Genomic DNA, 72089 nt, shown 5'->3' on the forward strand with positions numbered 1-72089 from the left:
ACAGTGTTGAACACTTTGTTTGCCGTTGTCCTAAATACGGCCATCCTAGGTAGTTATACGGCATCCCGGCCAGCATCAGAGACGCACTTGCTGACGACGAAGCAGACCTGCGTCCTTATATTTTGATATCTAGTTCTCTTCTTGGGATCCAATTAGTTCATTCTTGGTTCACATCCAGTTCCAAGCACCTTAACGGAACTTCAAAGTTCACTTTTGCGCTCCCACCATACAAAAAAATACTCAACATGCGAGCTGATTAAGCCAAAACATCCTATCTTATCCATATTTCTGGTTGCTTGGGATAAGTCCCAATACCCCAATGATCGTTCACCACCGTTCAGCCCTGGGAGGCTTTCGCTTCCAATTGAACCGTTTGTTTGAGAAACTGCATATGTAACATTTTTGGCCAAAATGAGGTTTTTATATATTCTGAATCCTCTTCCAAAAATACGTATTCTGGCATAAAATACGAAAAAAAAATTTTGTTCATGAATGTATGAAATTTTTTTCATTTGTTTGAGAAACTACATATGTCCACGCACTTTGAAAAGCAATTATGGAGTACGATTTACAATTTTTGCACTGGAAGTGCCCCAGGGTGTTGAGTTTTGCCATAAATTATTGATCTGTATCGAAGAAATCGAAAGGTTCGTTGTCAATTTGTTCAAAAACAGTTTTTTGTTGTTTTCTCGAAATTGTGTAAAATGGACTTATGCAGTTTCTCAAATAAATGATACACGCAAAAACGATGCTGCCACATCATCGATATGTTTTTTTGAATCCTTGGAGTAAGGATCACAGATAAATTCTGTTCGAGCAAACCAGGCTCCTTCCGACTTTCAGATTTCTGAATTCGCCTATTTCAACTGGCGATCTGAACCTTTCATAAGTGAAAGGTCGATTGATCTTAAAGGATCTTCTGTGGGCAGCGAATTTATGGCTGGTAAATTGTACAACTGACGGCAGACGAGAACTAAACCTAGTCCTTTAGACGCGGATGACTTATCACCGGAGAACAGCGCACTTAAGAACCAGGAAAGCAGCGGAAAACACAACCTTCAGCGGAGCAGTAGGAGAAAAGTTTCTGGAGCCACGCCTTCTGGACCACCAGAAGAGCTTACGGAGTTACAACATACCAATCTCAGTCTAAGACCCCATTATCACATCATGTCCGATGTCGTTTTTTGTGTTTAGTGTAGCTCTTTTATCCTTATCTTTTATAACATTAAGCAATTTTAAAGTGTTAATTTTAAGTTTTAGGTCAATCGGCGAAGCCCTTGGTTGGCTCGCAAGGCGATCCTTCCGGCTAGCCTTCCTTTCACTAGCCATTGTTGCTCTGCTCCTGGCGGGACCCAAGGTTGGCCCGCATAGGGAATCCCTCTGAGTCTCTTCCTTACGGTGTTGAACTTAATTTTAAAATAAAAAAACACTTTAATAAAGTTTAAAAAATCCTGCAGGCGCTTCATCCTCCGAAAAATAGAGTTTGTATCGTGCCTCGTTCGTCCTCGTGCGATGTTGCAGCAATCTCGCCCATGCTGCATACTTCTCTTCCACTAACTCCTCACATTCACCGGCATACCAGTCGCTGCCGATGCGATTTTGACGTCCCGCAGTGGGCATCCATCGTATGTCTGCTCCAGCTGTGCATAGAACGCTTCTTTCTCGTTGTCGGGTCTCCCTTCGTGTGGACAGTGCACGTTGATGATGCTATAGTTGAAGAAACGACCTTTTATTCTCAGCTTGCACATCCTTGCATTGATTGGCTGCCACCCAATCACGCGTTGGCGCATCTTGCCCAAAACTATGAACCCGGTTCCCAGCTCGTTGGTGGTGCCACAGTTTTGGTAGAAGGTGCCCGCTTTTCCACACTTTCTGTCCTGTCCAGCAGATTTCCTGCAGCGCTACGACGTCGAAGTTACGGGAATGTAATTCAATGTAGATTATCCTGTCACAACCTGCGAAGCCTAGCGACTTGCAGTTCCATGTTCCAAGCTTCCAATTGAAAGCCTTTATTCGTCGCCTAGGTCGTTGCCGATTGTATCGAGTCGTACTATCTTCTATATCGTTCGTAATGGTTGTTTTCAAAGGCGGCTTATTGGACCTGCGCAAACCTCTTGTCTCGTCAGATGGCCGTCGTGTTATTTTTACCAACAAATCACGTTGCTGCTTATTACCACTGAAATATTAATTAATTTGCGTGATGCGCCAACGCTACATCCAGGCCCCCTATGGTACTCTATGGTAGTAAGTTTCCGCACACATACTTGTGAATAAGGGGTCTATTGGTATCTCAAAATATGCTCCTATTTGCTATCCACTGAAGAATCTCTTTTAATTTGCTCAACCTTTCAAACTTTTCCGCACCGCTGATCGTTTTCGGTTGAGGAATATCCAATACGATTAGTGATCAATTAAATCTGCTAACCGTTAGATTGGGCCGGAAAATGAATATTTTTTTGCTGGCACTTGGTGCGATTTGGCAAAACCCAAAACAAATAAATAAATAAACAATTTGTGTTCCAAATTTTGTTGAAATCGGTCAATGGGTTCGTACATACACCCGGGTTTTTTTTACGCGGTTGGAATTCATTAATTTCTCGGTAACTTTCAAAGCTTTTTAAATACCCCCTGAATTTTCTTTGATTCCTTATGATTTTTTTCGTGGGGTTAACTCATTGTTTCATTGACGCTGAAGGTCTTAAACGACTAAAACCAAACCGTGTAAAAAAAACCTGGGTGTACATAATGCAAGAGAGAATATTTATTTGTTTTTCGGGCCGAATTTGACCGCAATATGTTTTAAGAACCCCTTAACAATAATAGAACAAAACTTATCAAAAGCTCATTAATTTTCCCTTTTCAATATTCTCACCCGTCAAACATCACAATTGGATTAATAGAGGAAGATTGTCTATAGACTAGTGCACATTTACTGTCCACTATCTCATAGGTTATGTAGGGTAAATGTCCGATTTTGAACCCCTAGAGGAAGTGCTTCTCAATATTTACTCATATCTATCAAATAATACATTTGGTACAAACAAAAATCGCGCCATTTCATAGATGGAATCCAATGAGAAGATTCCTGTGTTTAAAAATACACAATTTCGACAGTAAGTTTATTGCATACGTTCTAAGATTTTCCCCCAATGTGTGCTCTGAATCGTAACGCATATCGTTATTTTCGTACAGGAAACTATAGTCAAACAAAGGCAGAGCGATCTTATTTTTGTAAAGCCAATAAAGGATTTAGCTACATTCATATTAGTTCAGGAATCAAGAAAATGTTACCAGAAGGTTCCAAAATGTGTAGAGGTCTAAACCAAGTTGGTTACCCTAAAAGCCACTCAAAATTATAGCAAATTTGACTTACTACGACTTTACTGGGGAAATCCAATCGTTGCAACACCGATTTGTGGCACGTTTAAACAAACCCTCATGCTGTTGTTGCGAGTTGAAATGCTTAAATACGAAATGTTTGTCCTCTCGCATGCAAAATGGAAATTATTTTATTGCACCCTTCTTGCTATACTCACCCTGAACAATACCGTTTTAGTTTCACTCTGTTTCAATGAATTAAATCGTGTGAGTTCCTATGCACATGCATATCGACAAAACAACAATAACAGTGCCATGTGTACGTCGAAGCACTCACGCATGGCGCGGCACTTTACGCTATCGGTGCGCGAATGAACAACGTTTTCGAAGAGAGTGATTCAGGAGGAACGCGAGAGCGAGAGTTCGAAGATTTCACCAATACTACCCTGCGGAATCTTCTAATGAATGGGTGAGTATTCGGTGCCCGACCCGATAACAGCGTTCTTTGTTGATACGCGTGGAGAAAATTTCAATGTTTTACTGAGAAATTTTCTTCATTCGATTGAACTAATCATTAATTTAATCAAAGCGATTAGTTCACGTTAGGAAGCGGCGCAGAATCAGCATCAAAATCAAATCAGACGAAAAAGGAAAACACGTTTCATCGTTGGTGTGCGTGTTTGCGATTGGCTGGCGGCGGACGTGCAGCTTTCTCTCGCGTAGTGAAACCCCCTCTCACGTCGCATCGTATCAGCTGGCGTAGAAGCAGCGGCACTGAGATCGTCGTAGGTAAATACATATTCGAATTTCGAACTTCAATAATCGAACACCAGTCATTATAGTCTTCTTGTGATTTGGAAGCTCTATCCCAGCCGAGTGTGTTGTGATTTAATTTTCCCAAGGAAATCGTACTTTGAGTGGAAAAAACAACTGCTAAAGTGTTCTGTGTTTGATTTGCCGTCGGAAAATTGGTAAGTACGTAGCAAAATGCTGACACGGGAATTGTAATTTTTGCAAGGATGTCGGTCTTCGGTGTATGAGCCCCACTCAGTGAGATGAAGCTGTCAAAGTGTTCACAAATTCGCGGCATCAGCAAATCTTCATGGAAATTTATAGTTACATTCTAATATTCCATGAATATTGACTAAACATGCTCGTTAGGACTAAGTGACAGTATGATTTGTATATTTATTACTATATTCTTACTACATTGAGATTCACTTTTTTCACCTGAACTATGTAGTGGCTATGAACTTGTATATCTATCGGTTAATGTACCTATTTTGTCAACCAATGATATATTACGAATCCTTTTTATGATAGTTTTCATTATTTATATTGTTTGAAGTATTTATACGTAAACTTTATACTTTTGATATAAAAAAATCCATTTTAAAATGTATATGATTATTAGGGTGAGAAATGTCATCAATGTAAACAATACATATGAAAGAATTTCTAAATCGGTTAGTCATACATTAGCAGAGAATCTTATACAAAACTGTTGTGATGAAAATCCTGTTAGATTATGCGGTGTTTTACCTGCTATCCCATATCGTGCTTAGATTTCCCAAAAACTCATCGCACATAGTCAGCAGTTTGACAGCGTTGCATTTGCATGTGACCTGCTTTGCTGGCTTGACTGTACGATCTTCATGGTATAAAGGATTTTGAGAATTTATACGTATTTCAAGATGTCTTGAATATCACTTTAAAGTATAGAATTAGAATATCATTCTATAAAACGAAATTGATAATCCTATTAGAATGCGCGTTGAGTCGATTGCAATACCGCAAAACATTTATGCTCCAACTCACAAATTCAGTGTTGCTAGTGCGTCCATTTTTATGGACGTGAGTGAATCGTTCTTTTTAACAAGAGCAGTGAGAAGCCATTAACGTGAGACAATATCCATCGTCACAATTTCTTCTTTTTCTTCATTGGCGTGAAGGTGTTTTCGTTATTAATCAAGGTTGATCAACCACTTTTAGAAACAATCTCTTCAGCGTAGTCTATTATTAGACAACTCATTGATGGTCAGTTTTCAATTAAGATTATCATTCTTTGAAGTAGTACATGTGGGCAATTGTTTATCCAAGTATGCATGTACTTGTAGATCATGAAGGTAACAGTAAGACACAAAAAGAGGATTCTTCGGGTTGAACTACGAACTACCTTTCCATCCCGAAGGAAATGTCTAAAAGGCATAGCTGATGTTTAATTTTATTAGAAGTCGATTTTTCTCTACTTCTGTAACCTTTATAAAATGTAGCCAAATAAATTTTTTGACTCTATATTTGTTACGCCTGCTCCTTGAACAATGCGGAAGTTCTTCCGCAACATCAACATCTATTTGATTTAAGAGTTTCTCTACATTTACAAACAAATCTAAACAGTACAAATCGGTTGATACTGTAGAATACCGAAGTTTTAAATTAATTCTAGAAAATCTAAATAATTCAACGTGATTATACAAAAGCACGTGGCTTTCAAGATACCTATTTGTAGCATTATTGTAACTTCTTCTTCGGCGCTTTTACAGTTATTACCTGCAAGGTTTCTAAGCCTAAAATCATGTGTTGTAAAACCTCGCTTAGAACTATTGCAAAATTGATCATAAAACGAAGGGAAATAGGCCAAACAGGCTTCCCCGTCAACGAATGTCCATATGTAGGGTTCGCGATGGTATTTCATAAGAAAACAAGAAAACGGAATCATTTTATCTCTGTAGGATTAAATTGTCTAATTTCTTATAAAATAAAATGTGTGCCCAAGTTTAATGATACATATCACTTAGGGCCGATGTCCATGTAGCGTTTTTTTACGCTGCGTGCACGCCGCGATCACGCAAGGTACCCAGCATCAAATAGAGTAAGCTTGGAGTGAACGCTTGAAAAAACGCTACGTGGGCATCGGCCTTTAGAAAGTAAAGTTCGCTAAACATGGACATGGAATGATATCTAATTTGATTTAAATCAGGAAACTCATACAATTTATATACATATCAAAAATGTTTGATACATCACGTGTCTGCCTATTGCTAAAATTGTGAAATAATTTGTTGCTTTACAGTACACATTACTAGGTTACTAGTATTGTTAGTACACATTCTTCTTCTTCTATGGCTCTTCCTACATTCCAACTGGAACTTGACCTGCTTTTCAAATTAGTATTCTATTAGCATTTCCTCAGTTATTAATGTAAAGCAATTCTATGCCCGCCGTTACATGAGTATGTATCTTAATGTGCCACGTATAACGGGTGGCCACTAAAAAGCGGGAATGGAAAGAATGGCTCGGGAAGAAAACTGCAAAGAAGTAAAGTTCAATCTGATATACGTTTTATAAAGGGTTGGCCTTAGGGACAAGCCAGAGTAAACGCGACGTGCGATGCGACGCGACAGTGCTATTTGACAGCCTGTTGATAATGATTGTTATTCTTTTATGTGAGTCGCGTCGCGTCGCATCGCTCGTCGCGTTTACTCTGGCTTGCCCCCGGGGAGAGGGGGATCGTGGCCCCAGGCCCCCACAAATCTTATGTACCAAAATCAACATTTTTTGTACATTTTGGGGCCCCCTTCCGGCTAAATCCGGCCCTACACATAGACATCTCCTCAATTCGTCGAACTGAGTTGATTGATATATAACACTATGGGTCTCCGGGCCTTCTATAAAAGTTTGTTTTTGGAGCGATCATATAGCCTTTACCGTATACTTAGGGTCTGTCTCATTTGGATAATTAAACTGAAATTAAACTTAAAAGTGACATATCAATAATTCAAGACAAAATTTTCAAAACGATAGATAGGTCGCAATATCAAACGACAATTTGACGAATCTGATAGCACTCCCACGCAAACTAACACCATCAATAGGTAGATGAAGGTTAACGCTACCTGTTGATGGTGTTGATTTGCGTGGGAGAGCTATCAGATTTGTCAAATCGTCGTTTGAATCTTTGTTTACAAAAGCAGATAAGTCGTTTTGAATATTTTGTCTTGAATTATTGAATAACCCTGCTCGCAGAGTAAGATTACTTTTGACAGATATCGAATCATTTTGCATCGATGTCTTATTGGAATTGCTGGAGAGCAGCCATTCTTATGATCGGATGATTTTTTGATTTTCGAACTGTCACTTTTAAGTTTAATTTTCCAAATGAGACAGACCCTTAGTATACGAGAAAGGCAAAAAAGTAAGGTACACCGGGGCAAGTTGAAATGCGGGGTAAGTTGAAACGGAAGCTGTAATTTAGATGGGAAATGACCGAGTGCTCTGATTATTTTTTTCAACAAACTACTCCCCTAGACGCACCTTCTGACTGCCATTCCCGGAAGATTGCAACTTTCAAAACCAATTCCTGCCATTGTTTATTTCTCGCCCTTTGCAAAATCCAAACCAACTATTTGACGTGCCAATGAAACAGGTCTCAAACGATGTTTGGAAAAGTTTTTTCACACAATTTTCACGGTAGATAATCATTCAATGTTGAATAAGCATAATGAATATGAAAAATCGATGAAAGACCCGTGTTAATTTTTGTATTTTGGTTGTTTGATATTGCTCCGCACGTTTAACTCATCGGGGCAAATAGAAATGCGTGGTGCGGGGCAAGTTGAAACAACGATTCAAAACGTCATCCTCGCAATTAAAAGTAAGTTTGTTTCCAGATGAAGGACCATGATGAAGGCCCGTAAATACATACATTCGGAAAACATAAATTTATAAATACATGCAAACTTCTGGAAATAACTGTAATAAATTTCCGCTCATTTCGTCATGAATGCAACCCTCCTACTATCTCCACTAGAATGAAAAGGGATCCTGTTGAAAATACAGTTTTGAGATTCTTAATCTACTGGGTACTGACTGTCAGAAAATTAAAACATAGAGTACGTAAACATTTCGTTAACTTAACTAACTTAACTTGTCGTTGAATTTACAAACTTGTTTTATATGTAACAAAAACAAAAAACTAATAAATTTAAAAAAATGCTATCTTTCCAAAAAATTTACATAATAGTCTTTATTTGTATATATTGCTGTGGACAATTAAATGGACCATACTTAAGTTTATTTTTTGAGTAAAAGAGTATCAAAATCTGGAATGCGATTTTTATGCGAGTAAATATCAAGATGAGACAACAAAAGTGGGATTTGTTTTCAAATTTCTAGAACAAAGCCTACTATTTTATCAGTTTTTCTTTAACAGGAGACAATCTTAAGCTAATTTCTGAAAGAAAATCAAAATCGTTAAAAACATGGGACTCTTATGTGAATACTGGTAGTATTATAGTCACCTTTACAACCTTGTGCTTCTTGAGTCCCACTGAGTACATACATTTTGTTAATAATACGGCAAAATTAGCTTATATCTGTATATAATGCAGTGTTTCGACTTGCCCCGAATCCCGATACGCGGGGCAAGTTGAAACGATGCATATAAAAAAATAATTCAAATATACAATATACTTAAAAAAAAGTTGGTTACGATTGCTTATTTTTTATGCATAATCTTTGGCCTGAACTAGCAAACATCGCAAACAGAATCATAAAATATCAGAGAATGATTTTTTGAGAGCACTTCGAATTTCAACTTTGAAAAAACCGTTTCAACTTGCCCCGGTGTACCTTATTGAAGTATTGAAATTCCCGTTTGTTAGTGACCACCCGTTAATGGATACATTTATACCCAGGGTGTCGACAATGTTTCCCATCCGAAGACATTCAAGACCGGATTGAGAATCGAACCCGCCATCTACGGATTGGCAATCCTACACCTTTCCTCTCAAGGCTAACTGGAGATACATTAACACTAGATAACTAAAATATACTTTTTATCCGGTTAATAGATGAACAATAACTAAGTGAATTTAATTGCTTCTGGTCTGGCTACACTATTAAGCAGTACTTAAGTAAGAATTTTAAACCCAGTAACAACAAATTAATTTGAGTCGCACAGAAACGCGTTGGAGGATAGCATTTAAAAAAAAAAGATATTAAGCACTTGGTATTGCAAATACGTAGAGACAATGTCGCCTAATCTATCAACATCTTCTCGCGTATTTGCTGAAGTTTCCAGCAGGGTCCAGTACCACTCTTAACTAACAAAATCTATATATATAAAAACCAATCTATGTATGTATGTTCGCTAACTACTTCTGAACCACTTGGCCGATTTCAACCAAATTTGGTACACACATTCTCTATCCTCAGGGAAGTTAACAAAGGGGTGGGAGGGTCATTTAGGAAAGGGGAGGGTTTTGTTTAGAAAACGAACAATTATGTGTAACTTTCATCTCCCAGGACCGATTTCAACCAAATTTTGTACACATATTCACTATAAGGAAACAATCATATGAGAGATTTTGGGAAAGGGGAGGGTCTGGAGGGAGGGTATTGTTCAGAAAACGGGTAATTTAGAGTAAATTCTGAACCCCTGCACCGATTTCAACCAAATTTGATACACACATTCTCTACCCTAAAGAAAAGATAACAAAGGGGGTGGGGCGGTCATTGTAAAAAGAGGGAGGGTATGGGGGGGAGGGGTTGTCTTTATAAAACGAGCAATTCAGTGTTACTCCCAACTTCCAGTACCCATATCAACCAAATATTGTACACATATTCACTAAGAGAAGTCGATCACATGGAAGTGTAATTTGGGAAAGAGAGGAGGGGTCTGGGGGGAGGGGTATTGTTCAGAAAACAGGCAATTCAGTGTTTCTTTTGAACCCCTGGACCGCTCTCATCCAAATTTGGTACACACATTCTCTATCCTAAGGAGAAAATAACAAAGGGTGGGATGATCATTGGGAAAAGGGAGGGTAAGGGGAAGGGTTGTCTTTAGAAAAGAGCAATTCAGTGTAACACCCAACTCCCAGGACCAATTTCAGCCAAATTTGGTGCAATACATTTTCTATTCTAAGGAGAAGATAACAAAGAAGGTGGGAGGGTCATTTTGGAAAAGGGAAAGTTATGGGGAAGGGGTTGTCTTTAAAAATGAGCAATTCAGTGTAACTCCCAGGATAAATTCCAACCAGATTTGGTACACTTATTCTCTATTTTTGGAAGATGTTTATTGAAAAGGTAGGGCCAAACAAAGATATAAAAATATATTGATACAAAGGTTCAATTCTATGAGCGGTAGATCTACCTCTGTGGGTTTCGTGCTACAGCATTGGACATTTTAATTCTATAATTTACTTTTCAGTCCCTAGCAAAGCCGGATACATATAGCTATTAGCTATCTATATATCTCGGATACTTATTCAACGTATGTGACGTATGTGATTTTGTAAACAAAAATTTAAACGTTGATTTCTGCAATCTGATAGCACTCCCACGCAAACTATCGCCACATACAGGTAGGGGAGGTTTCGGCTACATGTTCGTTGTATTGGTTTGCGTGGGAGTGTCATCATATTTGACAAATCGACGTATGCATCTTTGTTTACAAAATCACATACGTCGTTTTGAATAAGTTGCCGAGATATATAAAACTCAATGTTTGTATGTTTGTGTGTGTGCTCCAGCCTAACTTCTGAACCCATTATTGTATTGTTTAGTTATCGATCAATTCAACCATTTATCGAAATCATGGTTTGCCCAACGTAAAAGCAATGATTAATGTGTTTCCTTCTGGATGGTGAATGTGATCCCTTCTTTAAAAATAGACGTTTGCTCGGAATAAGGCATCGGTGGATGTTTGCCCTTCTTTAGAAATAGACGTTTGCCCGGAATATGGCGATTATGGGTTCGCTCCCTTTTCCAAAATCAGTCAATGTTTTCAAATGAAATCTGCCTTCTTTTGATCAAATGATGAAGTATCGATAAGATAACGCAATTATCCTGTTGACCAATTGGTTTATTCATTTTCCGATTGTGAAAAAAAAACTGCGAATCAAACTGGCAATTCCGAGCAAGGCCGGGTACATAAAGCTAGTACTAACATAAAAACCTGGTAAGCGTACGGTCATCCATTTTACAAAGGTATAGCTCAGAGCTTCCCAAACTTTTTGGATATGCGACCCACCTAGCTGAGTCTTACATTGATTGCGACCCACCGAGTACAAAATATATAGGTTTTAAAAAATTGGATTAGTTCGCATTAGATTAAGCAAAAAATAACAAATGACAGATTGCTTCATACTCCTTCATTTTTGCCTTTCGCGTATACTAAGTATACGTAAAAGCTATAGAATCATTCCAAAACCGAACTTTTGATAGAAGGCTCGGAGACCCATATTGTTATATATCAATCGACTCAGCTCGACGAATTGAGGTGATGTCTGTATGTTTGTATGTATGTATGTATGTATGTGTGTGGACAAAAAAATGTGAGACACACTTTTTTGTACTTAGCCGACTTAGTCGATTTGCTTGCAACATGTTGCATCCGACGAAAAATCCTTCCTAATTTTTCGCTATTGAAAATTGTACCAATCGGCCATTGCGTTCAGGAGTTTAAAAAAAACATTGATTTTTCCCCCTGTCATAAGACGAGCTTATACAATCCCATTGAATTCCACCACTTAATTGTATCTTGACAGATACGTATTTCGACCTCAAAAGTAAGGCCGTCTTCAGTGTCTCGTACTTGACTCGACTTGTACTTGAAGTCGAGTCAAGTACGAGACACTGAAGACGGCCTTACTTTTGAGGTCGAAATACGTATCTGTCAAGATACAATTAAGTGGTGGAATTCAATGGGATTGTATAAACTCGTCTTATGACAGGGGAAAACATTCCACTAAAAAGCTCAAAATAATTTTCTTATCATGTGATTTTTCCCCATTTTTCCCAAGGATCCTAGAAAAAATTAGAATCGATTTTTTTCAAAAATTGCTGCAATGTATTCAAATAAACGCAAATAAATGTGAATTGAAAGTAACTGAATCTATTTAACTAAAGTGCAATTTCCACCTCTCTTATGTGCTTTTCTTGTTTTACAATACAACAGAAAGGCACCATCATCGCTAGGTGGATTATTCTAGGTTTTTAATCATATTTCTGAGGTTGATATCAAGATTTAGCATTCCTGTTCTTATCTTTCTTGGAGAATAATGTTTTACTGGATGACTTAAATTTCCTTAAAAATAATCGATCGGTTTTTAAAGAAATGAATGGATTTGTTCAGGATCGGTTGATGTATAGTTTTAAAGAAATTAATGAATTAATCTAAAAGACATCAGATGCGTTTTTTTTTTAAGATACAAAACCCATTTGATTTTGGAAACACGTTCGGTACATCAAATGTTGCCAAAATTGAATGGTTTTTGTTTTCTTATGATACTTTATATATTTAATCACTTATTGTGACACTATAGTCTAGTGATCATATGGTATCCGAAAGGAGAACATGACCTCCTTTTTCAATAAAAAATGCTTGTCCTTCTTTTTAACTAAACTGTCCTCCTTTTTCGATATTTTGAAAAAAGTGTGTAATAGAATTTTCTACTAAGAAAACTTTATCTATTTTCTTCAAAAAGGAACATATCTAATAATCAAAAGACAGAGGTACCTATTCATTTTTCGCGTACAGTGATCGTTCGCTAATTGGGGTACGACCTCACCCCAACTAGCGAATGCCGTTCGCTAATTGGGGCGTTTCGTACTTTTCTTTTCAATTCATTGTTTTATTTTTATTTTGAAAATATGCATTTTTCAAACTTTGTTTTATACTTGACTCGATTTTTTCCATTTCTGAAAATTTAGTGTGTAAATGACTTAAATGCCACTCTATTATCTATTTGATTTAAATTGTTCAAAAAACTGAGTCAGATATGAGGGATGTTTTAATTTAGTAGCTTGTCCTCCTTTTTCAACAGAATGTCCTCCTTTTTGTCATGATTTTGCTAAAATATCCTCCTTTGTGCAATTTCCATATGATAACCTTATACTAGACACACTGTGACATTTTTTTTTCGTAGATTTTGGACCTTACGCGTTTTCCTCGGAAATTTTTTACGCGACTTTTTTTACGTATTTTTATATGCTGGTTTTGTTATCTACAATTTTTTTTACACGGATTATGAGATTTATGCGGCTTAGAAGAAATTTAAAATAAAAAAGTTGTGTTTGGAAAAACGTATGGTTTTATTGCCAAAATCGAATGGTAATAAGTGATAAAAAATAAAGAAAACTAAAAGCAAAGTTTCTGCTTTTCAAAACGTGTTGGTTATTACAATTTTTTAAATGGTTCAACAAATTTTTGATATAGTTGTACATAATACAAATTTGGATCTAAACATTGCATCTTCTGTAAAAAAAATTAAAATTGTTTTTCCAAGGCACAGGCATGAGAGGCATTTCTCTTACGTTAGCTATACACAAATTGAAGTGGGATTTTCTCAGCGTGTTTATAACAAAATCGTATTTTGCCCATAAATTTTGATTCCATAGTCCGATCTAGTCAATTTTAAATAGCAAACAATGGGAAACAATTCCCCGTCGTATGCAACGTGTTGCATGCAAATCAGTTCAAGATTAGTTCCTAAAACTTACATACACACACTGACATACAGACATCAGCTCAATTTGTTGAGCTGAGTCGATTGGTGTATACTACAGAAAGGTAAAAAATAGAGACTAAAGTGTGAAGATTTGTTGTAGAATTTGTAGATTTACTAATTTACCATTAAAAACCTAGTACGCTGCTCTTACGGAAAATTTGATATCATATCTATTTGCACAGTACTTTTCAACAGCGTACTAGCTTAAAGATGGTACACTCCCGGTCAAAAGTTTGTGTTAACTCTCGAAAAATATAGGCAAAAGTTTTTGACCGTGTTTTTGCCGTCTTACATCCAATTTCGGGTATTATTAATTCAGTACATAGATTAAGAGTAGATCTTGTATTGTAGGTGTTTGCAACGATGTTTTGTTTGTTTTATTTAATTAAAAACAAAATGTTTACTCAAGTGCATGGTATGCATCAGTCAAAACTTTGGGTTCACCCACTATATGGTGAACCGGTCATAAGTTTGGGATCACTCTACTGATATACGTTTTAATTAAATTTTTGCCGGATATTGTAAGTACAGTTCTTGACCTTTTATTAAGAAACTCACTTTCTTAAGTATGTATTTTGCCTCAATTGCAATGTTTATTTAAACTGTTATCAAAATTAACCTTCCTACAGTGCTCAAAAAATCATTCTTGGGATGTTCGGATCATATTAACTCGAAATATCTCAGGCATTTCTAAGCCAAATTTACATGTTTATATACAATTAATTGCATATTATTCGGCAACTCGGCCGTACGAAAACCATTTTTTTGTTAAATATCTTGGCTGTGCATATGCACAGCATATGTTTCGAAATGGACAAATTGATATGAAATTTGCGAAAAAGAATCCACGTGTCTTGGAGGACTCGAACCCTCATGCCCCCTAACTCTCAAGGGACGGTATAGAATGCGAATTCAATCGCACTGCTGTACCAGGAGTCGATCCTCTCGTTTAATAAACAATGCACTCGCTTGGCTGTGGGTATACAATAGTAAAGCACATGTGGAGATTGGACAAATCTAGCATCCGAAAGATATTCAATTTGCAAAAAGAGAGCTAACCGCGGTGGAGGTTGGTACTGGATTCTGATGGCTTTTCCGCAAACGTGACCTTTAAGTGGTCTTTGTTGTGTAGGGGTTATCACGCCTATCTAGAGAGTAGGAGGTTGAGGGTCTGAGTCCTCCAAGACACGTGGATTCTTTTTCGCAAATTTCATATCAATTTGTCCATTTCGAAACATATGCTGTGCATATGCACAGCCAAGATATTTAATGTTTATATACCCAAAATAATCGTCAGCTCATCAATTTCTCGAAACTGACTAATCGACAATGGATAAATTGACAGTTGGCTCCTGTTATATGGACGGCCATTGCACAATTAGAAAACGCTATTCCGATTGTATTACTTGCTTTCTGGAAAATGTGCTAAAACTATTTTACATATGATGGAAAATGTTATTCAGCCAATAGTCCTGCAGATGTTCTATGTTACAAAAAGTCTTTCTTGAATTCAGATTTTTTGTCAATAACGCACGGTACAAAATCAATAACAACCTATCATATCCATATGGCATATGGCCAGTGAAAAAATCTGCCTCTTTTAGGTAAACAGCTGGGTGCTGCGGATAGAGCCGCTTTTCTGCGCTCAAGCGAGTAGAGGGATATTTTGAAATCACTCCCATAAACAAAATTATTTTGCAGTTACTTGGCTGTCAAACATTTCCCGCTCTTCGAATTTCTCTTTCCACGCTGCATGAAGGCGCACAAATGCGCTAGACTCTACATGACTTTACGATTGTTTACATACATTCATGCTCCAATCAGCTGCTGAATCTCGTGAAATTTCGTAGCGAGTGCTTTTTAGTTGCATTCCCACTAATTTTCCACTCGAAATATAATGTGAGAATATTCGTTACAAAGAATACAAAACTCAAACAAAGTTTTTTCTTAAAATAATAACAATACTCCTCAATATTAGATCAGAAACGAACATAACCACAATCTTCAATGTTTGGCTCCGGCACAATAGAAAATTTTGGCTTCAGTTTGACAACCAAGTCGATTCTATCCGCACCACCCAGGTAAACAGTACAACAATAAACATTCAACGAACACTTAAGTCTAATTGAACGTATAGGTACTAAATATTTCTAATCTTATTTCTAAACATTGAGCTAGTATCTGCTAGGTTGAAGAACATTTAATAACCTTAACTTAACCCATAATTAGTTCTTCTATAACAGCGGTTCTCAACCTGGGGTACATGTACCCCTGGGGGAACCTTCACCGGGCCCAGGGGGTACCTCGGACAAAATTACTAATTGATAAAGTTTTGATAATTTTGTATTTTTCTTATTTCAAAACTTTGTCTTGTACATAATATGCCTTGCGATCAGTAAATCATGGCTTATTGAATCCTGCCCTCTAAAGAGGCTGCACTCATAACAAAGAGATGAAGTGTCAAAAATGGAACATCGCATTTGCTGTCAAATCGGTTGTTCCAATCGAGCACAAGGTTGCTAAAGGTAGGAGTACTGCGTCTCTTTGTTTTTAATCCAGGCTCGTTACTGCCCTCCACAACCAGCACAATGGACGAAGGGCTGTGGGACAAAAGGGCAAAACCTCGAATGAACAAATTTTAAAAATCTTCTATGCAATCTACCTGACCAAAACAGAATGTTGAGTAATATGTTAAGAATATGATTCTTAACTAATAACTAGAGTCTACATATTCAGGAGCCTCCATTTGAGAGACATGAAGGCATTAGCATTAGCATTGTTACGATGCAATTCGTAGATTGGACACTAGTGATACTCATGTTTTACTTTTGAGATACTTATCTAGAATGCTATCAGAAACCAAGAAGGGGAGTGGTCCTTGATTCCAGTCTTAGACAAAAATAACAAAATCATGAGGACTACTATTCCTGGCCACGCCCATCTTCACCGTAGCTTGGGAGGGGAAGGAAGTGTTAATGTGGTACTTACATAACGAGAGGCCACCGACTTAGCGACACCCTCATAAGTACCACGGAGTTAATGAGGAGATAATGAGGAAGGTATTCGTTTAGTCAGGATTTGCCTGTAGCTGGCAATGTAACCGTGGTAGATACATCGAGGCTTTTTCCGAAAAAGCTCAGTTTATTCGTTGCGAGAAAATTGGTAGCATCCTCCGACGCTTCTCGGAAACCTCCTTCCAAGTAGCTCGGAGGATTCCTTTCAAAATGTTCAGAAGTATTTTACACGAAGCCCGGAAGCCTCATTTTAAGAGGTTCGGAAACTGTCTTTCAATAGGCCCGGAATCCTTCTTTAGAGCTTTTTTCTATAAACTTTCTTGTCTTTTCTGCTTCTTTAAAAAGCCTCGGAAGGATCTTTTCAAGGGGCTCGGAAGGCATTTTTCAACTGGCTCGAAAATCTCCTTTTAAAAGTCTCGGAAGAATACTTCCAAGAGGCCTCTCCTTTCATCCTTTCTAGAGGCCCAGGAGTCTTCTTTTAAGCTTTCTTCCTTAAACTTTCTTTTTTTTTCTTTTCTCCTTCTTTTAAAAGGCTCGTAAAACTCTTTTTAAAAGGCTCGGAAAAAGTGCTCGAATCCAAGAATCCAAGTTTCAAAGTGCTCGCGTTTTCGGGGGCACACCACTCGATACGGATGCAACTCACAACTGTCATTTTTATTTTTTCACGCATGCTGCGACGCAGCAAAGCTGATTCAACAAAAATGACAGTTGTCCGCCGCCTCCGTATCGAGTGGTTTGCCACCGAAAACGCGAGCATTTTGGAACTTGGATTCTGTCAGGAGTGACCTTAAGAGGTTTGGAAGAATCCTTTCATCCAAAAGGCTCGGGAGGCTCTCTTGAATAAGCTCGGAAGGTTTCTTCCAAGAGGCTCGGAAGCCTTATTTCGAGTGGTTCGGAAGCCTTCTTTCAAAAGGCTCGGAGCCCTCCTTTAAGAAGGTCGGTATTCTTTCACCAAGAGGCTTGGAAGCGTCCATTTTAGATACTCTGAAGCCTCCTTTTAAATGGCTTGGAAGCTTTCTTTTAAAGGCTCGGAAGACTCCCTGCAGCACAAATCTTACTGCTTTGGTTGCAGCAGCACTTATGTGACTCGATTTTGTCGTATATGAGTTACAGCAACTCGTGTATGACAAGTGTACTACTTGGGCTCTTTTGAAAAGCTCGAAAGCCTCCTTTCCAGTGGTTCAGAAGCCTCCTTTCAAGTGGCTCAAGCCTCTCTTCAAGGGGCTCGGAATTCTTTTTCCAAGAGGCTTGGGAGCATACTTTCAAGCAGCTCATAGGCGTCCGTTCATGATGCTTGGAGACCTTCTTTTAAGTGGCTTGAAAACCGCATTTCAAGAGACTCGGAAGCCTTTCTTCAAGAGGCTCGGAGGGTTCTCTCGGAAGAGACGCGGAATCCTACTTTCAAGAGGCTCGGAAGCCTCCTTTCAATACGTTCGGAAGCCTCCTTTCAATACGCTCGGAAGCCTTTAATAGTCAAAAAAGGCAAAAAGTTGGAAAGTTTCAAAGAAATTGAAAATTTCAGAAAAAATTATGGAGAGTCATGTATTCCGTTAGTTTTTAGGTCCATTTTTTATATATCTTAACAGTTACGATTATTTTCAGTTTCAACAAAAAAAAACACCTCAGTTAATGCACAGGTTCTAAGGGGTACCTCTCAAGAAAGAGATTGAGAGCCGCTGCCCTAGTGCGTGACTTCACAACAAGGAAGTCTGGATTTTTTGTCGGTAACACACTCACTACTGGATCTAGTTTTTTTATTTGCGTAGCTTTATTGAAACTTTCCGAAAAATTGACAAACTCTGGAAATGAATCCCAATTGTCGATTTGCCTTGCTGATAAGTATGAGTTCAAAAAATTTCAATTTAAAATCTAATATAACTCCGAGGTTTAACATTAACTCTATCTGCACCAGATCCAGATAACGAGTAATCATGTAAGACTGTTGATTTTTTACGAGGAAATGAAATCACTAATTTTTTATCACTGGATTTTTTAAAGCTTAAGCACATCCTGTTTCCCTCACACCACTCACCAGTTATGAAAACAATCAATTGAACATTGGAATCTTGCAGCATCCTCAGGTTTATTTACTGGAGAAAATAGTGCTGTCCAATGAGCAGCTCGAAGTAGCTCGAAGTTGTTCCTGTCACGCTCATGCCCGTTTGTTGACAAAAAAGAACGAGCAGGACAGGAACAACTTCGAGCTACTTCGAGCTGCTCATTGGGCAGCATTAATATCTCCAAATCGCCTGCATCGCCCCTTGACAGCATCATTGAAAAAAATCAAGAAAAGTAGAGGCCCAAGATTACTGCCTTGGGGAACACCGGAGGTAATGCCAAAAGAGGAGGATGTAGAAGATCCTATCTTGACTTGTAGGGTCGATTTCTTCCGTGATTTATCATCACTGGGGAGACGTTTCAAGACGACTTTGAACAATCGCTCAGTTTTGTCGTCGTATGTGAAGAAATCATGCCGCTTCGCAGTTAAATACTTAAGCAGATGTTTGCGATCGTCAAAGGATCCCGGCAAAACGCGGCAGTCACCCTTCCTGGCAATCTGAATTGAAACATCGATCCCCTGAAGGATACTCAAAATCTCATTCCTAAAGCCAGAAAACTCGGCAACAATCCTTTGCTTTTTTGCATGGATCGAATCACCTGGGCTAGAGGTAGATTCGATTTGCTCAATTTGGTCAATTCGAACTGATTGCTCAGTACGATGGGAGAAGAATTACTTCCAATGTTAGAGTTAGAAGGAATATCTGAAGTCCCCAGCTTCCTTCTATTTTTTTCGTGCTTTGGCAGGACGGTTTTGAAACCTTATTTCTTAGAAGGAAGTGGAGAGTACAGAGACTCCCTCTTCCTCTTAAGGGATCAGTATAGGTACAAAAAATATGAACTGTTACTGTTCTCGACTACATTGAATACAAAAGCATGCAATACAGTTCATTTACTATATTAGTTTTGTGATTTATTTGAGCACTGCAGTGCCCATGATTTCATAGTTGACGTATCAACCATTGCACTTTCGCATGTGTTTCGAATAGTTTAGGGACAAACAAAGCGAATTTAAAACATTTCAACCCGTCAACACTTAAATGAGAGTTGGAATAAGCAACGTATCGATGTTGTAACGGTTGAATATTCCTTATAAACGCGTAATAAGTTAAATTTGCTGAAATTTCAAATGGTTGATACGTCAACTATGAAATCATGGGCACTGCAGTGCGAATTTGCATGTTAGCTAAAAGATTAGATGAAAAATGTGCTTTCATTCATAAACGCTTGTACAACTATGATACACGTGCTATTAATCTGTCGCTAAAATACGATTTGTTTTATTCGCAGAACAAATTAACTCAGTAAGTTTTGAATAGTGTAACCTTATCACTGCAAAACGAAACTAAAATTAGATTAGACATTCGAAAACGACTCCAATATCCTCGTGATATTCAAAGGCGCATCTTCAGGCATTCCACTAACCCCTAAAACAGCACGTAGCTTTTTGTTGATAAGAAGAAGCAAATGTATGACTATGAAACAGGCAGCCATGTCACGAACACACACAAACAAAGTCTTCAATGTTTATGTTCAATGTTCGTTGAACGGCTGTTCAATCATAGTGCGCTATAAATCATTGATTGCTTTTCGGTAATCCATTATAATACATATTGTGATTCAAGCATAAAAGCATAGAAATCGAATAAGTAATTTAAACATTATCCACGGCAAAATCATAATTAGCTCCCCTCCAATGGCAAAGGTTCTCACAAAAGTGCATACGAAAGATCCATTTGGTTCGAAATACGCACCGGCACTCACGCTACTCTCTCACACTCACTCAGCATGAATATGCATTTCTCACCGATTTATCTCACCCTCGGTACATCGCACATTGCTTGTTTCTTCTGTCGATGCATCGCACCCGCGAGCCAGGAATAGGTAACCGACAGAAGCGCAGAAAGTATTCATTCAGTGCGTTACAACGACTATAGCGCTCTCGCGAACTCGTCACATAGAAAAGTGTTTTTCACTGTGAAATTGTATTGACATTACGGATGTAATCAGGCTTCGCCAGAGGTGTCCTTTGAAACTGCTGAACGTGAGTGGCGAGCAAAACTAAACCCGTGAAAACAATTTTCCTTAATACCTGGTTATAACTAAAACAACTGCTTCTCTTATCTACCCCCAACAGACGACAGACAAGCCAGGTATTCGTCAACCATCACATTAATCTGCAGCGTGATAACCTCGGAAACAAGTGGAAGTGACATACGTGTGCAGTAAAGAGGTGCATTTTGACAGTTCGTCCTTGAGATCAAACCAGTTTCCCCCCGAATCCCAATGATGGAACCCGACGATAGCGACCTAATTGACAAGCTCATTTCCCCAACCGGGGCATTCGGCAGCGGTGGTCAGCAAAAGGTAATCGTGCAACGGAACTCACCAATTCTGTTCCCCGGTGGGACACCGCTAACCATCAATGCTACGAGCTCGCTCTTGGTGCCGAATTCGGTGCCACTGTCGGTGGCACCTCAACAACTTTCATTCGCTACTGCGGCTCAAGCAGGGCTGGACGGCAGTTCGCTTTCGATGGCTGCGAGCGGAGGTGCCGGATCGGGGGTGGATTCCGCCTCGGTCATTGTACTAAACAAGGACAATACGCTCCCACCGGGGGCATTTCCCATCAACGTGGTGGCAACAGCGGATCCCCAACAGCAGCAGTTTATCCACGGGGGCAGCATGCAGAAAGTCATCGTGGCGACCAATCCTGGGGCCAGTGGAGCAACAACCGGTGTTCAGCTTGTGTCCGCGGGTACAATAAAAGCTTTTCAACAGAAGGTGAGTGATATTTTTTATTTGTATTTGCTATTGATTACAAACATGTATGAACAGTTTATTTAAGAAATAATGCTTACAAGATATTGAATAATCCGTATCGATTTAAACATTTTTATTGGTATACCTATTCCAAGAATAATTCGGATACTATATAATTATTAGGAAAAAACATATGTCTTGTGTAGTTTGTCTAAAAATCTGATGATAATATTTGTCGTCTAGGGTAAATGACGGCTTCGGCATGATTTGTTCTATTATTGTCAAGGGAGCTTTTTTTGACCAGATTCATGAAATTTGTTCACACTATGTTTTGATATGCAAAGAATGTTTAGGCCAAATTTGAGCATAATTGGTTTATGGAAAACCCCCTTACAATAATAGAACAAAACCTGCCGAAGCCGTCTTCTTCCCGACATATTATAGTAGCAAAGTACTTGCGTAGTGTTGTAGCTCTGACCACATATGTTAAATGATTTGATCATAGTTTTATAAACGTTCGAATTCCAAAATAGTCAGTCAAGTATGACACTGGAAAAAGGAGTAAGCAGACTCGTAATCAGCAATTTTTGTTCTATAACTTTTGAAACTTTTAAAGTCGATGGCAGACCTATATCAAAAATTCAATAGTAATCAACTAGGATCGGCCTCGAGTTCAACTTGCTGCAATCAAATTTGTTAAGATTCCAATTCATTTTATGCTTGACAGTTTCCCAAGTATACCAAAGAACATCGGTGACCGAGTCACCAAAAATGGACAGCATCAAAACTGGAATCATATCAACAAATGGCTATGTTTGCGTCTGAATATTGACAACAAATGAATTTTCAGCCGAATACATTATCAAAAACCTATTACTGTTCTAGCTGTGCGGCAGACGATCTTGATTGACCTATTTTATTCTGTTCCAGTTTGTGACAATCGCTTGCGAGTTTCATGTATCTTGATATTTACGAGGAAGGACAATGTTATTGCTCAGGAAAATCGACACATACTTTATTTTACTTATTTTACATCTTCTTCTTCTTCTTCTTCTTATTGGCATTACATCCCCACACTGGGACAGAGCCGCCTCGCAGCTTAGTGTTCATTAAGCACTTCCACAGTTATTAACTGCGAGGTTTCTAAGCCAGGTTACCATTTCTGCATTCGTATATCATGAGGCTAAGACGATGATACTTTTATGCCCAGGGAAGTCGAGACAATTTCCAATCCGAAAATTGCCTAGACCGGCACCGGGAATCGAACCCAGCCACCCTCAGCATGGTCTTGCTTTGTAGCCACGCGTCTTACCGCACGGCTAAGGAGGGCCCGCACTTATTTTACATACTATTTTTAAATATGACACCAGGGGGCACGTGGCTGCGTGGCTGCCGATGAATCAATAAACATTTTAAACGGTAGCATTGTTCTAGAAAGTGAGACCAGAAATCGTGATCAATGTATTCACCCGACACAAAAATATTTGATTTATAAAACATTCGAGGCGCCACACTAATGCTTTTGCTGGAAAAAATTAAACAACTGGGAAAACCTTATAATTTTATATTCATTTCGTGGATTTCCAACATAATAGTTTTTTGTTGACAATTAATATTTTTAGCCAATAAATGTATGTGCGGCATCGAAAACGATTTAAAGGTTTCCATTAAAGTCAAAATATGCTATTTTCACTCGCGCTTGCGTATTTACCTAGAGGAACAGACATACTTAACACATTGAACCACATCCACTCATCAAAAACATCGTCGTACGAACTCTAACGATGTCTGTTGTTTTCACTTAGTTGGTCAAATCGCAAACCAGGCGGAAAACTATCCGAAATTTTCAGGAGAAATTTACCGGAATTTCTGCTGGAATGTCATCAGGAAATTGCCGAAAATTATTCTGAAACTATTACGGAACTGAATTTATTAGAAATTTTAATGGGAAATCTTTTGGAATTTATAAGAAAATTCTTTGGATTTCAACGGATGATTTTTAAGAATTTCCACGAGAATTTCCAAGAAAAGTATAACAACTTTCGCCGAGAGTTATTTGCATTTGTATATCAACAGGAAGGCTTAGGGTTATCGATCAGAACATTTTACAAAATTTCCGTGAAATTTCGACTTGATGATCTTTGGAATTTCCACTTGATGTTCTTCGAAATTTTCTCTGAAACGTCTTCGGACTTTTGAATAGATCAGTGTCGTGACAGATTTTAAACAGCGATGTACAAAAGCAAAACTGCCGCACACCTCTAAGAGGAATCGAATCTACCGAGTATTCCATAAGTTGCCTTCGAGATCTGATTTCACCAACCGTGGACAGAGGATTCAATTTGATTCTGTTTTGAACTAATTTTGGTTTCGTTGGAATTAGTTTCGTTTGAAATTTGATTTTTGATATGTATTATCTTTTTATACTGAATTAGATTTGAATAAAGGACTGGGCCAAAGGTGCTGATTGAAAGAGACGTTTGTAGTAAAATGAATTTTCTTGTAAGGTACACCGGGGCAAGTTGAAACGGTTTTTTCAAAGTTGAACTTTGAAGTGCTGTAAAAAAATCACCCTTTGATAAGTTTTGAATCCGTTTGCGGTGTTTGCTAGTTCGGGCCAAAGATTATACATAAAAAATAAGCAACCTTACTAAACTTGTTTATAAATATTTTGCAAACTAAAATTATTTTTTTATATGCATCGTTTCAACTTGCCCCGCATATCGGGGTAAGTTGAAACACTGCGCTGTATACAGACATAAGCTAACTGTACCGTATTAAAAACAAAATATATGTACTAAGTGAGGCTCAAGATGCACGAGGTTGTAAAGATGACTATACTGCCAAAATTAACAAGAAAGTCCCATGTTTTTTTTGGCGATTTTGGTTTTCTTTCAGAAATTAGCTTAAAATTGTCTCCTGTTAGGCTTTGTTGTAGAAATCTAAAAATCAAATCCAACTTGTGTTGTCTCATTTTGATATTTACTCGCATAAAAGTCACATTCACATCACAGATTTTTATATTCTATACTCTTTCTTTGAATTGTACGCTTGATTAATTCGGCTGTGGCTTCTTCATAAATCCACATTAATTAACCAGCGTATCTCTCATAGACTCTCGATTGGAGAAAGGGGGGCTGGGGAAGTGAAAGGTGGAGTTAACGAAATGTTTACATGTTCTATGTTTTATTTTTTGAGAGCCAGTGCTCACAGCGAGGTAAAGTAGATTAAGATTCTCAAAACTAGACCGTGCAGCTTAAACATGGCCCCTTTTCATTTTATTTTTTAGTGAAGATTGTAGGAGGGTTGCATTCATGACAATATGGGCGTTGTTGAATTCTGAAAATATAAATTGTGAGAGTGACGTATTGGATCGTTGTTTCAACTTGCCCCGCACCACGCATTTCTATTTGCCCTGATGGGTTGAAAATGCGGAGCAATATGAAACGAGCAAAATACAAAAATTAAAACGTATCTTTCATCAATTTTTCATAATCGTTATGCTTATTCAACATTGAATGATTACCTACCGTGAAAATTTGATGAAAAAACTCTTCCAAACATCATTTTGAGATCTGTTTCATTGGCACGTCAAAAAGTTGGTTTGGATTTTGCAAAAGGCGAAAAATAAACAGTGGCAGGGATTGCTTTTAGTAATTGCAATTCTCCGGGAATGGCAGTCAGAAGGTGCGTTTAGGGGAGTAATTGGTTGAAAAAAATAATCAGGGCATTCGGTCATTGCTGATCTAAATTACAGCTTCCGTTTCAACTTACCCCGCATTTCAACTTGCCCCGGTGTACCTTATGGACAAATCACCCGTTCCACTAACTACGCATCACAAATATATGTGACTTAGGTAGAAAAGCTACAATTATTTTTTAGATTTTTTATACCCTTGTTACATTTTGCAACTCCAAACAATAAGGTACCAGTCAAAACGATTAATGCAAGAGATGGCGTTTTTTCAATGGTAGTAAAATCAAAATTTCATCACTATTAGGCTTTGGTCCGATTCTTGAATTAAAATCGAATTAAACTTAATAGTGACAGTATTCGTATATTCGACGGATGTCCTAAGGATTCGCTCGGCCCCGACATGGCGCGGTTGGTAGCTGGCCATGATTCGGGGCATTTCTTATCTCTTTTTTTTACTCCTCCTACTTTCTCTCTTTTACACAAAAAAAATACCCCGAATCATGGCCAGCTACCTACCGCTCCATGTCGCGGCCGAGCGAATATCCTTAGGGCATCCGTCGAATATCTGAATTATCATGTGCTGTGTACTCACAAGTATGTTCTGACAGAACGAGTAGCTCTAGTGATACATAGATGATGTACCCAATATTCAAATTAGTATCGTCTCGTTTTTTGTTTCGTTCTATCAATCGAGTTCATATTCGTGTGCTAATGGGCGTCTACTATTCGAACGCCGATTGCTTCGATTTTGAAATTCAAATCTCATTCAAATAATTCATGCTTTCATTTCGTATCTCCGATTATTATTTTAACACAATCCGCTACTACCACATACTAGTTCGGGTGTCCGTAAAATCATAGAAGTCGGGTATCTTGTTGCTTCTTGCCATCTTTGATATAAGGCGAATCATTTCACACAAAAAAATAAACAAAAGTCAAGGGCCCCGTACGCCTGTCACTGGCGAACAAAGCTCGTGTACTCTGCATCGAAGCTTAGAACCGGTGATAGGGCGCAATCGCTAATGCGAGCATATTTATATTCGATTAGTTACTGCAATTAAATTCTTTTTTGAGTCCCTATAATCAAGCAGGTATCTCAAGCATACTACATCGTTATATTTCTGTATGATTGAGAGTTTGATTTTGATAAAGTATCGAAGTGTGCATTAAAATTGCCTCGCCATAACAAAAAGGTGGTAGAGAATTAACACTGTTGTTAACATTTTAGAACCAAATCCAGATGTCGCACATGTCGGGGTAGGTTTTCAGTGCTCCGCATTCTCCCCCTGACAAAGTGGACCTAAATGAGACCCTTCCCGAGCAAAGTTTGAAATCAAAATTTGATGTTCTGATGTCAATTATTTGGTTACTCCAGTTGATCACGTTTTGTATGGATAAACGATTAACACAGCAGAAACACAGCACAGCAGAGCATATTTTTACACTGTGGAATCAAAATAAAAACAAATTTTGCTGTCAATGAAATTAATGATTATTAAGTTGTCATGAGATTCTTAATTTGATATCAAAATGAGTACTCAATTAGATTACTATTATGAGCATTCCAAACAACAACAGCAAATTTTGTTTGCAGGTTAAATTTAATCTTCGTCAGTAACTCACTTTAGATAATCGACAGTATAATTTGATGTAAAGTTGCTATCATTATGATAACTGAGGAATGCATATTGAAAACATGCTCCGATATCAATTTTTATTAAATAATAATCGACATCAAGTTTTGTTTTCAATATAATCTTAATACCAGAGCTTATTGTTAGTTTGCTCTCATTTTTTGTTAAATATCTTGGCTGTGCATATCCATACCACATGTTTCGAAATGGACAAATTGATATGAAATTTGCGAAAGAGAATCCACGTGTCTTGGAGGGACTCGAACGCTCAACCTCCTATTCTCTAGATAGGCGTGATAACCCCTACACAGCAAGACCACTTAAAGGTCACGTTTACGGAAAAGCCATCAGGATCCGAGTACCTTCCTCTACCGCGGTTAGCTCTTTTTTGCAAATTGAATATGTTTCGGATGCTTGATTTGTTGTATTACTGTTGTATATCCACAGTCAAGCGAGCCCATCTTGTTTATTATATTAACAACGGGCTGGGCGGATCATTTGAATTGATTGATTGATTATCGTTGTTGAAGAGTCTTGCAGCCCTAGGTTGACTTATATTTGGAGATTCTCTGTTCTAGATTTAGAATCCTCAAGAAAGTATTGTGGATTCTAATTCCTTCGATTCCGCATGTGACAAAACTGGGATTGATTCATTCGAAGAGCTTCCTAGTCCAAACATAAAAATTATCGGATTTCTTGTTAAGATCCGCTAATATGATATTTCAGTATCAGTTTCTCCAACAGGGAAAAAACCGGGAAACTGAAAATCGATTTTAAATGCTCTTGCCACAGTCGCGTAACACAGATGTAATTCAAATAAACCATTGAACATGTGATCGATGCTGAAATGTGAAGTGTTACGTCTGTTTGTCTGTGTTATTACGAAAACAAAAATCCGTCAAGCAGCCAACCTCCATCCATGATCTGAAAATACTACAATTCAGAAATAATATGAGCATTATGTTATTATTCTTAAAATTAGTTCCGTTGAACAATACAAATCGGAACTTGCCTTGCCACTTGCCCCGTATGAAGTGGAAAGTCGTGGGGGCATCAAGGACTATGTCCAAGGGCTTGACGACCCCTCCCCACGGGCAGTGGGCTCTGTTAACCCCCTACAGAAAGCTGCACGTATCTGCAAGCAGGCTCTATCAAAGCTATCGTGAGCCGCTCAAAGCGCAGAAATCCAGCGGGAGTGCCAATCGGCACATCAGGATTAATGCCAGTAAGATCCTGATTATGGTATACTGGCGGCATGTCAATTGACCCTGTTTTAAGATATTGTGATACTACTGTGAATGCGAGGCCTGGCAGCCGAGTCATTCTACTCTCTCAGTAAGGCCGAGTGACACCGACCTGAAACGGCGAGTGGGCTAATCGTCTCCTAAACCTTAGCGGGCTGGTCACGCCGTCCAATTCTGTCACCCAGTTTTACCTACTGGGTGGGAGTAGGCTCAGATGTTTCTTCCAGACTAGCGCTGATCTGGCTCTGAAGTATCAACCCTCGCACACCCAACCAGCGATTGTTAAATTTTCAAATAATTCTGTATAAGAATCTACCAAAACCTGTATAAGAACTGGGCATATGCGAAATTGTTAGATTCTTATGCGAAAAATGTAAGAAAAGCTTACAAAATTGTTAGATTCTTATGCAATATTTGTATAAAAATCTTGCAATTTCGCATATGCCCAGTTCTTGTACAGGTTTTGGTAGATTCCTATACAGAATTGTTGGAAAATGTAACAACCGCTGGTTGGGTGCATGGCCTCCCTGCATGCCGCAAGAAATGTATAGATAACCATGGGATCACGACTACTCCAGCAGTATTTGTCTGCAGCTGCAAGGGGACCCAATTGCGATGAGTACTTCAAATTTTCCTAAAAGGCCTAAAATTTTCCTGTGCCGGGAGGCGTAAAAATAGACGGCCCTATTCTAACAAGTGTAATTAAGACAGTGTTGACCAACCAGGAAAACAGGAAATACATCTAGCAGAATGTCAGACTGCTGAACTCCGCAGACGCATGGCTGTAACTGGGGTGACTCCTAAGCTGTTAAGGTCGGCTTAGCATCCGACGTGAAGGAAGTGAATGTTGTGCCCTTAGAGAAAAGGCCACACCTTTCAATGGTCACGGTAGAAAGGACAGAGGCGGAGCAATTATCGTCAAGGGGACTTCCTTAGCCGTGCGGCAAGATGCGACAACTACAAAGGAAGATCATGCTGAAGGTGGTTGGGTTCGATTGGCGGTCCCGGTCTAGGAAATTTTCATCTTATACGCATGCATAAATGGTAACTTGGCTTATCAATTTAGCAGTTAATAACTGTGGAAGTGCTAAATAAACACGTCGATGCGATGTCCCAGTGGGGTATGGTCTAGGGAAGGATGTCAACTACATCCGTAGAACGCAGAAGGGTGAGATGATTCTCGTCCTAAAGCGAGGTGCTGCACGGTTCCGCGTATAAAAAGTTGACAGAGGAGGTACTTTGTGATTTTGTGAGGGATAGCGAGGGGTGAGAGCTCTATGCGCCGTAGAGGTCGTCCAGTGCCGCGGAATGGACGAAATAACCGAAGCCGGTAACCTGGTGGGCGCAGTGAAAGATTAGTGTGGCTTTGAAATCCAGGACACCGCGATTCGGTTTAGGTTGGGAAGACCTGGAACGCAGGTGGCCTCATTCCAAGTACACTTGACTGATGCCAAGAAGGTGCATATGCCTGGTGAGCATAAACGAACAACCTCAGAGTAAGCTGTGCCAACGTTGTGGAGCAGATAGCCACAAAGCTCACACCTGTCAGGCCGCACCGAGGTATTTGATCTGTGCTTCCGATATAGACAATAAACACCCATCCAGCGGACAGGCCTGTCCGGCCGCCAAACGGGCTAGAATATGCAGGTAACCCAGTTGAACCTCAACCACTGCGAGGCAGCGCCAGCGCTGCTATAACGGTCGGTTTATGAGAATAAGGTGAGTGTTACCTTGCTATCCGACCCGTTTCTTGCGAACGATACCTTATCCAGGAGATACTATCATCTCCTGATGATGTGGGTTTTGTTATAGTTACGGGTGTTTACATTCAGGTGTTTACTTCTGTAGTTGTCCTCCTAGATGGAATACAAAGCAGTATAGTAGGGTTATAGATAGTCTTGAAGGTAAGCTAACTAGTTAAACGTCGTATTAGTTGTAGCGGGTGACTCCAACGCGGGGGCAGTGGACCCTACTGGGGTTCCAGGTTCACCAACTCTGGAGGTCACATCCTGTTAGAGTCGCTAGCAGTACTAAACGTAGTCCTGCTGAACGAGATACAAGCATTGACGTTCAGAGGACCGCGCGATGAGTTATGCATCGATGTGATCTTCTGCAGCGCGGGATGGAGAATACAGCCTGAATTGAGAAATCTTGAGGGATATACTTTCAGTGACCATCAGGAAGTACGTTTTATGGTCAGTTATTATGCCTCCAATAGAACCCCAAGTCCCTAAAATGGGAAAATCGGACGCTAGGCCTGAGTGGCGACAAGTTATCCGATGTACTGACACAGGCATGTGACGCTACTATTCCCAGGTAGAATAACCCACTCGGCAATCATCATCGGTATATTGGTGATCAAGCACTATCGTGGACCTTCATAGAACCTGTCTTAGAGCTAAAAGAAGATTGCGACGTGCTAGAACCGAGGAAAAAAGTTCGATAGACGCAACGTTTTTATATTATATTATTTATATTATTTGCTTGTTGTTACGTATACAAATTGAAGGTAATGTGTACTAGGTCTCTAGTAGCCTTGCGAGCAAAGGCGTAGGATTTCCAATCCGATGAAGGCGAATTCGATTCTCGGTGGATGTTTTCGGGTTGGAAACTTTCTCGACACCATGGACTTACCGAACAAGATACATATTTATGCAATAGCGGACATAGAAAGCCTTCAACTTCATTTGAGGAAATGCTAATAGAATATTGAGTTGAAAAGCAGGCCAAGTCCCAGTTTGAATGTAGAAGAAGAAGTGTACTAGTTGCATTTTTGATAATTATTTTTATGAAATTTCATGTGTCTTGTTGTTAAATTTGTATAGTTGCTACACTAGTGATGTGAAGCAACAGGCCCGAGAAACTATATGTAGCTTTGCCATATTCGTCGTATTCCTCTGTGCAACTCAAAACGACTCGAGAACATAACCGAAATTCATAGGGTACCGCAGCGACAATCCCTCTATGGTTTATAACCTCTATTGTATGCTTGGTTCTGTACTTCATTTGCCAAAAAGAGCAAACCAGTAATATCCTATTCAGATTACGCCATTTTTTCTTTGCTAAGAATAACTTGATGGCAATGCTAATACATTAAATTTTCTTTCTCTAAAGGTCGTATTCTGAATAGGCTATAAATCAACTTGTTTGTAAGCCAATCTACACAAATTTATTTCAGCGTTTTCCTTAGAAGATATTTTTTCCCTAGAAAAACAACAGTGGATTCAATTGTTTTAAGGTGGTCAATCGGTCACTGATGGCGCTTCCATCGATTTTGCTTGTGCTTGACGTTTACACACTACACGGGTAGATCAAACAACCTAAATTTTGAGTTGTTTTCGATCTGGCATCTCTTTCATTCCATCCTTTGATATCAAAAACAGAGAAAGAAAACCACCCAACGATAGCAGTTCGATGGGGGAAGCCAAAGCTAGGTTAAAGGGTTTGAACTTAAATTTAGGTTGTTAAAACCTATTTGAACTTAACATTAGGTGGAAACAACTTAATATTTAGGTACTTTTTCACACGGGATCAAACGGAAACTACTCAAATCCGAGTTCGGCCATCCAACTCAAAATTGGCTTCCCCCACCAACGGTCCAAATTAAGTGAAATGAACTTAATTTTGAGTTGTTTGAACTTCATTTTGGGTTGTCTGATCTAACCGTGTACCACGCGCTGGTTCGCCGCTTGTCCAAACAGTGAATTTAGAATTTAACGAACAAGATTCCGTGACGATTATTTTGATTGCATATTGTTCTAAGTGAGACGTCTATTTCTCTGTGTTTTTCCATAGCTGTCCTTCATAAGATGATTCTTCAACTTCTGGAGACTTTGCTTTGCAGCTTCATAGGATATAATGTCCAATAGTGGGCCTCTAACTAATAGTGGACCCTCCAGCCATATTTGCATTATTACAGCATAATATAAACATTTTTCTATGAAATTCCGTCAGAAGATGCTATAGAAATGCTATAAAAAGTAAAAATAGATGCTTTTTACACTTTTGTTAAAAAATAAACACGAGAGTGTTTGTAATAGGAATATTATGGGGTCTATAATAGGGAAGAAGAACATCTCGAAATGGAACATGAAAATCGAATGAAGTGTTAACTATAGGAAAGCAATTTCCTATTATGGACCCCCAGGTGGTCTACTATAGGACAAATTCTCTCAGACTATGAAATGTTAATTGCAGCGTTAATTAGAGTGTTTTACAAATACACGACGTTAATTTGAGTGTTTTATCGTGAAGGGGAGATACAGAACTTGATATTAGACGCGACATTAATATGTTGAAAATTTCCACTCCTTATGCCAGGAAGAGCAAAACTCCGCTACTAGGGGGTCCACAATTGGGCATTTTACCCTATATACCGCTAAGCCCCGTGAAAAATAACACATTGATAATTGTACACTTCACTGTTACTGTTTTCTAATCGGATTTGATTGTGCACTACAAATTTCTCCTATAGGATCCTTTCATCATATCAGGTATAAGTTGCAAATAATAGTTAAACTATGTTCGACATGCAAAGCAGAAACAGATTAATCGCACGAGCCAACAGATAATGGTATCATAACCTCGCCCAACCTAATTTTAATATAGTAAAAGTATCGCTTCGCACTCTTCATTCAATTGAATTTTGCCTACTCTGCAAACAACGTCATAAGCACACCCGTTATTACAGCCAGCAGCGAGGAGCTAGTCGGTGCGACCATCAAACAAAAATCTCAGCCACAGCACTCGCTCTCGTCGGAGGGTAATTAAAAATCATGGAATATTCGTGGAAGACATTAGTGGAGACGAAAGTACCACAATTTAGGTAATAGTGAGTTTATCGAAGGTACGCTTTTTGAGAGGGAGATTTACCAGCTCGACCACCGCACCGGAAGGAATATTTAGTAACCTATCGGTTCGATTCACGATCCCACTAACTACATACGACGTCGGTGACTAATACATTCTTATGCTCATCAAGCTTATAGCGTACAACAGTGTTTCCCAAAGCAAACGTTTGATATCGGCTAAATAGTAAAAGTATACTGACAATAAGCATGACGAAATCCATGATGCAGATTGAAAAGCTATATAATTACGTTCTATTACTTCCACGGGATTGGAGAGAGATAAATTTAAACTCAATTATTACACGAGGGCCATTTGGAGAAATGACTAAAAATTGTGACTCATTTCGTTGGTGAACGTGGAGTGATGCTCGCGTTTCTTCATCGATGGTCCAGGTTTTTGTTTTCTTCAAAATTCGAAAAATCTGTTCCCTGCACCCATCTATTCCCGTTGGACGCTTTTGGGTAACTTCCGCTCTTTACTGCCTGATCCGTCACGTTCCAATTCCACGTTGGTAATGGTACCTTACCTTCTGAAGTTTTTTTTTGTCGCTTCCGATAATTGTTTGTCATTTTTTTTCCAAGACTTCAAGTTTCAGTGCCAATGTAGCGTCGTTGAAGAGGTAGAATTCGCAAAAATCGTCGCTTCTGAATATTTATTCCATTGTTTTTCATGTTTTCATTGGAGGGGGAGGTCTCGCAAATATTTCGATGATAAAGCATAGGATTCATCAATTTCACTTCACAATCATACATGGCCATTCAAATCAATTCGTTGAACCAGTACAACAAGAAATAATGAACCATTTCAACAAACTAGATTTAGAGTTTATTGATCTGCCAAGTTTATCTTTTGCATAAGTTGTTTTGCGTGTCAATAAATAGGAATATTTTTTAAGTTCGTTTTCAAAACTTTCAATTATTGCATTGATAGTTTAGTTATCTGTATAATTTTGAATTCCAACTACAAAAACATTGATATGAACAACAAAAATCGTGAAAAAATATGTTTTAAGACCTTATCTGAGATTTACCACGTGTGGGGAAAGTGAAAGTTTTCCGTCTCCGAATGCATTTCTCTATATTTTTGTTACCAGGATTTGCAAAAATCGCTCTCAATAGATTACGAACAACGATACAGAGAGTCACAAACATCTTCGAATCATAACAAGCCATGAAAACAAGTCAAGTAAGAAAAACACTCATTCGGATAGGCGGCCCACATTGAGGGGGCTTAATAAAACGCTTTGTTCACGCTCATTTTATTTTGGGGACCATATTTGTATCATACAGCTGTATAAAACAGACAAGACTATGGTGGCAGTCAGGTGGAAGGATCACTTCGAAGTTTTGTTGAACGGTGAAAATGAAGGTGTATTAAGGAGCAGGATGTACATGGCGACGGTCAGGCTATGGAACCACCAACGCTGAACGAGGTAATGAAGGCTCTCAATGAGCTGAAAAACAGTAGAACTGCTGGAAGGACGAGATCCCGGTTGAGCTTCTCAAACACGGAAGTGAGCAGCTGCATCAATCGATCCACCACATTATCCGGAAAATATGGGAGGATGAAGAACTGCCTGCCGGCTGGTTGGATGGTCTCATATGCCAAAAAAGGGCACAGACTATTTATTTATTTATTATCAGATTAAGGCCGGAGTGGCCTGTGTAGTGCATAGAAGTTTTCTCCATTCAACTCGGTCCATGGCTACGCGTCGCCAACCTCGCAGTCTGCGGAGGGTTCGCAAATCTTCCTCCACTTGATCGATCCACTTTGCTCGCTGTGCACCTCGTCTTCTCTTTCTCGTCGGATCGTTGTCGAGATCCATTTTCACCGGATTACTGTCCGACATTCTGGCCCACCGCAGTCTTCCGATTTTCGCGGTGTGAACGATCGATGTTACTGCCAACAGCTGATGCAAGTTGTGCTACATCCGCCATCTGCATTCCACCATAGATGGTACGCAGCACTTTCCTTTCAAAAACTCCCAGTGCGCGTTGGTCCTCCACGAGCATCGTCCACGTCTCGTGTGCGTAGAGAACTACAGGTCTAATAAGCGTTTTGTAGATAGTCAGTTTGGTACGGCGACCAACACTATTCGATCGGAGCGTTTTGCGGAGTCCGAATAAAGGCCGAAGGCCATTTGATCGAAGGTCATTAGGCCGAACGGTCATTAGGCCGAATTAGCAAAAAGAAGAGTGCTGTCTTCTTTGCCCTTCTTTCTTTTTTTCGCTCTTCCTTCTTGCTCCTTCCTATTTCCTTCTTCTATGCTATTTATTTCTTCTCCCTTCTTTCTTCTTCTTCTGCATTTCCTTCTTTCTTCCTTCATTCTTCTTCTTTCTTGGTTCTTCCTTCTTCCTCTTCCTTCTTTCTTCTCCCTCCTTCCTTCTTCCTTCTGTTTTTTCTTCTTTTCCCCACGCTTCTTCTTTCTACTTTCTTCTTCTTGTTTCCTTCTTCTTTCTTCTTCCTCCTTTCTTTTTTCTTCCTTCTTTCTTCCTTCTCTCCGTCTTTTTTTATTCTTCTTTCTTTTTCTTTCTTCCTTCTTCATTTTCTCTTCTTCCTTCTCAATTATTCCTTCTTTCTTCTTCATTTTTCCTTCTTCGTTTTTTCTGCCTTTTTAACTTCTTCCTTCTTCGCTTTTTTCTCCTTTTTAACTTCTTCGTTCTTCCTTATTGTTTATTCCTTCTTCCTTCTTCTTTCTTCTTTCTATCTTCATCCTTCCATATTTCCTTCTTCCTTCTTCCTTTTTTCCTTCTTCCTTCTTTCATCTTCCTTCTTCTTTCTTCCTTCATCCTTCTTCCTTCTTCTATCTTCCTTTTTCTATCTTCCTTCTTCCTTCTTCCTTCTTCTTCTTCCTTCTTCCCTTCTTCCTTCTCCTTTCTTCCTTTTTCCTTCTTCCCTTCTTCCTTCTTCTCTTCTTCCTTCTCCTTTTTTCCTTTTTCCTTCTTCGTTCTTCCTTTTCCCTTACCCCTTCTTCCTCCTTCCTTTTTCCTTCTTCCTTCTTCCTCCTTCCTCCTTCCTTCTTCCTACTTATTTCTTCTTACTTTTTTCTTTCTTCTTCCTTCTTCCTTCTTCTTTCTTCCTTCTTCTTTCTTCCTTCTTCCTTTTTCCTTCTTCCTTCTTCCCTGTTCCTTCTTCCTTCATCCTTCTTCCTTTTTCATTCTTCCTTCTTCCTTTCTCCTTCTTTCTTCTTCCTTTTTCCTTCTTCCTTCATTCAACGACCGTTCGGCCTGATGGCCATTCGGCCTAATGACCGTTCGGCCTAATGGCCTTCGGCCTAATGACCTTCGGCCTTCGGCCTAATGACCCAGCATCAATGGATACATTCAATCAATACAATGGATACATAATTTGTGAAATTTGATTTTACGCGGTTTGTAATTGTTTTTTTTTCTGGTCTTATAAGTTATAAAACTACACTACAATGGAGGAAAAATCTAAAAATTATGAACATTGAGTTATACCGAGAAATCGACAAAAACCAACCACGTAAAAAGTGATCCTAGTGTAATAACAATAATTCGAACGATTTGTCGATGCAATTTCCACTTGCTTATTTAGTAATTAAGACGAAATTTTCAAAACGACTTATCTGCTTTTGTAAACAAAGATTTAAACGTCGATTTGACGAATCTGATAGCACTTCGACGCAAACCAACGCCATCAACAAGTAGCCGAAACCATCACCTACCTATTGATAGTGTTACAAAAGTAGATAAGTCGTTTTGAAAATTTTGTCTTGAATTGAGCTTTTAATTTTAACAATGGTTAATTCCTAACTTAGCAGCATTTTTCAAACAATCAAGAAGGCATAATTATTTAAACAGCTTATATCTTACGGCTTCCAAGAAGAAAAAAAACACGTTTTCAGTACGTTTATTCATCGGTCATCCATTTTAAATTTGCCGATGATTACTGCAAGTTTGTGAGCCACTGGGAAGTACACACCGTGCCATTGCAGCGTGCTTTTCAAGCGAGCACATGTAGGTATTTCATATCCATATCTATACGTTTTTAGCAAAGCTAAAACTCTGATACTGGCTGGCAAGCCAACCGCACTGAGAGCCACTGTTTCGTTCGAATGGAGGAAAACATGTATTTCAGCTCAACAACGTGAGCGAGAGTTCCTTCACTGCTGACTGGCTCCAGCAGTTGCCCGTCGCTAGAAGCAAACGGCGAGCAGTTGTTAACCGTAGAGCACCGTCTACAACACATCGTCCGTCGCCTCGCCGCTTCGAAGCTGTGAAGCTCCGACACACAGAGCATGAATCTGTGAAGCTTGAAAATGTGAGATCATGTGTCAAAGTGTGTACCTCTTGAGTTGGTTTTCGGCACAAAACCCCTAAAGTGCGTAGTTGTTAGCGAAAAAAGTGCACCGAACTGGAAAGAGGTGCACCACACTATCTAATACAGGATAATTAATGTGATAAGACGGCTACAGTCGCGAGTGATTGTAAATTTACGAAAAAAATAACGAGAGTTAGTTCTGTGCGGAAAGGCGATTCAGAGTGGAGCAGAGCAGGTGATTTCGTCACAGGTACATCTACTTTTATCATCGGTCACACGCTGCTGCTACAGTTCAAGGAAAAGCATTCCTGTCTGCTCGCATTTGCTTATCCTGTTCTGGGGTTCATTATGCTTTGCCCATTTTTCCTCGATTAGAATATGAGATGGCCGGGATGCATAGAACACCGTCTGCGATGACGAGCGGTGTACGACGACGACAACATGGCTGCAGTTTGGAAAGCAGTTTGTCCGCACGGAAAATATCGGTTCCTATTGGGCGGTTCTCGGTAGTGCGTTATCACTTATAACAGTTGGTGGAAGCCGAGTTGTTTGAAGTAAAGTGTAGAGTATCGCCTTGCTTATAGAAAAATGTTGCGTATATCATGCGATTGTGCGGGGTCTACCTGCTTTGTGCGATTTTGGCGAAGGTCGCCCCACCGCACTGTGAAACGTGCTAATTCATGTGAACAGTCAGCGTTCGGCGAGGACAGGCCGTGTTTCGCGAGGAAGTCTTTTTTCGATTACGCTTTCTGGTGTTTTGGGATGATGATGATGCTAATGATGATATTGATAATGATGAAGTTATAGTGAAGTTTTCGTTGGTTGTAGGTGGCCTTGTGATGAATTGTAACACGCATCCGTCTTGCCTTCAATATCTAATTGGAATAATTGCAGCATGTTCAGTGTCTGTGTTATAAAACAGTCCACAGTCTTGAAGCAGCAGAATATGAACGACGTATATTTCACTTTTAAACGGAGACTATCTTCAATTTTATTCGTAGCCTATCAGAATGTGCTACTCAATTGTGTAATCGATTGCTGCAAATAGATTTCCGAGAATACAAGATATGGAATATACATGATTTTTGTCCTATGCTGAGCAATATTTTTACGAAAAATGGAAAACATTTGTCGTACATCGGAAGGCTTAATTGAACATAGCTCAAGCTCGGCGTAAAAAAGTGAATCGCAGCTGTTGGATTCACTGCAATCTGGATGCTAGAAATGACAATATGATTTAGATGTGTGTATGTAGGGTACATAATGTTGCATCGTCGACGTGTTTTCGACCATTGATTGGCGTATGTTCAACTTGAAGAACTTCATCATAGTTAGCAGAAAGTGAATTTTAGTACATAGCTCATATGTAGATCCCATCGAAGGTATATTGAAGCACTTAAACTGCCCACGATCGCACAAATGTCCCATATGAATAGAAAAGCCAGCAAAGATGACGCTGATATGCGATTATAGGCAGTATAGCTCGTAAAAAGTAAATGTAGGAGTCTGTCTCCTGTGTTGTTACTCTGATATAGATATTTGCTTATCACCCATAGCTAAAGTTAACCCGATGAATCATATACATGTATTCACAATCATATTGTTAACTTTGTCGACTAGTCGCTGGAGAGACACCTAGACAAATATATTTTTCTCTTTTCAGATTATAAACATTAAACTAGGATAAAAAGAACTTCCCTTTTAATCTATTTACCAGATTTGTTTTTTTTTCTTGTCAGATTTTTAAATATGTCATTCATCATTAATTTATAAGCTTACATCTAAACTGATAACACTGATTAAACAATATGACGCCACTATACTTGGTTCGAGACCACATTCCTCAAACCTCAAACCAAAGGCAACGGTGATTCTGAGCCATCAATTTGGCATGCCATTTCGAGTGCTAGCCCTATAGTATACCTGATCCGCAAGACATAGTATCCAATATGGTGGCTGCGGACACGGTTTTGGTGAAGTGCCTGCATTGTACAAGTGGCGCAATACTCCTACCTTTAAAAACCTTGTGCTCGATTGGAACAACTGATTTGACAGCAAACGCGCTGTTTTAATTTAGACACTGCGTCTCTTTGTTGTTAATCCAGCCTCTTTAGGTTTTGGCACATGGATGTATCCATCAGGCTAAGGTACTAATGGCGATGGTTGTCGTGATCATCAAAGACAACAGTGGACATCGTTATCCAGCTCGTGCTCTTCTATACTCTGGTTCGGAAAACAACTTCATGACTGAAAGCCTCAGTCAACGGATGAAGGTCAATCGCACCAAGTTCCATAGAATTTGCCAAACAGGTTTTTGCAGTAGCTGGAGGACACCATTCGATCAAGACTGACGGAATTCTCTCAGCGCATGAGTTTTCTAGGTTCTATAAGGTACTTGTCAACTTGCCGACTTCCTCAATCAACATCGATAGGTCCAGAGCAGGAGTGACGACGAAGTATTATGCATATTATTTTTTGGTATTTTATCTTTTATGCACACCAAGTGCATAACAGTGTAGGGTATCAATAACATAATTAGGTATTATTGAATTATTTTCTCCTGCTCGGATTGGAACGTTCCCAATGGAATCGAATTGGCTGATTGTGAACATGGTTCTAGGATTTGAATCTTTTTTCAATTTCTTCAGAAGCAGGCGATAGATTTCGTTAGGGAGTGCGACTGCCGGCCCTTAATGAGCCCGTATTTGGTTGAAACGTTTGTCGGAGAGCATATCCCTGAACATCAGTTGTAACGTGTTGGCATGAGAAGGGCTAGCTGAGTTACTAGTCTGGTTCTGGAGGAGGTCGGAGCTACCGAAAATTGTTCGCCGCAAGAAGTACGTTGCAAGGAGGTCTTTGTTCGAACGATTCATCGTGGAGAGAATGGTCGTTATAGGTGCAGTTTCGCTGTCGAAGTATGAAGACAATTCGGATCGAATTGTCGAGTCAAAGGGCATTGCAGTTTGTTGTCTTCAAAGTACGAAGCGCAGGTTGGCGAAGGATGCAGAGCTCCGGGCCAATACTGCTCCTTTATGGAGAGCCAAATTCAGCCAAGACGCTCCTATCTACCACACTACCCGGTAGTTAAGGAAGCCAATACTACAAACAAGGTTCGTGTGGTGTTCAAGCGAAACATCGGCGTTGACGATGTTGATGATTATCACCCGGTTTCTGACGAAACAAATTATGCTTATGGTGGACGTCGAAAAAATGTTTCGACAAGTCCTGATTTGTGAGGATAATAGAGCTTTGCAATCCATTTTATGGAGGTTATCTCCGGAGGAGGCAATCAGTGCGTTTCAACTGAATACCGTCACGTACGGCGTGAAACCGACACACTTTTTAAGTGAACTAAGTTGGAGCATCTCTAAGTCGACGAGGAAGAAAGGTTTCGGGTAGACTTTTCCCGATAGACTTGTTCCTGACAACTAGTACGCAAATCATGACCTATAATTGTAACCTTATGCAGTACCGAATTCTGGTGAATAAATGTTCTAAGAACTCTTAAGTACAGTAAAGGGGCCATATTTTTCTTGGGCCAATCCGGGACACTTTTGCTATTATGTATTTTAAAACCGTATCAAATTGTAAAAAAAAAAGTTTTCCCTATCAACCTACAACACCGTGTATCAGGGATGGAATCCTAAAGAGTAAGAACAAGTCTCTCACTTATCAACTCTGTATACATATACGATATGTAGCATACCCCGAGAGACTTTTTTCGTAAGCTGTCATGATAGAGAGAATCACAATTTTCCTGTGGGGGCTGCCTATCCTATTCTGTTTTTTCGCACTTGTATACAAGTTTGATAAATTTGTTATCATGGCTTGTTATGATTCGGAACAGTTTTTGCCTCTCTTTTATCGTTGTTCGTTATCTATTGAGAGCGATTTCTGCAAACCCTGCCGTGTATGAAGCAATCATCGAGGCCTCATGCGCGAGCAAACTTGCTTGCGATTCTATTTATAAGGAGAGCACTGCGCTTGAGTTTTTCGATCAGAATTGCATCGTTTCGCTCATTCGCGAGTTTTCCCAACTAGGTACTAGATTTCATAGAAACAAATGCTCTAAAATGCTTGAATTTTACAAATATTTTTGAAATAAGAAATGTTTTACAATCTAGACCTCGTGGCCATGTGGTTAGCGGCACCAGTATTCTGAGCATATTGGACCTGACGAAAGCTAGAAAACAAAATGGGGACCGGGTGATGCTTTTTTACTTCACCCGGCAAGGTATATAGGACGCAAATTCTAAAATGCTTATTAAAGCGTTAAAACAAATTTTAACTGAAAATAGTTCGATTTTTTTGGGTTAGAAAGTTTTTCAAAATTCTAACTCTATATATTTAAAAGTTTTCAACATATAATGTTTAATATCATTTTAGAAGCATTTTAAAATATACTTCATATACTTCACCATGTTGAAATACAGTGATTTCCCCCACACGTACGTCGCCACTAGATGGCAACAGCGCAGCTGCGTCAAAGCGAATTATGTATGTTGTGTTTTATGAGGTGAGGGTACAATTCCCGTCCCAACCGTGAAATCTCTTCGATAAGCGAAACATTCTTCTCTGATCTAATGTGTATTATCCGTAGTTCGTTGACTTAAATAAAAGATCAGTTGATTGAGGACGGTGAAATTGTCTCTCAATCTTCATACGATTCCTAAGATGTTTTTCTAGTTTTTCAGATTTTTTCATAATAGTAGATTTAAGGATTCTCCAGATTTTACATAATTTCCTAGATTCCATTTTCTCTAAAATATGGAGTATTGCCATGACCTGACATTTTCAAAATATCCAATTTGTGGATCATACAAATATTCCTTATTATTCCAATATTCGTTCCAGGTTATTCAAATGCTTCAGATTACAATTGCAATAACAATTCAACATTATCCAGTGTAACAAATCAACTCAACTTTTGTTGATCCTTCAGAATTCCTAGATTCTGTTTACGGAAATGTTCTAGATTCTCAAAATTATTCAAACCTTTTTTCATGTTGCCTCTTTTCTTATGATTATTGTGTTAAATCCCATTTCCATAGATTATGCGATTATGCGTAACGTTTTCCGGGGCGTCTGGCAATGCGGGATAAGTTGGAGGAATCCGAGAGTCGGGACGTCGAGTAACATTAAAGCACAGTCTTTTTAAATTTTTTGAGTGGTAAATAGAGATGTCGTAAATTAATCGATTACTTAAATTAATCGCAAGATGTTGAGATTTTCGGCAGACTCATGTAACTGGAATAGCTTTTAGGATAGCTTGGATAACTCTGAGAGAAGGCTGATGGGACGATAACTTTTGGGGGAGGAAGGATCCTTCCCAGGCTTATGGATGGAGATTACTTTCGCTGACTTCCAGGACGATGGAAAGTGGCTGAGCCGGAGACACTGATCGAAGATCAGCGAAAGGTGCTCAAAGAACGGAGCACTCATGTGTTTGAGTTCGAGATTCAGAATGTTATCGAAACCTCGGGCATTCATGTTCTTCGTTGATTTGATGTAGGCCGTCAATTCGCCATCTGTGATATCCTACTCCTCCGAGAAGTCGTTTGGAGTCAGATGAATGTTGTGTGCATACTTGTTAATGGTTGCTTCGTGTGAACTGATGATGTTCTACTAAAGATTATGTGAGCTGACGAAGAGACGACCTATTTCGGCGACTATCTCTGCATGAGTTATCAAGCGATCCTTGAAACCATCGTTGTCTAATGGGATCACAGGTGGAATGATCCGAGGCTTGGATTTTAATATTTTGGTCATTTTCCAGAACGGCCCTGCATTGGAAAAAAAAAGAACGGCTCTACATAGTCTGGGAGAGTGCGGCTCTTGTTTGAGAAATCATTATTATTTATGTTCACCATTCGGGCCTTGATAAGTTTTGAGAGTCGATTACAGCGTGCTTTAAGCTCAGGCAGTTTAGTACGCTGAAACTACCTGCGAGTGACATTCCGCATACGAATCAAATCTTTGGTGAGTGTATCGATAGTTAGGGTGATGCTTACCTGCCTAGCCTTCGGTACATGTTGGTCACGGGCCACCGAGATCACCTCCTCGATGGAGCGCAGCTGACGATCAATTGCTTCAGGCGTTTCCGGCCGCACCTCGTAGTTGACCTTTGGAACCGGGACAGCTGATGCCGATTAACCGAGGAGCCCACTTCCATCACCACCGGATAGTGGTCCGAGCTGAGCTCCTGGTAGACGACCGGCTGCGAGACGTGGTTGTTCATGTTCGTGATGTACAAGTCAATTGTCGAATGAGCGCCGAACCGACTCAGCCGAGTGGGGGAATCCGGACTCAGGATCGTGTAGTGGCCTTCCTCCATGTCGTCGCTCCACATGGTGCCGTTTCGATTGCCGCGACTATTGCCCCAGGCTTGATGCTTGGCATTCAGGTCTCCGGCAATGATATACTGACCTTGTCTCCGCGTTAGCTTGACGATGTCCCTCCGAAGGGTGGCCGATGAGCCATCATCATGAGCGCGATTGTGCCGACAGAAGTGGTGATTTCGACACCGATGGCCCCGATGACACTGAGCTGGAAGATTGGAAGCAGACGACAGTTGTTGTAGCGAAGAGCGATGGCCGGTCGAGTCGCATGATGCGAAAGTCCGGGATGTTGACGTTCACCTCCGGATTTAGGTGCGTTTCGGTGATGAACGTCACGTCTATTACCTTCTCCTTAAGGAAATCCTTCAGCTCAATTGTTTTGCTCTTTAGAGAGAAAGCGTTCTAATTGACCAGGCCCATCCTAGCAGCCATTCCCAATGATGAATATGACAAGAGTGAAGACCTGGTCGAAACGGGTTTTGCAGCCGCGCAGCCGAGTGGCGAGCTGCGCGAAGATCGGCATCAGCTGCTACGGAGTGTAGAGCGGAGCAGATTCTTCCGGTGGGACGGCTTCGTTCTCCGACTGCCGACGGAACCCAGAGGGGGCCATTCGCTGGTGGTTGGTGCCGATGATGCTGGACCTTGAACCGACGCAGCTGCCGCTGCCAGTCGCTTGTGCGGTTGTAACGGTGGGAGTACATCTCCTTCAGAGCAGGAACACGGTCTTCGGCAGGGTCCTGGTGGAAGCCTTCTATCGGATTTCCAAAAACGCCGCCTGCTTTGGACAGCGATATCTCCTCGTTTTGTCGTGACGAGTGATCTTGTGCACGGCAACTGGCTTCATGCCGTAGCTCTCGGGTTCCGCAATTAAATCTTCTTCCCCCATGCCGAGAAGCCCTTGCAGCAAAGCCTTAAGCGGTTTCGTGGTTAGGCTCATACTTGTGGACCTCGGTTTTTATTAATTTTTCGATAAAAATTTGAAATCCCCCCTCATAAAAAATTAATTTGGCGATGAAGTTTTGAGTGGAGCGGAGACAGAAGAAGATAATAAAATGTGTTCCCGCCTTATGCGCATTGAGATCACAATTGAGACATACAGTTTGTGTATATTCTTCAGGTACGAATGAGTAAAGCACATTTTCAGCATGGGTACCAAAAGGCAACCATAATGTATACCCAAAAAGATTAAAAATGTTGGTGTTTTATATTTGTACAGCATTGTAAATTGAATCAGAGAAGAAAAATTAACTACGTTGAGTGTTGTACTTTGTGAACTTTCTGTGAAACATTTATTGAACGATTCCAAGGTTAGATTTTATCACCAGCAGTGCAAAGACTCCTTATATTTAATAAGTACAGTTGATGCGAATAGAGCCAATTTGAATTATTTTTTATCTTTATTATGGTGTTTTTTCAGTTTTAAAATTAAGTTCAACACCAACATTTCTCTAGCACGTGCATAGAGAACAACTATTCAACAGCCGAGTTAAAGAAATTTTAGCGATTGTATAATAATTGTATCAATCAGACCGATAAAAATATAAAAAAAAAAAATATGCGTCGGATTTTTTTGCCTAAGCTGTCCCAGAGTAAACGCGACGTGCGATGCGACGCGGCGACTAACGCAAAGAAATAACAATTATTATCAATGGGCTGTCAAATTGCACTGCCGTGTCGCATCGCGCGTTCGCGTATAGTCTGGCTTTGCTCTAAGGGGGAAATTAGCAGTAGGTCATAATTTTTATAAAATAATAGATGACTACTCGTCGAACTTCGTCTCGCCCAATATTAATGTAGTGGCCCAGTGACTATAATAGGACTCTAGTTTGCACAAACAGTTGGAGGTATTTGTATTTAACCTCAGATGGAGGAGGGGTCTCAAACCACCAAAGAAACATTCTTCGTCTTCAAAAATCTCTACATGCCAAATTTAGTTTTATTTGCTTGATTTTAAGTTACCGTCGTCGTTGGGGGGTGACAATGGGTCAAATATGCAATGGCGGTATGCAAAAAATTATGTTTCATTTGTAAGGGGGCTCTTCCAGAAGGCGAGGAGTCTCAAATCACTACACAAATATTTCGTTCCATGAAAAACCTGCACACATGCCAGATTTTTGCTTGAATAAAACTCGAGTTATGCACTGCCGTAATCTGAAAAAGTGACGTATATGCCATTTTCCAAAAAGGGTGTTAACGAGTACTACTCATCGAGCTCTTTAACAGAAAAATGGAAAACATATGCATGTTGTAAAATGGCTGTTACGTCACTTTTCCAGATTACGGCAGTGCAGAAACGTATGTTTTATTTGTATAGGAGCTCCCTCTTCCAGAGAGGAGAGGAGTTTTTAGTCATCATAAGAACCTTCCCGAAAACCCCACTATAAGAGTTCATTTTCATTTTCACAGAAATTCATTTTTATTTATACAGATTTGTAACGGCCTTATTCGATTTCTCTATTTCATGTTTTTTTTTTCAGATGCAAACACCTGGATTTAAAGTTCAAATTGGAAGCACGAATATCATGTCGCTGCAACAAAAAATAATCACCCCGCTGAATCAATCGACATCCCAGGGAACCCCCACCATGACAATGCTTCAGCAGGGCTCTCTTGCCATTGCCGGGGCGGGCGATTTGAAGCGTCTTCCATCGTCGATTAAAATCTTGAAACCACTGGCGCCTAAACCGCCTCTCGGAAACTACGCCAGCACAGTGATCAAACCTGCCCAGGAGAGCACCATTCAAACGACTTCGCCAGGTCCATCCAGTGTTTGCCACCATGTGCTTCCATTCGGAACAACTATAAAAGTAACGGCCGGAAATGAACAGCTCCCGATTGCCATTTCAAAACCGCAGCAAATTATTCAAGGCCCTTCCTTAATTCAACAGCAAGCACAATATCAGCCGCAGCAAGCACAACTGCCGCATATCCAACAACCGCAGTCTCCATCGACGTCGACTCTACTCAAGCAAATCCGTCCGGTTTCACCGGCAGCAATGGCATCCCAACCAACCACCGTACTATCGCCATCCCAGAATAAAGTGATAATCAACAAAATAATTTATAAACCTCCGGAAGGTCATCTTGGAACGAACACAACCGCTGGACAAACACGCATCGTTGCCGCTACTCCACCGCTTTCACCAGGGTCGATTCCAGATTTTAAACGAAAAATCATAATCGCCAACAATGCTAATCGATCGCGGCTCTCATCACCAGGCCAGTCACCAACGTCGATTCCGCAACGCACAACCACAATTCAACCGGCTCAGGCGCAGATCATCGTTCAAGCCGCCAATCCGACTCTGCAACTAGCACCGGCGCTCACTGCAGCTAGAACTACCATCGACAACATTCCAAACGCCGTGCAAACGGTCATATCCACCTGTAACAGTAGCAATATCACCGTTACTCCGATGCCAATTGAACCATCACCAGCGCCGACATATCCGTTGGTTCATGAAGAGAAGGCCCAATCTACTGTCGATACAGAAGCAAAGAAATCCGACGATGTTTCCGAGTCTTCTGAACCAGCGTACCTTAGCTCATTTGAAGAGTTCCATAAAACCGTATCCCAAAGTAGCTGGACGAAGGTGGACACTTCGGAAACCGAAGTTTCTTCAACGACAACTGAACAAATGGTGGGCGGTATTGAAGAGCAAGAACACAAAGATGATTCGCATGACGAGGAGGCAGGTGAGGTGGAAGATGCTGATGTACAAATGGAGATGGAAATGTTGGACAGTTCACAAGGTTCCGTTAGATCGAATAGCCTAATTGGCAATGAAAACGTAGATAAGGAGGAATGTGAAGAGAAGCCGGATGACAACCAACCCCGCGATTTGCCAGTAGGTTTACAAACTCCGATAAAGAAAGAAGAAGAGCAAATAACATCGAACGAGGAAGTTCTGAGCGAAGAAATAAAAAGCCCAAGGCTTCAGAAAAGAGCCAACTCGGATGTTCAGCATCACAGTAGTCCCGTTCGGGCTCGTCGACTTTCAGAACCATCCAAACAAGACGAAGTTCCAAAAGAGAATGAGGATGCCCCTCCAATGCCGCAACCATTAGCAGTTGTAAAACGGACCAGAAACAGGAGATCCGTTAGTAGAAGAAGCAGATCATCGAAATCATCAGTCCCCTCGTCCCTTTTTTGCAATGAAAAGTTGGAAACAGAGTCGGATGAGAGTCGCAGCATCAAGACTTCGGCGTCTAGTCTGCACACGATCAGTCCTCCGAAGAAAGAGGACGCGTCGGATTCACCTCCGGCGTACGATCAGGATAAGGTGCAGGAGGCGATCGATGTCTACAAGAAGAAGCAAGCGTTGGTCAAATCGCACCGTGAAAAAAATCGATCCGAGTCGCGATCGGTTGCGGATCGCGAAGAAAAAGAAGAGAAGGATTTCATCGAAGGGGATTTTGGCTCAACGCCGTCGGACCTTATCAAGTGGAACGATGGAATCGGATACATACGAGGCAGTCCTCTTCATTTCCAGTTCAACCAGTTTGGATTGGTTGAACCTATGGACATCAAAGAATATATGAAACATGTCAACACAAATGTGTACGAATCTCTTAAAGATCCTCTTAGAGACCGAACAAGTGTAAAAACAGCTCGAAAGAAGCGTAAACCACAGAACGCGGACGGCTCGTACCATTGCAAGGGATGTCGAGGCCGTGGCACCGCTGGTGATTTTGCAACTCCCGATTATTGCTCAATTGCCTGTATGAAGAAAACTAACAACGAGCCTTTACTTTTGAGTATTGCCCACTCGAAAGATCTTCAGAGAAAGGGCATCGGCTCCGAATCGTCAGCATCGAACAGCACCCCACTTCCAACGAGCGACGATGAATCGCTAGGAAGTTCGCTCAACTTTGCAAACGCCTTTAAAGAGAAGCGTATTTTCCCCGCTAAAGAATCGAGTGGTCCGAAACCTGTTGGCCAAGATGTAGCAACGACGCAAGAAGTGAGCACACCCAAATTCTCGTGGGAAACTTATCTGGCCAAAACACAAAGCACCCCTTCGCCACTGAACTTATTCGTGAGCCCATACCCAAGCGTACAGAGCAAGTTCCGCGTAGGAATGAAGCTGGAGGCAATTGATCCGGAGAACAACTCACTGTTTTGTGTGTGCACAATTGTTGAAGTTCTCGGCTATCGGCTGAAATTGACCTTCGACGGATATTCGAGAGACTATGATTTCTGGGTCAACGCCGATTCGCTGGATATATTCCCGCCTGGCTGGTGTCAGAAAACGAAGCGTATTCTGCAGCCTCCCTATGGGTACGACGGAGATTTCAGTTGGAAAAAGTATCTGTACAAGGAGCGGGCGATGGCAGCACCGTGGGGTTTGTTCAAGCATCTGAACTTGACGGTGAGTATTATTATGTTACGAATATTCGACAACAATCGAGTTTAGATAAAATTAGCGTTTTAAAGATGTTCGCTAATTCTAAAACAAACGACTTTAGTTTTATAACTTGCCATAATTTATGCTTCTTTTAATCCCCACAGTCCAATGAGAACAAATTCGAAATAGGCATGAGTTTGGAAGCAGATGATCTGAAGAAATCCGGCAAGGTTTGCGTCGCTTCGGTAACGGATAAAATCGATAATCGTATACTGGTCCACTTCGATGGATGGGATGAACGGTATGACTACTGGGTGGACATCCATTCTCCTTACATTCATTACATCGATTGGCATCACGAAAATGGTTACAACATCACACCACCACCAGGTAAGATTGTGAAAAATCAATAGATAAATGACCGAGAAATTTGACTAATAAATAATTCTCTTCTGTTTGAACCAGACTGGAACAAGGGTGAATTCGAATGGGTCAAGTACATCCGGTTGAAGTCGCGCCGAATTGGCAAGGCTATTATTCCGGCGGACCAGTCGCTTTTTGCCACTAGACAGCCAATGGACTTCAAACCGGGCATGAAGCTGGAGGTGGTGGATCGCAAGAACCAAATGCTCATTCGGCCGGCGACGGTCGTGGCCACGGACGGGTACGAAATTAAAGTATGCTTCGATGGTTGGCCAAATTTTTACTCGTTCTGGATCGAGGACGATAGTTCGGACATTCACCCGATGAACTGGTGTAAGCGGACGTACCATCCAATCGAATTCCCACCAGGTAGGGTGATAATTCGCTGCATAATTTGGAACAGTTCTAATTTCGATAAAATGTTCTCTGTTACAGATCATCGACCTGCGTGTATTAAAAGCACCTGCGAAGTTTCATTCTGCCTAGGAAAAGGGAATGCCAAATTTTTAAGCAAACAACTGCACAACAGAGTAGCGGAATGTCCCTACCGGACTAACAACTGGTTGTTGGAGGACAGGAAAAAGATGCGATTGATGCATGAGTAAGTATTATTTACTAGGATAAATGAGGGGTAATCTATTTGATTGCATACTGTACCGTACTAAAAGTTGCACCGTATACCGTGAAGTTTCCTAATTTTAATACTCAAGATTTTTTTTTCTTGAGCTAGGGTAAAAGGAAACTGCAAACAGACACATGAGGAGGTTAACTCAGGTAGTGTGGGGATAGACTCACCCAACCCACTAAAACCAAAACCCTTTCGCCAGCCCGTATCCCCAGGCCCGCAATTAAGCAATACATCAGAGGAAGACTATTGAGAACGCTCACACCTGTGCTAACGCACTCAACGTTATAACGCAACATCGACTTCAAGGGTGGTAACCTCACCACTAGTCGATCGCAAGTTATGATAGTAACCGAGCACCCAGACAACAAACACCGTGCGGGAACCGCAATGACTTCTATATCTACATACGAAGCCCGTTTAAGTTTTCGGGGTAAGCAGTGCATCACAGAAGTCTCTACTGCAACTGCTGGTTGTTGTCAAGACGCCACTAGCGCTGTAGTTTCGACATACTTTATCTGTTGAGACGCTGTGTTCACCACCTCCCATGTAACCTCTTCATGACACATCCTCTCAACGAGGTTGTCCTGGGTTGTACCATGCCGCTGACAAGCAGCATGGCATCGCGTTCAACATCGAATCACGGGCATGCAAACATCACATGCTCTGACGATTCTACCTCACCTCACATTCCGGGCACACCGCAGAATCTGCAAACGCGAACCTATGCAGGAACTTTTTAAAGCAGCCATGTTCAGAAAACACCTGTGATAGGTGGAAGTTGATGTTACCATGCTTCCTACGAATCCGATTCGACACCTCCGGAATCAGTTCTTGGGTCCAACGACCTTTAACTACAGTGTCCCATGCTCTTTGCTTGCACCGAGTCCCTGTCGTTGAAGCACTCCACGCCTTCCTCCAGAAATATATCTATCAGCATCATCCCAGCAATGACGCACACCGCCTCGTAAGATATGGTGCGGTATGCGCTTGCAACCCGCAGACACATCATCCGGTGTACCCTGATTAATTTGTTAACATAGCACCCGGCCTCTAGTGCATGGAGCTTGCTGGTACACCGTATTGGATGATAGACAATGCTACATCCGCTTTAAGCCTACGCACCTGACTTTGATTGCCAATGAAGCCTTTTGGCATACATAATCGACGTGGCTCATGTAATTGAGCTTATCGTCGATCATCCCGCCCAGATGTTTTAATGACCTCACGGAATTGACTGTGCAGATCCCTACGTTTATCCTCGCTTGCTGCAACCCTTGGTGGTTATGCACCACAACAACCTCGAATAGCACACTTATCACTATCAGTCACTGTGACTCATATGTGACCGAATCCAGTCACATTGGAGTTGCTGCAACCAAATCGATCTGAACTGTGCTACTAGGGACCTAAGAATTGTAATGTGCTAAGGGCAACCTCCTTGAATTGAGCCATTCTTCGACTCTGCTAATCGCGTATGAAGCTTTCAGTTCAACTTCGTCGAGAGTGTCGCCTGTGACTTCTAGCATTACATCATCCGCAAAGCCTTCTACTTTTACACCGGCCGAAAACGTAATACTCCGTCATACTTGATATATTCCACAGAACCGGTCCGAGGATCGATCCCAGTGGATCACCTGCTGGCACTTCAATCGACTGCTGACCAGCGTCGGTGTCGACTAACAATATCCTACTCTGAAAATAGCTTATAGAATCCTGCACAGATATTCCGGGACTCTCAAGCGGTGCAGGGAATCAGTTATAGCTGCCCAGCTGGCGTTATTAAATGCATTTTTTACATCTAGTGTAATCAATGCACAGTACCTAATACCTCTCCTATTTAAACCACGCGCTATCTTAGTCGTTTCCGTAACTGACCGAATTGCTTCGATGGTAGAACGGCCTTTGTGGAATCCATACTTGCTTGATAAGCCACCAGCCCACTCCGTATAGTCCGTCAATCTATTCAGGATCACCCTCTCTAACAACTTACCAGTTGTGTCGAGTAGGCAAATTGGTCTGTATGCCGAAGGCTCTCCCGGGGATTTCCCAGGCTTAAGCAATAGAACCAACTTCTGCCATTTCCAATGATCTGGAAAGTTTCCCTCGTCCAGGAGGCAGCTCCTGAACATATCTGGAGCGACAAGAATCATGTGCTTAAGGACCAGGTTAGGAATACAATCCCTGGTGCCTTATTTAGCTTAAGTTTTCTTGCAACGGCGATAAGCTCATCGTTAGTCACTAGCGGTACCACGTTTACTGACTCGGGTTTACTGTGGCGGGCCAGTCCGATGAGTAAGGCACAGAGAAACAGACGTCTCACTTAGAACAAAAAGCAATCAAAATCACCGTCACGGAAACATTATCGCCCAATGCTAAATACACTGTGATTGGACAATCGGCAACCAGATGGCGGTAGTGAGCAAACGTCAAACACAAGCAAAATTGATGGAAGCGCCATCGGTGGCCGATCGACCACCTACAAAAAATTGAATCTACCGTTAAAACCCCAGATTAATCCACCTAGCGTTGGTGGTGCCTTTCTCGCATTTAGTTAAGACACCAACCTTCACGCAGAAAAATTTACGGTAGACTCAAACATATTCTAGGTAAAATCAAACAATGTTTCAGTTTGTTCTGGCATCAAACATAAATATGGTTATGAACAAACATATTGTCGCAATCAAAACAAACGTAAATTATGTTTGAATCAAATATACATTTCCAGTTGTTTCAATCAGCGGATTGTTTAAAGCAAACATACATATTATTGTTTTGGTTCGGCCGCTAGAAATATTTCCTTATCAATTCTACCAATATTCATATTCTGGTAGCATTAGTCTACCAGATTTCACATATGCGCACGTTCATACTTCATTTACTTACCTTTTTGTACCTAAATTCATCCTCATCAACAATTTAGAAGCATTGAAAAATATGCTCCACTCTTTCGCTGCTGCTTTGGTGCAGCTTCCGAGTTTTTGTTTACATCTGTAAGAGCTATCGAGGGGCTGCTCACTAGTGCAAGCATATTACAAACAGGAATTTTATTTTGTTTTTAAATTAAATATGTTTGATTTAAACATAGTTATCTGTTTGCAAACAAACATGAATATTTTTGATTCAAATGGATGAAATTTGTATCCGTGTTATATGGGGTTTATATGGTCCGATGTACCATTTCTTCATAACTTTGGAACGTAATGACCGATCGTTATAAAATTCAATAGTGATCAACAAGGCTTTGTCCCCTGTCGAATGAAACTTGTTGCGAGAAAATCGGTTTAGGATTACTATACGAAAAGTTGTCTAATGTTTTTTATAGCTTTTGTGCACACACATACACACATACATACACACGGACAGACAGACATGTGCTCAGCTCGTCGAGCTGAGTCGATTGGTATATAATACTATGGGTCTCAGAGGCTTCTATAAAAAGTTCGTTTTCGGAGTGAAATGATAGCCTTTCGGTACAACTTTGTTGTACGAGAAAGGCAAAAAGGTGAACGATGGAATATGTGTTAAGTGAGACGTCTGTTTCTCTGTGAGTAAGGCTTCGGGAACAAACCTTCAACGATCCTGGCTAACATCTCCGGGGATTTCTCAGGTGGTGTGCTGTTGGTCCTAGCCATCACTATCCTGTATGCATCCCCCATGGAGTATTATTGGCCATTTTACACAGCTCTTCAAAGCAGGCTCTCTTACTACATTTGATTTCGTAGTTCACAGCTCTGCTCGCTGTTTGGAACACCCGGCGTCTTTCTAGCCTGTCCGCTTCGGTTCTAGCACGTCGCAATCTTCTTTTAATCTGCCTTAGAAGGCTTTGCGAAAATCAGCTATCGTGCTCGTCCACCAGTGTACCGACTTGCGGTTGCCGGTTGCAATAGTCCTCCTGGGCATTGTTACGTCATGGTTGCCATGACCCGCCTTGTGGTTATGTTGAGAGTATAGCTAACCATAAAACGTATTTCCTAATGGGCACTAGCAGTATACCCTTCGTGAACCCTCCATTCAGGCTCCACCGTCCATCCCGCGCTGCAGAAGGTCACATCGATGCATGACTCGCCAATCGGTCCTCTGAACGTTGACGCTTGGCCCTCGTTCAGCAGGACTACGTTCAGCATCGCTAGAGACTCTAGCAGGATATGACCTCTAGCGTTAGTGAACCGAGAAGCCCAATCCACTGCCCACGCGTTGAAGTCACCTGCTACAACTAAGGTTTAAGACCAGTTAGTCTCGCTACAAGATTATCTAAAACCATAATATACTGCTCTATGTTCCATCTAGGAGGACAGTAGCAGTTACAAAAGTAAACCCTCTACATCAGGAGATGACACTATCTCTTGGATGGGGTACCTCCCGCGAGTCCAGATGGTCACTATTCCGGACCTTCAGCTGCACACCTCCGGCAAAGCCTACTCCGATCATGCGTCAGCGCAGTTCTGCAGTCTGGCTTTCTGCCAGCTGCTTTTCATCAGTAAGGACTCAAATCTTCGAATCGGCTTCCTTCCTGGGTTCCTGCTAACTCTTTCTCCTCGGTAAGCTGGCGGATATTTCGTTACGCCTCCTTACTTGCATGCAACAAGGACTTCCACTCCTGCTTTGCCTCTACAACCATGTTGCAGCACGGACATCTTAAGGTCCTTGCTGTACTTCCCGCCGTCTGTCAGTTTATTGATCATTTCGTCATAATCGATCGTCATAATGTCAACCCCTGGATAAATCAAACCAATTTCGTCAAATATCGTGGGGCCGCTTAGAGTAATAAAGAGGTTTTTCTTCATGGCCTCCGGAATATAAGTTGGTACAAAATCTTCATTCTGTCCATATATTCACCGAAACTAGACCCTCTCACATAATGATCAACGGTACCAATAAGTGTAGTCATATTGAAATTAATAACCGATCTATTAATGATAAAAAATAAGAGATTTCAAAAATAGAAACGAATTATTACTCTTGACCAGCCCGGTAGGACTGGTGTCAATTTAATGTCAATGTAAATGTTATTTCAACTCATCTATACGGCTTCAAGCTGAATATGTGTGCTATACATATGATCAAGAACTTCTATTCAATGCTTTTACCAGCAAATCTGGCGAATCTATTCAGCTGTTTTTGTCGTGTCTGCACAACTACTTTACAGCATGTTACACATGTTTTTCTCAATCTTTACTAAACCATTTAGTAATATAATTCGCTTCAATAGTGCTTATTCAGATTTTTTGAATCTGTTAAATAAGTTTTATACAGCCACTGAATTCAATTTGATTAAATATTATTTGAGAGGAGAGTAAGTTTTAGAGTTTTATTCAATGTGTTTTTTTGTGAAAACTCAAATATCAATTTTGTTGCTACCTAGATTCGAACTCCTGATCTCCTGATTCAATGGCCGCTGCTCTATCATCACCGTCACTTAGACATATGTAAATAACAAAGAAAATTATGGATGTGCTTCTTCGCATACCCTATAAGTTGTTTTACTAACGCTATTTTCAGATTCATGCTGTATAAACGTTAGAAAGAGGCCTACATGCTGCTTTCAGCACATAAGCTTAAAAATTATGCTTTCAGCATTATTTCAACCATTATTCAAACATCTATCAGCATGTTCTGTTGGCTAACTGTTATGCATCATGAATCGCTGAAATTGTTTTTAGGCAACATTTTCTCACCTGTATAGATGCTACTCTGCTGCTAATCGTTTAACAGTAGCCGTCAACAGAAATATCGCTTCTAAATGGCTTGTTTTCTTACGCTATCTGCTAGCATTAATGACAGCGCTTTGTCAGTTGCTATAAGAGCAGGTAAATACCTTTGTAGCTGCATTACAGAAACCAATAGCTCATACACAGCTCCGGCAACAAAAATCAAATGTAAACATTGCGGTTTTGACATTCCATACTGATAAGCTTTTAAAAGAAGCAGTATAAGGTTTACTTAAACGTTGTGTAGTCTTCAAAGATACAGAAGTAGCCTGAAAGTTAGTTCGTTAGTTCATTTATAGCGCCATTACGCTATATTGTTAGTGCTATAACAACAGCGAAAACGTGTTCAACTCAGTTACATACATGAGCTCTTAACCGATAAGCTTTGTTTGCTAATCCAGACAGAGCTGTTTTATAACTATATGAAAGCTGCATAAACGATAAAAGATTAAATATATTCAGCACACTGACTAGCTGATAGATATTTGGATAATAGTCGAGTTGAAGTTTAAGGGATTATTTGCGGAGGCTTTTCTTTTATTCAGCATTGGCTGCTTTTATTCAAATATTATACAGCCAAAGGCTAGAAGTTGAAGCTTTTAGCACCAAAATTGTTAGTTGGGAAGCTATTGGTAGCTCTTCAGTTCCGTGCACTCCAAAGTCACTAACGTCCTCTCCACTCTCCACTCTAGGCGACGTCGACGTCCTTCTCTCGCAACACTGCTCCAAGTTCACCAAAAACTCTCCGATGTTCTACAGCTTCTCCGTCTCTTTAAACGCCTCGTCTCACTTAGTGTTCCTTTCTCCGGATTAGCTCAAAGACTCACTCACCGGAATGCTCAGGAATAGACTCACTATACCTTGCTCATTAGCTCACTACCTGGCTCAAACGGAATATACTATTGTCCACTACTCACGACTCTATTGCGCTATTGTTACAGGCTTTCAAAATGGCGATCAGTGAACTGGCGTACTTTACTACCTCATTTCAGAGACACTTTTCCCAAAAATCTTCTTTTTGCATGCACACAAGGAATATATGGAATATTCTTGCTACACTAAAAGTTTTCACTTGTAATTTAATCAAAGTTTCTCAACGATGGACCGCGAAACCGTGCTTTAGATAGCCACGCGCCACGTTCTTTTCTTGTCCAATTGTCTAAACTTCTACCATTCACTGGGCACTTGAAATACAGTTTACCGGATTTCTTTGAAAAACTTAACTGCACGCTACCAATACTTAAATGGGAAACACGGGAACTTCCGAATAAAATTTTCCTCTAATTTAAGCACTTTTATCCAACTCGTCGTCACTTATAATATCCGTAATGTGATTTTGTAGATAAAATGATAGCACGTCTTACTCAGTCGAATGTCTAGATACAAGAGAGAGATTTATTCTTATCGAGATTGTTTCGTACATAGTATTTATAATTCAGAACTCACTATAGTGATCGTTTAGCTATAAAGTTCATTTCATGGTATCAGACCTTATATCGAATATAACAGTCCAAGGTGCAGAATTACCACAGGAATCGAAACCTGTACTAAGTTTTGATGGACATTTTTATTTTATAATAACGGTCTATCGGGGCACCGTGGATGCGATTTAGCATTTAGCCTATTATAGGCTTCCTTTAAACTCCCAAACGAGTTTACTTGTACGCGAGGGCTCGATTCGTGAATGATTTTACCAACAATGATAGTTTGTTGGTTTACAAAACATCCTGCCAATTTTAAAACATTTCGCAATTTGTCTGTCAAATCGAATATTGAGTACAAAAACATAAACATAAGTCCTGTCTTACGATCTGGTTTAAGTCGCCAAAAATTTCTCCCACTTTGCTCGTTCTGTTTTTATGAACATATGGAAACGAGCGAGATGGAAACAACTTTGAGCAGCTTCAATCTGCTATTGTTGAACGCACGTGCATTTCTTATGGGAGTTCAACAATAGGCGACAAAATTAGCCGTTCAACATTTGGCGTTTTCCCCTAGATCTTAAAATTTAACAAATATTTCTGGGATGTTATGAGCGTAGGCAGCACTTTTCCAGGACATAAAATGAATCACTACTTCTGAAACGGCTCATTGGACAGCACTATTGTATCTTCGACTTTCGACTTTTTGGGCTTGCACTGGGAATGGGTTCCTACTACGTAGCCGCGAATACACGGTTCATTCGCGGTTCTATATACTATTTACCTAATTACTCACGCGGCTCATTTTATTTATTCAATTACCTTACAGACAAATCCTCACCGTGAACAACTGCAGCACACCCCGCGAACCAATTGTTCAAGAGATTCCTCCGGCAAAGAAGATCAAAAAGGAACCTGAAGAACCCATCCCTACCCAACCTGAACGAACCCATCAAATGGACCCTTCGTTGATACCGGCACTAAGGGCCAGTCGACCGACGTCAACCCAACCATCGAATGGTAGCGCTGCGCCGCTGGATCCGCTAATAAAAACGGCCCTTCCTGTAATAGCGGACTTTGGTCCGCGGTTGAAGCAATCCTACAAACTGTGGAAATCTACCAGCCGGATATTGGACCGATGTACGGACGGCATTTCCGACTATGAGCGAAACCCGCTGGGTTGGTCCGTAGAGGATGTGGCTTCCTACGTGGAACGCTTTGCCGGCTGCTCCATGGTAGGCAATCAGATACGGGAGGAGCAGATCAACGGAATGGCATTCCTGAGTATGACTCAGGAGGATCTGGTCAAATATCTTGACGTTAAACTAGGGCCAGCTATTAAGCTGTACAACCGGATTATACATCTCAGGCAGCAAGTCGAACAGCATTTCATAAAATTTTAAGATTTAGAATAAAAGTTTAGTCATAGACTCCAAATCATGTTGAGGTAAATGGTTTGTATGTTAAAAGCAATTGTCATTCTTCTCTAAGAACTGTGATCAACCAGAGCTTAGTACAAGAATCAAGCAGATCAATATCCGAAAGTTTAAAATATTTAGAAAGCCACACTAGGGCTCAATATGGTTTGCTCACGTTGTAAATAAGTCAGTTCACTGTTTTCTTCCCTTTGTTCTCCCAACAAAATAGGTAAGAAATATAATAACAACATTATGATGAAATCAAATTCGACTTGATAATAAATCACACTGTTTTCTTCGATATTTCAAATTGGTTGTAATCAACTCTATTTTATTCATCCGAAAGTACCGAACCAACTCTCAAAATCTCAATCTGCTGGTCTATCAACTGACGAAACTTCGACGAGGGGGCCTTCCTAGCGGTAAAATGAACAACGTACGACCATGATGGCTGGTGCGGGTGACTAGGTACCTGAAAAAAAACTGGAAAACCTGGTATCATCGGGGAATTATTGTCAACATGGAAAAATCAGGGAATTCGTGAAACAATGAGGGAAATCAGCAAGAGACAAAGTGAACATATCACATCACAGCTTAAGAAGAAGCATTCTATACACACTTCAATTCCATACTTCCACGATTGCCGAGTATCCAACAATCGTGATCTCGGCATTATTTTCGACTGAGATTTCGATAAACATTGCCATGATATCGAAAATAATTACTTAGATCTGGATAAAAAACAATTTTGCCGAATTTCGGAAAAAATATTTACGAAACTTCGACAAAGAAAAAAATCACAAGATCTTGGCTGTTGGAATCTCGGCGAACACTAGCGGAATTAATCTGGGACACGTGACTCGCCAAATTGCACAATTTTCTTTAAATTTGAATTCTTCTGGTATTTAGGAATTTCATTGGAATGGAATGAAATTGTTTCGGGAATAATTTTGATTTTTTTTTTGAAAATCCCTTCATGTTATACTTTGAAACGTCTTTAAAAAAAACCCTCCGGAAATGTTTTAAGCAAGCCTCTAGAAATTCTGTTGAGTATACTTTCAAGATTTTTTCGGAAATTTCTCCAGGAAATTCATCTAGAAGTAATTTAGAAAATTCCTCTAGCGATTATTTTATGAAATCTACCGAGAATTCTTTCAAAAATTCATTTTATTTGAAGAATTGCATCGGAAATTTATTCAGGAATTCCTAGAAAATTATTTATGAATTTCTTTAAATATAATAGAAAATAGAAATACTTCTAAAATTCCTTCAGGATTTTTTTGGAAATTAGTTCCAAAATTCCTATAAACTAATTCCTTTGGAATTGCAATTATGTGAACAAAATCTAAGTGAATTTTGAATATAATTTCTAAAGAAATTCTTAAAGAGATCCATGAAGAAATTTTTAAATGTGGTTATGAAGGAATTCTAGAATAATTTCTGAAGGAATTCTTGAAGGCATATTTCATGAAATTCATAAGCAATTACTGGAAAAAGTTAAGAATGTTAAAACAACCTTCAGGAATTATTTCTGAAATTTCTTTAGGAGTTTATTCGGACATTTCTTTAAGATTTGTTTTCTCGGAAATTCCTAGAATTTCGTCATAGAATTTTCGGAAGAATTCCTAGAGAAAATATCGGAGAAATTACTAGAGAATTTCCAAGGGAAAAAAATCTGAAGGAATTGCTGACGGAGTTTCCCGAGGAATTCCAGAACAAGGAATTTCTAAAAGAAATCCCTAATATATATATTTTTTAATTCCTTATGTTTTGCCTTTCTCGTACAACAAAGTTGTACCGAAAGGCTATCATTTCACTCCAAAATCGAACTTTTTATAGAAGTCTCTCAGACCCATGATGTTATATACTAATCGACTCAGCCCGTTAAACTGAACAAATGTCTGTCAGTCCGTGCTTCTTTTTTTATTATTTTTTTCCTAAGCACTGGTTAGGGGCCACCTCCAACAGCAAACGAGGGAGGCAGGACTGCATCTCCGACCTGCTAAACCGTTTCCTTTGCCGCCAAGCTCATCGTCCCTTCGGTACAACCAGAAAGTAATGCTTCAAAGGAGGGCCAGTGCACAACGCACTCTCGAGGTTAGCTGCGTGTCCTTGCAGCATCGAACATCGTGACTCGGTTTGCCGGCTTTCCAGGTGGCCTTACCACGTCCTATGTCCTCGGAAGGTGGGAAGAGTCGACATCGCGCCTGCTTCCTTCTGCACGACTGGTATCAAGAATGATGATGCCGCGTGCACCCCAAATTGACCTCTCTGCGATAGGGCCTATTCGCCAACACACAGAGGGACTTGCGACGCGGTGCCTACGCCTGCCCTAGCCTTGACGAGGACCCCTTTCCGTCCTCGGGCTTGGAACCCGCCCGGTTGACCGACGCCGCGAAAGCGACGATGCCATGTTGTTCTTCGCGCGGCCACTTGTTCGATGAAAGGATCGAGTTCGACCACAGGGCACCGGTATGACCCATGAAGCCGACTCCGAACCCTTGGACCACCTCTTATTTGCGCCTGATCCAGCGATGTTGGCGATCCAGCCGACTTCATCTTTACACATCCTCCGGACTAGGTTGTCCGGGATAGTGTCCAGACCACATGTGGCAAGCATGTGGTCACGCATTGTGCGAAAACGCGGGCACACGAACAACACGTGTTCCGTCGTTTCCTCTAAACCTGCGCGTGTAGGTACTGTCTGAAGCAACCATGGCCTGTAAGGACCTGGGTCAGGTGGAAAGTGGCGCCTCTTGACCCACGTACCTATCTCCGGTATCAACCTATGTATCCATCTACCCTTAGTGAAACTGTCCCACGCACGCTGCCATTTGACCATTGAGGCCCACCTGACAGTCCTACGGATGCCTCTCGTGCCGCGCATTTCGAAGCACTCTATGTCTTCACCGATAACGATGTCAATAGGCATCATACCGGTTATGACGCAAAGTGCATCGTGCGACACGGTACGGTACGCGCTCGCAAATCTTAATGAGCCTATACGTACTTTCTAACTTCGTTCTGTAGCAGTTAATACGCAGGGCCGTGCCCTAAGCTGGCCCCCCATACCTCAGTATAGACAGAGCGACGCTAGCCAGAAGCTTGCGCTTGCTGGCATAAACCGCAGAGCTATTGGACATCATCCGGTACAATGCCACTATATCTGTGGAGGCACGCTTGCAGGCGTAATTGACGTGCCTACCAAAGTTGAGCTTATCGTCGATCATTACCCCCAAGAGTTCAGAGGTGACCGCGCAGTTGCCTGCCCTTATCACCGCTTGTTGCTCCGACTTTCGGTTGTTAACAACAACCATCTCGGTCTTGTGGTGAGCCAGTTCTAACTTCCTGGAACTCATCCACTCCTCCACAATTGCGATCGAGTGGTCTGCAGTCAACTCCACCTCTTCGAACGATTCGCCGTAGACCTCCAGCGTAATATCGTTAGCGAAGCCGACGATTACCACGCCCGCCGGGAACTTCAATCTCAAGACACCGTCGCACATGACGTTCCATAACACCGGACCCAATATGGAACCTTGCGGAACCCCTGAGGTTATGTCAACGCACTTCCGACCCGCCTCCGTGGCGTATACCAGTACTCGATTCTGGAAGTAGCTTCCGAGAATCTTGTACAGGTACTCGGGAATTCCAAGACGTAGAAGCGCATCTGCAATAGCTGCCCAACTAGCACTATTGAAAGCATTCCTCACGTCGAGAGTCACTACTGCACAATAGCGAACTCCCCTCCTCTTACGGTGGATAGCTATCTCCGCGGATTTGGTAACCAATAAGATAGCGTCTACGGTCGACTTACCCTTTCGGATGCCAAACTGGTTACTCGATAGACCATCCACACCCTCCGTGCGCATCAACAACCTGTTGAGGATAATCTTCTCGAGCACCGTCCCCGCCGTATCAAGAAGCATATTGGTCTATATGCCGACGGATCCCCGGTGGTTTTCCCGCCTTTGGCAACAGGACCAAGCTCTGTCTTTTCCATGCTACAGGGAAGACTCCCTCGTCCAGGCATCTCTGCATGACAGATCTGAACATCTCGGGAGCCTCAGCAATGGCCACTTTAATGGCCAGGTTCGGAATACCATCCGGTCCTGGCGCCTTACCTACACTAAAGGACTGTGCAATCCCCGCAAGCTCCGCCACGGTTACTCTTCCCTCGTCGGCCATCCTGGCCCCTGGCAGCTCCACAAAGGGAGGCCAGGGACTTGGGCACTGGCGGAGACAGAGGTGGGGCAAGCGCACCATTGTTCTCAACGGCTATTATTCTTGCACCAAGCGGTGCCCCACCAAATAACAATAGCTGGCTCCGCCAGTGGACTTGGGTCGTGACGTGGGGAGAGCCCCGCGATGATCCTCTCCAGCATCTCTGGAGACCGCTCTGTAGGGGCCATCGCTCCACGTGTCTTGGCCAGTACGATCCTATAGGCGTCAGCCCATGGATTCGCGTTGGCACTTTGACACAGGCCCTCGAAGCAGGCTTTTTTACTTGATCTAATCTCAGTCTTCAGAGCGACTCTAGCAGCCACGAACGCCACCCGTCGTTCAACAAACTCCTCTTCTGTGCGTGCTCGCTGCATCCGCCTCCTTGCCCGTAGGCAGGCGCGGCGCAGTTTCGCAATTGCTTGAGTCCACCACTAAGCAGGTGGCCTTCCATTCCTAGGGTGGACTTTCCTAGGCATGGTGGCATCGCATGCACGCGAGAGTACTGTTACCAGCTGCTCGCCGCTCAGACCGAGAGTATTGTGCTCGCGGCGGAGCGCTTCCTTAAGTACCTCGTCGTCGAAGTATGATGTCTTCCACATACGAGGGCTAGGCCTCGCCCCTTCTTCCGTCCGCTGAATGCTGGTCGTATAGTCGATACTGTAGCGAACCGCCAGGTGGTCGCTGTGAGTGTAGCCATCATCTACCCTCCAGTTCTAACTACTCGTTTGGCCAGGGCTCCAGAACGTAACGTCGATAATCGACTCGGCCCCGTTCCAGCTGTAGGTACTTTTGGTACCGACATTAGCCAAGTCCACATCCAACATGGCCAGTGATTCCAGCAGGATCTGCCCCTGTTGATTCGTGGATCGGCTTCCCCATTCCACAGCCCAAGCGTTGAAGTCCTCCGCTATCACCACCGGCCTACGCCCCATCAAGTTAGCCGTCAAACAATCTAGCATGCGACCGAACTGCTCGATCGACCATCGAGGAGGCGCATAGCAGCTGCAGAAGAAGACCCCGTTGATTTTGGCAATGACGAAGCCCTCGTGTGTCGAAGACACCAACTCTTGGACTGGGTATTTCCCCGTTGCGCAGTGTCGACAGAGCTTGCTTCTGTCAGGGCCTTTACAGTCCCATTGCTTGTGTCCCGGTTCCAGGCACTTGAAGCAAACTTCGGGTTGCTCATATATGCCCACAGGGCATACCGACCACCCCACCTTGACGCTCCCTAACTTGACTACCTTGGAGGCGTCCGCTGCAGATAGCCGAACCAATGCTACCTGTGTCCCTGCCGGACCTTTCCGTAGCCGAACGACTGCGGTGGGCGCCTCACTTCACACTGTCGAGCCGTGACGAGCTCTTCGACTTCGGTGATCTCGTCCAGGTTTTTAACCCTCAGATTCTCCGCCGTCGTGAGTGACCGTCTCACCTAGGACTTCCTCCGCCAACTTCTTGTAGGCGGCGCCCTTTTGCGAGATGCCCCGCTTTAGCTCGAGGATCATCTCGCCCATCCGGGTGCATCTTATTCGACGTACGTCGGCGCCGAGTTCACCGAGCTTGACGTCACTCCTGTGTATGTGTGTGTATGTATGTGTGTGTGAGTTTGCACACGAAACCAGTCACTTTTTCATATAGTAATTCTTAATTGGTTTTCTCGCAACAAGTTGCATTCGACGGGGAACAAACCCTAGTTGATCACTATTGAATAACCGATAAAAGTCGAACATTGCGTTTAAAAGTTATTAGGAAAATGGAATCGAACTATGTAAGCGCCATATAAGGTTGGTGTCTTGGCTAAATGCAAGAAAGGCAGTGTTACCTTCTTCTTCTTCTTATTGGCATTACATCTCCACACTGGGACAGAGCCGCCTCGCAGCTTAGTGTTCATTAAGCACTCCCACAGTTATTAACTGCGAGGTTTCTAAGCCAGGTTACCATTTTTGCATTCGTATATCGGGCCCACTCGGTGAATTAAGTTGGGTTTTTTTGAAGGAATTTCTAAAGCAATTTCTGATGAAATTTCCAAATGAATTCCCGGAAGAATTCTTTACGAAATTACTCAAGGTTTTTCTGAATAAAATTCCGAACAAGTTTCCGGAGAAGTAAATTCTTGAAGGAGTTTCAGAATAAATTTCTAGAGGAATTTCTAATGGAATTGCTGAAGACATCTTTCTTCAGAAATAATTTTTGAAGGAAATTCTGAAAGTATTCTCAAAGGTAATCTTGTACATTTGTACCTGTACATGTACATTCCCCCGCGTTACACTGAAAGCAGCCTTACAGTTGAAGTCTAAATACGAATCTATATTGATTACAACATGATGAAATTAAATGGAATAGTATTAAACCTTGTATTAAACTCATCTGATGACAGATGAAGACATTCCACAAAAAGAGCTCAATATTCTTCTAAAATTTCAGTACGAAGATCGATGACCACACCACCTCCCCTGGTCGGCCGGTTCAGTCGTACGCTGCAAAAGTCTGGGATGTTGGCGTTTACCTCCGGTTTCAGATGCGTTTCGGTTATGAACGCCATGTTTACCGTGACCGTCCCTAATTGTGCGCAGCTCCTAATTGTGCGCACTTTAATATTTTGTTTTCATTTTGTTCATGTTTATCATGAATATCGCAGCATTGTAATTTTTCTTCTTATAATTATTGAATAACATATCCGAATTCATTATAGTATCAATAATATGTGGTTTTAAATGCATAAAATAAACAAAAAACTTGATCAACAACGCTGAAAACGTCAAAATTTCGACTCCGTTAACCATAACGTGAATTTGGTGTTCGGAATGTTTTCTTCAAATTTTAAGTGGAACTAGACAAAACAATTGCAATATTCACCATAATCAATAAGATACATTCGTTTCTGTCGTACTCACATAAAAAAATAACACAGGTATGTATTATTTTGTGTGGAAATGTCGATTTTCTAATGCGCACAATTAAGCACCGTGATTTTCGTTTATGTTCTCAATTATGCGCAGACTTCCAAAATGAATCGCGATCGCAAGAACATGAAGTACAATCGAAATCAAATTGTGCTGGCTGTGGATCTGGTCAGGAGAGGATACTCGATTCGTCGAGCCGCAGCGATGTACAGAATCCCGGAGAGTACGCTTAGAAAAACGCTAGCCCGGGGCACTACTGAATTGAAACATCCAGGACGACCAACCGTCTTGACTAAGCAAGAGGAAGAGCGAATTATCAATTGGATAATTGAGACGGCTAGAGCGGGCTTTCCAGTGGACTCCCAACGTCTGAAAACGTCAGTAGCCTTTTTTCTTAAATCCACTGCAAGAGCAAGTTTCCTAAAAACGTACTCACCCGGTCAAAAATGGCTATCATTGTTTTTAAAACGACATCCCAACATTTCCCGAAGAGTCCCGAGTGCTCTTTCGAAACAGCGGACCTGTGTAACAGAAGGCAAAATTCGGAGCTGGTTTGAGGAAGTGGGCCAGTATATTGAACAAACTGGCTTACAAGATGCCATGAAGGATCCAGCTAGAATTTTCAACATGGATGAATCGTCTATTTGACTTGTGCCAACAAAGGAGTGTGTTTTTGCCGAAACTGGCGAAAAATATGTGCACACTTCGAATGCTAATTCGGAAAAAGAGTGCTACACTGTTCTCTTTTCAGCTAGCGCCGCCGGTGTACTTGCTCCACCGATGGTATTATTCCCATACAAGCAACGTATCCCGGCTGAAATCGCTCACAGCGCTCCGGACGGTTGGTCCATCGGGAAGAATGTATCCGGATGGATGACACAGGAAACATTTTCCGAATACCTTAAAAACGTTTTCCATCCATGGCTACTCCTATCCAATATAGCGTTGCCAGTTATAGTGTTTGTAGACGGTCATAAGTCCCACGTTTCTCTCCAGACCACAGAGTTCTGTAGGGAAAACCAAATTGTTTTAGTTTGTTTATTTCCAAACTCGACACACGTTTTGCAGCCTCTGGATGTCACATTCTTCAGAGGACTGAAAGTAAAATGGAATAAGCGTCTCATTGATTGGCGTACTCATCGTGCTGGTGACCCATTGAGAAGACATGAATTTGCACCACTATTGAAGCGAGCGGTGGACGATATGGTCGATAAAGGTACAACGTTGGCCAATGGCTTCCGAAAGTGTGGTTTTTTTCCATGGAACCCCGATGCAGTTAACTATGCTATGCTGTTGACAAAGATGAGCCCACAGAAAACAACCTCAGCGGATTTGCCAAGTGATTCGCCGCAATCGGCAACAAATTCCACACAAAATATGGAGGCCAAAGCTACTTTGCTAGGATTAGAATCTTACCTTAGAGTTGCACAATTGAAAAGATTCCAAGATCGACTACAGCCGGAAATCGTCGGGCATAACGCACCGAAAGACATCTCACAGCAACCAAAAGCGTCTACCGAAGATACTTTTGAACAAGTTTTTTCAAAACCGTCGGTATCAGTTCCATCAACAAAATCGGTGAAGAAATATCGCACACGTGCACCTGCCGTGGCCACCAGTGAAGCATTTCGGAAGTACTTCCATGAGTTGGAGCAAGATAAAATTAATGTGGAGCAAGAAAAGTTGAAGAGAAAAGCTGACCGCGAACAGAAGAAAGCCGTTCGCGAAAAGAATAAGAAGATGAAACAGAAAGAGCCCTTAAAAAGAAAGTCAAAACTACAGAAATAAGCTGACATTCACTTTCGTCGTTGATTAAATGAAATAAACAATATATTTTGGTATTTTGCAACTGCGCATAATTAGGAACAAAAATGCGTATAATTAGGAACATGCGTAAATAGATGCGCACAATTAGACACCAAACATCGGTTCAAAAAATGCGATTTTTTTATTTGATTTTGATGAATTTTTCAATTGCAACATTTTCTTTTATTATAATAAACATGAATTAAACATTTTACTGAATAACATGTGAAACACAGTTTAATTTATCTGATATGACGATTTAATCGAAGCCATTACGTATTGCTAGATGATCTGAAGAAATCCGGTAAGGTTTGCGTCGCTTCGGTAACGGATAAAATCGATAATCGTATACTGGTCCACTTCGATGGATGGGATGAACGATATGACTACTGGTGACATCCATTCTCCTTACATTCATTACATCGATTGGCATCACGAAAATGGTTACAACATCACACCACCACCAGGTAAGTTTACCGTTTGTGAAAAATCAATAGATAAATGACCGAGAAATTTGACTAATAAATAATTCTTTTCTGTTTGAACCAGACTGGAACAAGGGTGAATTCGAATGGGTCAAGTACATCCGGTTGAAGTCGCGCCGAATTGGCAAGGCTATTATACCGGCGGACCAGTCGCTTTTTGCCACGAGACAGCCAATGGACTTCAAACCGGGCATGAAGCTGGAGGTGGTGGATCGCAAGAACCAAATGCTCATTCGGCCGGCGACGGTCGTGGCCACGGACGGGTACGAAATTAAAGTATGCTTCGATGGTTGGCCAAATTTTTACTCGTTCTGATCGAGGACGATAGTTCGACATTCACCCGATGAACTGGTGTAAGCGGAGTTTCATCCAATCGAATTCCCACCAGGTAGTGATAATTGCTGCATAATTTGGAACAGTTCTAATTTCGATAAAATGTCTTCGTTACAGATCATCGACCGCGTATTAAAAGCACCTGCGAAGTTTCATTCTGCCTAGGAAAAGGGAATGCCAAATTTTAAGCAAACAACTGCACAACAGAGTAGCGGAATGTCCTACCGGACTAACAACTGGTTGTTGGAGGACAGGAAAAAGATGCGATTGATGCATGAGTAAGTATTATTTACTAGGATAAATGACGAGTTAATCTGAGTCTATACTGTCCCGTACTAAAATGCACGATATACCGTGAAGTTCCCTAATTTTAGTACTTAAGATTTTTTTTTTGAGCAAGGGTAAACGGAAACTGCAAACAGACACCTGAGCAGATTAACCCAGGTAGTGTGGGATGGGCGCACCGACCCACTAAAACCAAAACCCTTTCGCCAGCCCGTATCCCCCGGCCCGCAATTAGGCAATACATCAGGGGATGACTATTGAGAATGCTCACGGCTGTGCCAACGCACTCGACGTTATAACTCGTCGATCTCAAGCTATGATAGTAACCGAGCACCCGACAACAAACACCGTGCGGGAACCGCAATGTCTTCTATATCTACATACGAAGGTCACCGCAGCCCACCCGCGACGTTTGTTGTTTTGTTGTCGGGGTAAGCAGTGCATCACAGAAGTCTCTACTGCAACTGCTGGTTGTGTTCAAGACGCCACCGGCGCTGTAGTTGCGACTAGCACGTCGCAATCTTATTTTAACATGCCTTAGAAGGTTCTGCGAAGATCAGCTATCATGCTCGTCCACCAGTGCCATACCTTTTCGTAACCAAATAGCGGTATCCTGGATTTTAACGCCACACTGATCTCTCAGTGCAGCTACCAGTTCACCGGCATCGGTATTTTCGTCCGGGCCTCCGCATTGATTACCCACGAGCATAGGCCTCACCTAAACCGCATCAATCAGCACCTCTTCTGCCAAATTTTTATACGCAGAACTCTTCCGTACAGCATCCCGCTTCAGGACGAGGATCATCTTGATTTTCTGCGTTCTACGGATGCAGTTGACATCATCCCCTAGGCCAGTGATCTTTTTATCGCCTCGCAGAACCTTCAGAACGTCAGCCTTACTCTTACCATCAGCCTTGACGATAATTGCTTCGCTCTGTCCTTCCTGCCATGACCATTGGAAGGTGTGCCCTTTCTTCTACGGGCACTCCCCTTTCTTGGCCAATAGCGCCTTCGCCTCCTCTGCCGCTTTTCGCACCTTCTTCGCCTTTTTGGAGTTCACAACTTACCTCTAGGACAGGCCTTCCTCTCGGCGAACTTCGGTAGTCCTCGCAGAAGGAGGAACTGGTTTCCGTCGTTTCTTAGGGTCGGCTATCTGCTCAACCGTCTCCCGGCGGGTCTTAGTAGCCTTCCTCTTGTGCAGTACTGGCTTGGCGCTAGCTCCCTTCAGGTCGGTTGTAATACTGACCTTACTTAGCTTCGGAGTTGCTCCAGTGACAGCCATGCGTCAGCGCAGTTCTGCAGTCTGGCTTTCTGCCAGCTGCTTTTCATCAGTAAGGACTCAAATCTTCGAATCGGCTTCCTTCCTGGCCTCCTGCTAACTTCTTTCCTGTAAGCTGGCGAATATTTCGTTACGCCTCCTTACTTGCATCAACAAGGACTTCCACTCCTGCTTTGCCTCTACAACCATGTTGCAGCACGGACATCTTAAGGTCGTTGCTGTACTCCCCGCCGTTGTCCAGAAAGGACATGATTACGTTCGTTACGTTTATTAATCCTCCATTTTTTCGCTTCCGCTTTCCTTGTGACTGGTCATCACTTCCTGGTCAGGGTAGCTCCGTCCATCTTGATCTCGATGGGCAGCTCCTCCAACCTGCCATGCTCTTCTGCATCGCCTGCCCCTGGCGATCGGTGGGGCGACCTGTTACGGCCACTTCGTCTGGCGAAGGGATCCAACCTTTCGTCAGACGTTTCTCCCTCTCCACTTTAATGTTTTTTTGGTTTGGTCGCCTTTTTGTCCCACTCGCACTTAAAGTCTGACAAAGTTGAACCGTTCATAGAAAAACATGTAGTGCCAATTTCGGGACATTTGCTACTGCAACACGTAGTAGAATGATTCTGGTCCTCAAAAATTGCTGCTAGGTAAAACAATCGGTTTAAATCTGAGACTATTTATAGTTCTATTTTTGCGCAAAAGTTAATAAAAAAATAATTCATTTTCTGCCAGGGTCCGCTCTTTTTTTCAAACTGAAACTATATGGAGAATGTTTGCGACATGATAATTTACGATATACATGATATCGCAAAGGGTCTGTTCAAATATTACGTAACGCGAACCCTTCACCCCTTGTAACAATCTGTAACAATTTTCAAAACTACCCCCACCCCTATGCGTAACGCTTAACAACTGCTGTTTGTTTGAAAAAGTCTTAATCTTGGTTGAATTCGGAGCACGATATTATAAATTATTATGTATTGTATATTATTGTTATTTTTTTCTCTCTCTATGCTATTAAGTTGTTACGTATAAATAATATTTCAAGGACCGCACCTCTATATTTTGCGGAACAAACCGTAACAAAATTCAAATAACCCCCACTCCCTATTGCGTTACGTAATATTTGAACAGACCCAAATGAGTATGTAACTGTTGTGGAGTTCAAAAAAGTGATGAAAATAGCACGAGGCACCACCAGTGCGTCGAATCTCGAAGATCCTAATATTCGATGGTAAAACGAAAGAAAATGGTGGTTAACTGAGTAATGCTCTGATGAATTATTTTACTATTTTGTGTTGATAAAAACATGATGTTCTTCAATAAATCGAGAATTTGTTCAAGTGTACCTATTATTGTGGGACACCTCTTTTTTCACATATTTATTTTTAAATAAATGAACAAATGGAACAAGCTAGCCATTGTTAATTTAACCTCTAAATCCACCCAACAAATTTGGTAAAGATCGGTGCAATAGAAAAAAAGTTATCCTAAAAAAATGGATGTAAGGCAGGCATGTAAGGATGTAAGGCAGAGTGTAGGGTTAGGCGGGGCAAGATGGGTCACGGGGTAAGATGGTCTCTGTTTTAAGCATCGTGTACATTTTAATGTGGAGATTATGACTTTGTAGGAGGAATAATTTGGTTCTACTTTTATTATCACTGATTTTATGATAAAATTTTTTTGGTAGAGTATGGCAAGGTAAAATATTTTCAGCATTGCGAAACACACTTTCTATAAAACGTAATCTCCGAAATGTAAAATTTAAACATTTTATTAACATAGTGAGCGTATTATAAGTTGTAGGTGATGTTATACTAACTGTTGAAATAAATTTGATCGAAAATTAGACATTCTAACATGAACTTACAAATGGGGCAAGATGAGTCATGCACATACTGAAGGGCATAGTTCGTTTTCAAAACATATTTTCCATTGCTGTTTAATCATTTTAGGTTACTTTTGACATAATGATGTTAATTTGTTTATTAAAATGTCTATTTTTTGTTTTTAAGAAAGCTATACTTGGACGGCTTGTTTTCATAAAAAATTGGAGACATTTTTAAATATAGAGCCATTTCTTCATCCAAGGCTTAAAAATTAATTTTTATTCAATATAATCATT

The 72089-nt window shown here is 41.0% G+C and overlaps 3 protein-coding genes across 5 annotated transcripts in view; all 3 read left to right on the forward strand.

Moving 5' to 3' along the window:
• The first annotated feature begins 4151 nt into the window (after positions 1-4151).
• On the forward strand, positions 4152-58978 carry LOC134211385 (lethal(3)malignant brain tumor-like protein 3). Of its 3 annotated transcripts, none has more exons than XM_062688185.1 (7): positions 4152-4289; positions 21039-21685; positions 46190-49084; positions 49225-49450; positions 49526-49852; positions 49919-50084; positions 58070-58978. In XM_062688185.1, the coding sequence occupies exons 2-7, from the start codon at positions 21188-21190 to the stop codon at positions 58641-58643; spliced, it is 4686 nt and encodes a 1561-aa protein (XP_062544169.1). In that variant the 5' UTR covers positions 4152-4289; positions 21039-21187; the 3' UTR covers positions 58644-58978. The 3 variants fall into 3 exon arrangements, with proteins under 3 accessions (XP_062544169.1, XP_062544168.1, XP_062544170.1); XM_062688184.1 differs by lacking the exon at positions 4152-4289 and adding an exon at positions 20743-20945; XM_062688186.1 differs by lacking the exons at positions 4152-4289; positions 21039-21685 and adding an exon at positions 37258-37624.
• Positions 58979-67906: 8928 nt separating this feature from the next.
• Positions 67907-68388, forward strand: LOC134209431 (lethal(3)malignant brain tumor-like protein 4). The gene is made up of 2 exons (XM_062685418.1): positions 67907-68055; positions 68138-68388. Exons 1-2 carry the CDS (start codon positions 67953-67955, stop codon positions 68386-68388), a joined length of 354 nt encoding a protein of 117 aa, XP_062541402.1. The 5' UTR covers positions 67907-67952.
• A 163-nt stretch (positions 68389-68551) lies between these two features.
• LOC134209432 (uncharacterized) overlaps positions 68552-72089 on the forward strand; it is a 7392-nt gene continuing 3854 nt past the window's right edge. Inside the window, exon 1 of the mRNA XM_062685419.1 lies at positions 68552-68684. Coding sequence (XP_062541403.1) covers positions 68581-68684 — 104 coding nt within the window. The 5' untranslated portion in view covers positions 68552-68580. The remainder of the gene's footprint in view (positions 68685-72089) is intronic.

Source organism: Armigeres subalbatus, chromosome 2 (genome assembly GCF_024139115.2).
Source record: "Armigeres subalbatus isolate Guangzhou_Male chromosome 2, GZ_Asu_2, whole genome shotgun sequence".
Classification (NCBI taxonomy): Eukaryota; Metazoa; Arthropoda; class Insecta; order Diptera; family Culicidae; genus Armigeres; species Armigeres subalbatus.

Excerpts from the sequence above, each read along its gene's own strand:
- LOC134211385 (XM_062688185.1), top strand. The coding sequence starts at position 21,188 with ATGATGGAACCCGACGATAGCGACCTAATTGACAAGCTCATTTCCCCA. Across the intron at positions 49,085-49,224 it reads TCAAGCATCTGAACTTGACG|TCCAATGAGAACAAATTCGA; the intron begins GTGAGTATTATT and ends TAATCCCCACAG. Across the intron at positions 49,853-49,918 it reads TCCAATCGAATTCCCACCAG|ATCATCGACCTGCGTGTATT; the intron begins GTAGGGTGATAA and ends TCTCTGTTACAG.
- LOC134209431 (XM_062685418.1), top strand. The coding sequence starts at position 67,953 with ATGGATGGGATGAACGATATGACTACTGGTGACATCCATTCTCCTTAC. Across the intron at positions 68,056-68,137 it reads CAACATCACACCACCACCAG|ACTGGAACAAGGGTGAATTC; the intron begins GTAAGTTTACCG and ends TGTTTGAACCAG.